Consider the following 72,089-nt stretch of genomic DNA (forward strand, 5'->3'; position numbering starts at 1 on the left):
TACACAGACGCTGCTTGGCGGAGGTATATTTCAGCTGAGTTGTGACAAAATAACATCAGCGCTGGAATTTTGCCCTTTCATACATAGAGCCCTTAATGTTATGTGTCCCTCCTCCTCCTCCTGCAGCTTTATTGTGAATAGATTAAACTTGCTCTCAAATGAGAAATACATTTTTTTTTTATAAAATACACGTTTCATTTCAGTTTGCTTTTCTTAACTGATTGTTAGTAAACTATTAAGAGCTAAGGCCTTCATTGTGTCTCCCTTACAGTCGAGGAATCAATGTCATTATATATATATATATATATATATATATATATATATATTTAAAAAAAACACAAATTACTGCTTCAAAAAATCATTATAAAGTAAACGTCATAAAAACCACGCAATAAAGCAAACATACTGCTGGTGGCGGTGCTATAGGGAAAATATATTGAAACAAAGAAAGAAACCCACAAGCCCTCTGATGTATCCAGAAAGTAACAATACATTAACCGAAAAACAACAACGCATTGAATTTAAAAAAAACAGATTAAGATCAAAACTGGAACCTAAAGAAACTTTTATAGGTTATCTCACAAAGGGGCCTATGCAGAGAGCAGCGAATTTTAAAATTGGCGAATTTATTAAAAAGTAGCTTTTTTGGAGAGTTTTATTCTCCATATGCAGAAAAGTGCGAATTCTGCTATGTTTAACATGGATGCGTGTGGCGAGTTTAAATTGGCGAGATGCGCGCTTCAGAAACGTGTAAAAACAAATTCGCGCCTTTTTTTTCCCTTTGCAATGGCCGCGAGCGGCAGCTTCTTGCCAATTTTTTCTGGCGAGGCAAAAAGGAGACAATCGCGCCATTTTATTGGCGCGAACAGCCGCTAGATGCCGTTCGCGCCTCTCTGCATTAGGATATTTTTAAAACTGGCGAGATTGAGGTTCTCGCCAGCCGCGAGGCGAGTTTTACAAATAGAAAAGAAAAATTGGCGCGTTTTTCGGAACTCGCCATTTTCTGCTGCTTTCTGCGCGATTTTCTCCAAAAAATGGCGAATTTCGAAATAGCGCTGCTCTCTGCATAGGCCCCAAAGGCTGAAATAAACCACAAAGGGGACATTTAGAGCCCTAATTAGGTCTGGAATTTACCATCTGCTGTTTATTAGCTGCAGCTTCCAATCCAGGCAGCCACACATGGGACTTTGGGTGAAGTATATTTGTGTATGCTCACTAGTATTGCACTACAGTTGGGACTATAATGTGCCGCACTCACAGCTTTCATATGTATTTTTTCAGCACATGAAATACTGATGTACAACTTCTATTTTGTGTCAGCTACTCAGGACATTTCACTTTTTACTATGCCATGTATTATCTTTGGCTTAAATACCTAATCTAACAGGATCTAGTTAGGTGCAGTTCTGTTCCACTTAGCATTACTGTCAGTGTTCTGCTCTTTACCTTATTCTGACTCGCCAGTCATTACCTTCAGTGAGATCTATTCAGAAATCAGGTCAGAACAATGATATTATCTCTGCTCCTATTACATAAACCTGACTTTATATTTCACATACAAGATACAGCTCTCTATATAACTGTATCTGTGTGAGAGACAGAAGGGGGGTGGGGGGGTGCACTGTAGTGAGTTACATTTAAGAATCTATAGAAGTAAAATATAACTTGTCAGAGGAGTAATTGTGACCTCGATGATAATGAAGTCTGTGGGGACCATGATTCTGAGCCTGGTGACTCTGCAGGTCCCCGGCCTGTGACAGCCACAAGCACGTGGAATCATGACCCCAGGAGTCATGCCAGGTATAGAGCACTTGCAGATTGTGACGTCAGTGGAAAGCGCCAGCTCCTCCGGAGGCTGCTGGAATCTGACGCCGGCACGTGAGTGTCCCTTTAAAGTCTGCGAGCTGTCAGTGTCACCCAGAGACTCCAGAGCCGATCAGAGGTCACGATGCCCCGCGGCAGCCGAAGTGTCCCCTCCCGCAGGTGAGATACGGAGCTCGGCCCGAGAGGGGTTAGACTAGGGGACACAAGGTCACACACTGCCGGCTGCCGTTGGGGACAATGTCACAGGGAGGGAAGAGGATATACTTAGTGACACTGATTCCAGATTAACAGGGGTCGGACTTTATATGGGATGTCATGTCCTTACTGATTATTGGGGACAGCCTGACTTTTTTATATGGGATGCCATGTCCTTCCTGATTATTAGGGACAGACTGATTTTATATGGGATGTCATGTCCTTACTGATTATTGGGGACAGCCTGACTTTTTTATATGGGATGTCTTGTCCTTCCTGATTATTAGGGACAGACTGATTTTATCTGGGATGTCATGTCCTTCCTGATTATTGGGGACAGCCTGACTTTTTTATATGGGATGTCATGTCCTTCCTGATTATTAGGGACAGACTGATTTTATCTGGGATGTCATGTCCTTCCTGATTATTGGGGACAGCCTGACTTTTTTATATGGGATGCCATGTTCTTCCTGATTATTAGGGACAGACTGATTTTATATTTCTGGATGACCTGACATTCCTCTCTCTCCCTCCCCCCCCCCCCCCCCCTGCTGCCGACAGCCATGCTCCATCTCATGCCCCTGCTCCCTCTCATGCCCCTGCTCACCCCCCACCTTCTGCTGTGGCTGCGGCCCCTGCCCAGTCCCAGGGGCCCGGGATGATGGCCCAGATGGCCACTACAGTAGCCGGGGTGGCCGTGGGGTCGGCGGTGGGCCACGTCCTTGGAGGGGCTCTCACAGGTGCGTTCAGCGGAGGCAGCTCTGAGCCAGCAAAGCCAGCAGCGCAGGTGAGTAATGAGGTCGTTCTATGAACAGGCTACCGATGCCTGACCTCCAACTCCTCGCCCAGTGCAGTCGCTGATCTCATTTATGGTCATTAATAACACCAACATAATCTGTAGAGCAGTACAATGGGAGGTTTCTGACTTAAATATAAATAGGTAACAAAAAAGCAGATGTAACATGTACGGTGCATTATATAGATAGTAAATACATTGATATGACACTTGTAGCCACAAGGAAAGGAATCACAGGCCACGTGTGGCACCCACACTGCAGAGTATCCTGAATTTGGACCCACAGAACCTTCAGCTAAATATACAGTTGTGGGTTTGACCCGTATTGCTATAGGTGTATATTATGTTGACCAGCTTACTGGGAATGTAATGCATCCTATATACTTTGACCTGCAGCAAACTTCTATAGGGAGGAGCGCGGTATTATGTACAGTTTCTCATCCTATATACTAGGTGGGTTTTTTCCTGCAAAACTTTTCACAAAAGCAACGCACTTCTAAATAAAATAATTCGCCAAGCATTAAAAATCCACGCGTGTCAATTGAGTCTCTCCGTCCTTCACCCCTAGGAGCCCCCGAGAGCCCCCACCCAGTCCCAGCAGCCTCAGTCCACGTACGGTCCCTGTCACTATGAGATGAAGAAGTTTGTGGAGTGTGCCACCACGCAGAGCGACCTGACCCTGTGTGAGGGATTCAGCGAGGCGCTCAAACAGTGCAAATACAGCAACGGTGAGGAGGAGGAAGCGGACATTACATTGGGGTGCTGTGTGAGGGGGGGGAAGCGGACATTACATTGGGGTGCTATGTGAGGGGGGGGAAGCGGACATTACATTGGGGTGCTGTGTGAGGGGGGGGAAGCGGACATTACATTGGGGTGCTATGTGAGGGGGGCGAAGCAGACATTACATTGGGGTGCTATGTGAGGGGGGGAAGCGGACATTACATTGCGGTGCTATGTGAGGGGGGGGAAGCGGACATTACATTGCGGTGCTATGTGAGGGGGGGAAGCAGACATTACATTGGGGTGCTATGTGAGGGGGGGAAGCGGACATTACATTGGGGTGCTATGTGAGGGGGGGAAGCGGACATTACATTGGGGTGCTATGTGAGGGGGGCATTACATGGGGAGGGCTGTGAGCATAACTTTTTTTTTTACTATATATTTTTCTGGTTGCCATGGTAATTTTATCGTTTTATCTTCATCTTTCATTTTTCTTTATTGCTGTTCCGCGGTGATTTGGTAACGCCGTTCGCTGCCCGACCGCGATTACAAACTGGTCTCTCACTGCCCTTCCCTCTGTGCCCTGCAGGGGTCTCCTCCCTCCTGTGACATCGATCAGCCCTGGAGCCAGCGTCCATCAGATCTCCCACAATGCATTGCAGCTGCGAGCCGGATACAGGCCCGGATGTCCCCTGCGCCAGACCTGCCGCGTCCGCCGTCTGCTTTGTCTCCCGGCGCAATGAATAAATGTAGATCTTTATTTTAGTTATACGCGTGTCCTGTGTGTCTGTACGGTTGGCAACTATTTATAAAACTAAGCCACTTATCTCCGGTCTACGGGTTGAGCTGAGTAATCTCCGGGCGGCGGCGACAGCAGCATCATCTCCCCCTGAAAATCCCGTCAACAAGGCTGCGCGACGTCAAATGGCGTGGCGTTGCCATGACAACGGATACTACGTGACGCCCAGTTGCCATGACAACGGGATGCTCCGTGACGTCGAGCAGCATTGTGTTGCCATGACAACGGGGTGCCATAAGGCGTCCCGTTGTCATGGCAACTTGGCGTCGCGTGACACCGTGATGTAATGTTGTCATGGCAATGCGCGCCATTTGATGTCGCGGAACCATGCTGAGGGCATCTTGCAGGGGAGATGATACCGGGGGAGAAAGGATGCCGCCGGCAAGAGAAATAAATATATAAATGTAAAAAAAGTCTCCAGGTTAGCCTTCCGGAGAAGGTGGCAACCCTGATTACTACGACGAAAAAATAAGGTGTTACTAAAACATTGTGAAAGAGACCAATGAGGTCTTAAATAAAGCGAGTAAAAACAGTATAATTAGTAGTAAAATAGTATTCTTAACCTGTATAAATGAGTGTGTAAGAAAACAAGATGCGGCTCAAAAACCCAAAACGGAAGATTCGCTTTCAACGCTTCCCAAGAATGTCGCACATATGAAAAACAATTGCGAGCGCAAATCTATGCTGCCGACTCTCTATAAGACTGTTTGTAACCAGTATCTCTCTGCATATAAGATCTTGAGACGCCTTTTTTTTCACATGGAATATATTCTCTCTTTTTTTAAAATGATTTTTAAGCGATGTGCATGATTTTATATGTATTTTATTTATTCACCACACTGGTTGCCATAGATTTGCGCTTCACATTGTTTTTCATGTATGAGTATGCTGCATTACTACAGGTACCAGGTGTACCTACTATACAGAAGTGTGTGTCTGGGTTCGGGACCGCCCATAGGAATTACTTGGAACCTGCATCGAGCACCCGTACAGGAACCACAGCTGGACCTCATTGTGTGTGACAAATGTTACAGGTTCTGGTATCTGTGTGTGGCCCCTCAGGAGGGCTGGATCTTTTGCTGGGATGTGTGTGGCCCCTCAGGAGGGCTGGATCTTTTGCTGGGATGTGTGTGGCCCCTCAGGAGGGCTGGATCTTTGCTGGGATGTGTGCGGCCCCTCAGGAGGGCTGGATCTTTTGCTGGGATGTGTGTGGCCCCTCAGGAGGGCTGGATGTTTTGCTGGGATGTGTGTGGCCCCTCAGGAGGGCTGGATCTTTTGCTGGGATGTGTGTGGCCCCTCAGGAGGGCTGGATCTTTTGCTGGGACGTGTGTGGCCCTCAGGAGGGCTGGATCTTTTGCTGGGATGTGCGTGGCCCCTCAGGAGGGCTGGATCTTTTGCTGGGATGTGTGTGGCCCCTCAGGAGGGCTGGATCTTTTGCTGGGATGTGTGTGGCCCCTCAGGAGGGCTGGATCTTTTGCTGGGATGTGTGTGTGGCCCCTCAGGAGGGCTGGATCTTTTGCTGGGATGTGTGTGGCCCCTCAGGAGGGCTGGATCTTTTGCTGGGATGTGTGTGTGGCCCCTCAGGAGGGCTGGATCTTTTGCTGGGATGTGTGTGGCCCCTCAGGAGGGCTGGATCTTTTGCTGGGATGTGTGTGTGGCCCCTCAGGAGGGCTGGATCTTTTGCTGGGATGTGTGTGGCCCCTCAGGAGGGCTGCATCTTTGCTGGGATGTGTGTGGCCCCTCAGGAGGGCTGGATCTTTTGCTGGGATGTGTGTGGCCCCTCAGGAGGGCTGGATCTTTTGCTGGGATGTGTTTGTGGCCCCTCAGGAGGGCTGGATCTTTTGCTGGGATGTGTGTGGCCCCTCAGGAGGGCCGGATCTTTTGCTGGGATGTGTGTGGCCCCTCAGGAGGGCTGGATCTTTTGCTGGGATGTGTGTGGCCCCTCAGGAGGGCTGGATCTTTTGCTGGGATGTGTGTGGCCCCTCAGGAGGGCTGGATCTTTTGCTGGGATGTGTGTGTGGCCTCTCAGGAGGGCCGGATCTTTTGCTGGGATGTGTGTGGCCCCTCAGGAGGGCTGGATCTTTTGCTGGGATGTGTGTGTGGCCCTCAGGAGGGCTGGATCTTTTGCTGGGATGTGTGTGTGGCCCCTCAGGAGGGCTGGATCTTTTGCTGGGATGTGTGTGTGGCCCCTCAGGAGGGCCGGATCTTTTGCTGGGATGTGTGTGGCCCCTCAGGAGGGCTGGATCTTTTGCTGGGATGTGTGTGTGGCCCCTCAGGAGGGCTGGATCTTTTGCTGGGATGTGTGTGGCCCCTCAGGAGGGCTGGATCTTTTTCTGGGATGTGTGTGGCCCCTCAGGAGGGCCGGATCTTTTGCTGGGACACAGCTCGGTTCTTGGTGGGGGAGCGGACCAATGCTTCTTTGGGGGTCCGGGCCCTCCTGTGCGTGGGACCGCGACCCTTCTCTCTCAGGTTGGGGTGTGACAGCTTCTGCAGACGCTCTGAAAGAGGAACGCAGTTATGGAGCACAAGAGATGGGCATTATAAATATGGCTTCCGCCCCTCAGTGACCATCTAGTACTGGTCAAGGTAGAGTTCCATAAAGTAAATGGAGAGACCTGTGACCAATGGACAGCAGCTTGGGAGATCATGTGATCCACTGCCATCCAATCAGACCCAAGACCCCCCCCACCCCCCACGCCCCATTAACACCTTACACACCCGGGGTCTCCTCACCTGCTAGCTCTGGATGGCGTTTCCCCAGGTTTTCCAGCATGGACTCATAACGCGCTGGTTCCGATCCGTATACAGTGGTCGACAAATCACCAAAAAATCTACTCGCCGAACAAAAAAATCTACTCGCCACCTAGTACCAAACGTGTGCTGCTTGGGCCAATAGGAGCTCGCCACTATATATATATATATATATATATATATATATATATATATATATATATATATATATATATATATATATATATATATAGTACAGACAGTATATCATTAGTGTTGGGCTACGCTTATAGTGCCGCCGACGTCAGAAACAGAGCAATCTGATTGGCCTAGATACAGTGATCTTGTCTCCTCCCACAATGGTCAAGACGGCTCTTTCGAAAGTGCCATTGACCCAGAATTCTTAGAAGCGGGATCCTTCCCTTCCACAACGCCAACATGGACATAGAGAAGCTATATAAAAGGATATGTCAGGAGGCCGCCATCTTGGATTAGTGATGTCATTGTATGAGACAGGCTCAGTACGCTGAGATTCATTACTCATTCCCCGGGGATACCCCGCTCCTGTGTACGTGTGTCTGCTGGGTGAGATTTAGAGGTTCCCCCCTGGTGATGGGAGGAGGCTGCACTTACGGATAATTCTGACCAGGATATAGTGGTGTCGCTCCCGCAGGTAATGTGAGGCCGACTCCTGAGATCCCTCCACGTCACACAGATTAATCAGGGACCCCGACTCATCCAGGAGATCTATAGAGACTGGGATACGAGGATGAGGTGTGCGTGCGTACGCGTGATTTTTAGCATCAGTCTCAGACTTTAAAGGCAGAGATCAGTAATGTAAATGAAATTACAATTTGTTTTTACTTAGAACCCACATATTTCTCAGAGTTCAAGTCATACGTGCGTGGGGTTTGTGTGGGTATAGAGTTAGGGTGTGTGTGTGGGTATAGGGTTAGGGTGTGTGTGTGGGTATAGGGTTAGGGTGTGTGGGGGTATAGGGTTAAGGTGAGTGTGGGTATAGGGTTAGGGTGTGTGGGTTAGGGTGTATGGTGGGTATAGGGTTAGGGTGGTTAGGGTGTGTGGGGGTATAGGGTTAGGGTGGGTGTGGGTATAGAGTTAGGGTGTGGGGGTATAGGGTTAGGGTGTGTGGGGGTATAGGGTGGGTGTGGGTATAGGGTTAGGGTGTGTGGGTATAGGGTTAGGGTGTGTGTGGTTATAGGGTTAGGGTGTGTGTTTGTATAGGGTTAGGGTGTGTGTGTGGGTAAAAGGAAAGGGTGTGTGTGTGGGTATAGGGAAAGGGTGTGTGTGGGGGTATAGGGTTAGGGTGTGTGGGGGGGTATAGGGTTAGGGTGTGTGTGTGGGGGTATAGGTTTAGGGTGTGTGTGTGTGTGTGTGTTTATAGGGTTAGGGTGTATGTGTGGGTATAGGGTTAGGGTGTGTGTGGGGGTATAGGGTTAGGGTGCGTATGTATAGGGTTAGGGTGTGTGTGGGTATAGGGAAAGGCTGTGTGTGGGGGTATAGGGTTAGGGTGTTTGTGTGTGGGGGTATAGGGTTAGGGTGTTTGTGTGTGGGGGTATAGGGTTAGGATGTATGTCTGGGTATAGGGTTAGGGTGTGTGTGGGTATAGGGTTAGGGTGTGTGTGTGTGTGGGGGGGGTATAGTGTTAGGATGTGTGTGGGGGTATAGGGTTAGGGTGTGTGTGGGGGTATAGGGTTAGGGTGTGTATGTGGGGGTATAGGTTTAGGGTGTGTGTGTGTGTTTATAGGGTTAGGGTGAATGTGTGGGTTTAGGGTTAGGGTGTGTGTGGGGGTATAGGGTTAGGGTGCGTGGGTATAGGGTTAGGGTGTGTGTGGGTATAGGGAAAGGCTGTGTGTGGGGGTATAGGGTTAGGGTGTGGTGGGGGTATAGGGTTAGGGTGTGTGTGTGGGTATAGGGTTAGAGAGTATAGGGTTAGGATGTGTAGGTGAATATAGGGTTAGGGTGTATGTGTGGGTATAGGGTGTGTGTGTGGGTATAGGATTAGGATGTGTGAGTATAGGGTTAGGGTGTGTGTGGGGGTAATAGGGTTAGGGTGTGTGTGGGTATAGGGTTAGAGAGTATAGGGTTAGGATGTGTTGGTGAATATAGGGTTAGGGTGTGTGTGTGGGAGGGGTATAGGATTAGGATGTGTGAGTATAGGGTTAGGGTGTGTGTGGGGATAATAGGGTTAGGGTGTGTGTGGGTATAGGGTGTATGTGTGGGTATAGGATTAGGATGTGTGAGTATAGGGTTAGGGTGTTTGTGGGGGTATAGGGTTAGGGCATGTGTGTGGGTATAGGGTATATATACCCTTTTTTGTCAGTAGAGGTGCGCACCCATCCCTTCCAAGGTGTAGGTCCCATACTCACTCTCTGCACCCCACTCCCCCCCCCCTGGATCTCTACTCACCCTCCGGCCCACAGTGACAGTTTTCCCTCAGGCACTCCGTGAGGTTGACTACCCTGCAGTTAGGGTTTAGTATAAGCTGACAATCGGCTGTGAAAGGGTTAAAGACGCCACGTTTAGTTCACACAAAGGAGGGGTGTATATGACCCCCCACACATACAGTATACACCCCAAGGGTTAAAGAGCCCCGCAATATAAATGATCTCTACGAAGATTCACAATGGGAGCCATATTTAATGTTTCCCCCCCAAAATATTTGATGGGAACGTTTTTTTAATAGATAACTGCAAGACAATGTATGTATCTGTATAATATATGGAACTGTGTTAACCCCTTCAGTGCTAGAGGTACCTGCAACACAATGCACAGCACTGAAAGGGTTATAGCAGAAATTGCACTATGCTATAACCCTTTCAGTGGTGTGCATTGTGTTGCAGGTACCTCAAGCACTGAAGGGGTTAACACAGTCCCATAGCTGTGTGACATGCTGTCTGTCTCTGTTCCCTTCCTGTGCCCTGGTACCTACCTCCAAACTTCACAGTAACAAACATGTTACCCTCCGTTACTCTCTCCGCTGTCAGATTTCGCACCGATCTCTTTCCTCAGCTCTCACGGTTCCTTTTTGATTGTCCCATACGGGGGTCACATCTGATGAAGGAGTTGGTGGTGTAATTATGGGGTCTGGCTCCAGGGTATTTAGAGAAAAGCAGAGATTCTGGCTATGAATTCTTTTATGAGCATAATACTCCTTTAGATGTTCAGAAGAAGAGAAACTTCTACTGGAATGATGCGTTGTCCAGCCTGGGGTCTGTGTCCAGTCTGTGACCGGCTCAGCCTGGGGTCTGTGTCCAGCCTGTGACCGGCTCAGCCTGGGGTCTGTGTCCTGCCTGTGACCGGCTCAGCCTGGGTCTGTGTCCTGCCTGTGACCGGCTCAGCCTGGGGTCTGTGTCCTGCCTGGGACCGGCTCAGCCCGGGGTCTGTGTCCTGCCTGTGACCGGCTCAGCCTGGGGTCTGTGTCCAGCCTGGGACCGGCTCAGCCTGGGTCTGTGTCCTGCCTGGGACCGGCTCAGCCTGGGTCTGTGTCCTGCCTGGGACCGGCTCAGCCTGGGGTCTGTGTCCTGCCTGGGACCGGCTCAGCCTGGGGTCTGTGTCCTGCCTGGGACCGGCTCAGCCTGGGGTCTGTGTCCAGCCTGGGACCGGCTCAGCCTGGAGTCTGTGTCCTGCCTGGGACCGGCTCAGCCTGGGGTTTGTGTCCTGCCTGGGACCGGCTCAGCCTGGGGTCTGTGTCCTGCCTGGGACCGGCCCAGCCTGGGGTCTGTGTGCTGCCGGGACCGGCTCAGCCTGAGGTCTGTGTCCTGCCTGTGACCGGCTCAGCCTGGGGTCTGTGTCCTGCCTGGGACCGGCCCAGCCTGGGGTCTGTGTCCTGCCGGGACCGGCTCAGCCTGGGGTCTGTGTCCTGCCTGTGACCGGCTCAGCCTGGGGTCTGTGTCCTGCCTGGGACCGGCTCAGCCTGGGGTCTGTGTCCTGCCTGGGACCGGCTCAGCCTGGGGTCTGTGTCCTGCCTGTGACCGGCTCAGCCTGGGGTCTGTGTCCTGCCTGGGACCGGCTCAGCCCGGGGTCTGTGTCCTGCCTGGGACCGGCTCAGCCCGGGGTCTGTGTCCAGCCTGTGACCGGCTCAGCCTGGAGTCTCTGTCCTGCCTGGGACCGGCTCAGCGTCGGGTCTGTGTCCTGCCTGGGACCGGCTCAGCCTGGGGTCTGTGTCCTGCCTGGGACCGGCCTAGCCTGGGGTCTGTGTCCTGCCTGTGACCGGCTCAGCCTGGGGTCTCTGTCCTGCCTGTGACCGTCTCAGCCTGGGGTCTGTGTCCTGCCTGGGACCGGCTCAGTCTGGGGTCTTTGTCCAGCCTGGGACCGGCTCAGCCTGGAGTCTGTGTCCAGCCTGTGACCGGCTCAGCCTGGGGTCTGTGTCCTGCCGGGACCGGCTCAGCGTCGGGTCTGTGTCCTGCCTGGGACCGGCTCAGCCTGGGGTCTGTGTCCTGCCTGGGACCGGCTCAGCCTGGGGTCTGTGTCCTGCCTGGGACCGGCTCAGCCCGGGGTCTGTGTCCTGCCTGTGACCGGCTCAGCCTGGGGTCTGTGTCCTGCCTGGGACCGGCTCAGCCTGGGGTCTGTGTCCTGCCTGGGACCGGCTCAGCCCGAGGTCTGTGTCCTGCCTGGGACCGGCTCAGCCCGGGGTCTGTGTCCTGCCTGGGACCGGCTCAGCGTCGGGTCTGTGTCCTGCCTGTGACCGGCTCAGCCTGGGGTCTGTGTCCTGCCTGTGACCGGCTCAGCCTGGGTCTGTGTCCTGTCTGGGACCGGCTCAGCCTGGGGTCTGTGTCCTGTCTGGAACCGGCTCAGCCTGGGGTCTGTGTCCTGCCTGGGTCCGGCTCAGCCCGGGGTCTGTGTCCTGCCTGTGACCGGCCCAGCCTGGGGTCTGTGTGCTGCCGGGACCGGCTCAGCCTGGGGTCTGTGTCCTGCCTGGGACCGGCTCAGCCCGGGGTCTGTGTCCTGCCTGGGACCGGCTCAGCCTGGGGTCTGTGTCCTGCCTGGGACCGGCTCAGCCTGGGGTCTGTGTCCTGCCTGGGACCGGCTCAGCCTGGGGTCTGTGTCCTGCCTGGGACCGGCTCAGCCTGGGGTCTGTGTCCTGTCTGGAACCGGCTCAGCCTGGGGTCTGTGTCCTGCCTGGGTCCGGCTCAGCCCGGGGTCTGTGTCCTGCCTGGGACTGGCTCAGCCTGGGGTCTGTGTCCTGCCTGGGACCGGCTCAGCCTGGGGTCTGTGTCCTGCCTGGGACAGGCTCAGCCTGGGTCTGTGTCCTGCCTGTGACCGGCTCAGCCTGGGGTCTGTGTCCAGCCTGTGACCGGCCCAGCCTGGGGTCTGTGTGCTGCCGGGACCGGCTCAGCCTGGGGTCTGTGTCCTGCCTGGGACCGGCTCAGCCCGGGGTCTGTGTCCTGCCTGGGACCGGCTCAGCCTGGGGTCTGTGTCCTGCCTGGGACCGGCTCAGCCTGGGGTCTGTGTCCTGCCTGGGACCGGCTCAGCCTGGGGTCTGTGTCCTGCCTGGGACCGGCTCAGCCTGGGGTCTGTGTCCTGTCTGGAACCGGCTCAGCCTGGGGTCTGTGTCCTGCCTGGGTCCGGCTCAGCCCGGGGTCTGTGTCCTGCCTGGGACCGGCTCAGCCTGGGGTCTGTGTCCTGCCTGGGACCGGCTCAGCCTGGGGTCTGTGTCCTGCCTGGGACAGGCTCAGCCTGGGGTCTGTGTCCTGTCTGGAACCAGCCCAGCCTGGGGTCTTTGTGTTGGTATCTAAGAGGTGACAAAAGCCTGTGCTGACGAGTGTAATTAACCCCTCTGAGGTTTTACAAGCACTGGATGGGCGGGATAATTCCTGTTTTCGCTGCCACTTGTCCCAACAAACAGACTTCTCTGTAGAGTGCAGCTCGCTCCTTCTGCACGTGAGTTACCATGCAAAGAATAACCTGGAAACTCCTCAACCACTGAACCAGGGACAAAGCTAGATATTTATGGAACGCTTCTTGTATGTTTCGTTATTGTCATCACACCCACATTGTACTAATACTTACATACACACTTATATATATATATATATATATATATACTGTATATAGCAAATGGAAATATTACTGTATGGTCATTTGCATGTCTCAGAGAGGTCTGCAACCCCGCCTTTCACCATTATCACCCAGCACACAGCACTTCCACTGCAGCAAGGGATTCTGGGAAATGACACACAAATAAGCACACAGTGACACCTTTTGCCTGAAAACCATTCAACATGGTTCCCTATAGGCTTAAGCTTGCTGCATGGTCACAGCTTTGAGCACAGCCAGGGTTAAGATGCATAGCCAGTAAACCCACCCACAGACAGACTGTTTCGACCTTAATGGGTCTCATCAGTGTGGGGTTGGTTACACTGGCTATGCAAAAATGAAGCAGGGATCAGTTTTACCATACTTAGTTAAGTTATGGCAGGTAAAAGTTTACCCACCATAACTTAACCAAGTATGGTAAGACCGATTTTTACATTTTTACAACCCCAATAATAATGCAAACAAGGCAGGGAGAGAATTTTTCATCTGTAAATCGGGGACAATGAGATTTGGCCGCTATGAATTGTGTGCCCCCCTGACTCCTCATTACATCACATGATGACATCACAGCTTCTATATGATGTAATGACCTCTCACTATAAGAGAGAGGCGAGCCTTTTATTTGGGATGCCGTTTCCATAGCAACAGAAAACAATGGAGAAACTCGAGTTCTCACCAGAAGGAATGGAAATCAGAGAACAAAGCCCGGGGCAAAGATATTCTGTAACCAGGGGATACCCGCACCTCACCCCCCCCCCCTCCCTCCTACCCCCTTCCTCACCCGCCCCTAACTTCTCACCCCCCTCTGGTTAGACGGAGGTTTGTCAGTAGTTACTCTGCTTGTGTTATTTACACTGAGGATATGGAACCGCAGGATCATACATTCTATTCCCATTAAAGTTCAGCGCTGGGCGACTCGGGGCTCAGGGGTTGCTACTCATTACTGACAGTTTAACCAATGTCATTGTAACTATGCAACTGATGAAGAAACACACTATTAGTATAAAATTAAACGTTATTAATATTTACAGAATGCATAAAGTAAAACTTACATAAAATAGGATCACAATAGATCCAAACATCACTGGGGGAGCTGGAGGGAGGGGTGAAGAGAGCGTATGAACCAGCGCTAAGGCAAGATCCCAAATGCCAGACGATCCGGTGGCTACGTTCTGCCGGCTCAATATCCAAATTCAAACCCCATCACTTCGCGCTAAACCATCGCAGGTAAGTAAAAAACGCTGCCCGGAGGAGGAACGTAATGACGCTTCCTCTCTGCAGCGTGTGACGTCACCTCCACGCGCTTCGCGTCATATGACGCTTCGTCAGGAGGTATGATTGACAACACTGACGTCCAGTTAATTTTATACTAATAGTGTGTTTCTTCTTCTTTTTTGCACCCTGCTATATGCGTATATTTCGGTTGGTTGCCCCGCTGATCACGGGACAGGGAGGAGCAGCAGAGAGACTATTTAGCCCACTTTGGGACATATTTTGATTTTTGGAACCGCTCGTACTCAATATATTGTAACTATCTAACTGATCCAGCACCTGCCAGGGTGCACTCACAGCAGCTACCACCAGAGGGCAGCAAAGTACTGTGTATGCCCCAGTGCTATTCATCTGCCTGCACGTGTATTGTGGGTTATTATAGGATCCTCCTGGGAGAAGAGGAAACCCCCGCAGGACTGGCTGCCACTATATCAGCACCTGCCACAGGCTGAGAGACGCCCAGTAACCCCCACATCCCTGTGTGTAACTGCTACCCATGTACCGTGCAATCATTATACCCTACCCCCTGTTATATATGTACTGTGTAATCATTATACCCAACCCCGTTATATATGTACTGTGTCACCATTATACCCTACCCCTATTATTCATGTACCGTGTAACCATTATACCCTACCCCCTGTTATTCATGTACTGTGTAACCATTATACCCTACCCCCTGTTATATATGTACTGTGTAACCATTGCACCCTACCCCCTGTTATATATGTACTGTGTAACCATTATACCCAACCCCGTTATATATGTACTGTGTAACCATTATACCCTACCCCTATTATTCATGTACCGTGTAACCATTATACCCTACCCCCTGTTATTCATGTACTGTGTAACCATTATACCCTACCCCTATTATTCATGTACTGTGCAATCATTATACCCTACCCCCTGTTATTCATGTACTGTGTAACCATTATACCCTACCCCCTGTTATTCATGTACCGTGTAACCATTATACCCTACCCCTATTATTCATGTACTGTGCAATCATTATACCCTACCCCCTATAATTCATGTACTGTGTAACCATTATACCCTACGGTCCCTACCCCCTGTTATACATGTACTGTGTAACCATTATATCCTACCCCGTTTTTCATGTACTGTGTAATCATTATACCCTACCCCCTTGTTATTCATGTACTATGTAACCATTATACCCTACCCCCTGTTATACATGTACTGTGTACTCATTATACCCTACCCCCTGTTATTCATGTACTGTGTAATCATTATACCCTACCCAATGTTATTCATGTACTGTGTAATCATTATACCCTATCTCCTGTTATACATGTTCTGTGTAATCATTATACCCTACCCCCTGTTATACATGTACAGTGTAATCATTATACCCTACCCCCTGTTATTCATGTACTGTGTAACCATTATACCCTACCCCCATATTATTCATGTACTGTGTAACCATTATACCTTGCCCCCTGTTACTCCTGCGTTGGCAATACTGACATGTGTCTATGTCATGCAAATAAAGCTTATTTGATTTAATTTATAATAAGGTCCTCATCGTGGGCAGGAGAATAGGGTGACAGAACTTGCAGTGTGGAGCAAACACTTGAGCTGATTTGCATATAAAGGGGCTGATTTGCATATAAAGGGGCTGATTTGCATATAAAGGGGCTGATTTGCATATAAAGGGGCGTGTCCCCGCTCTGTAGAAGATTTCATGTGAAACTGGAGGATCCCAACCAGAGATCTGCTCGTCTGGTAGATCAGCGCCGTCCTGCACCATGTCCTGGGCTGCCCTCCTCCTCACTGCCACCTCTCTCTGTGCAGGTAACTGAGCCTGGAGATGACGCAGTGTTTGCACACTGGAGGTGGGGGAGGTATGCAGGGGGAGATAGGATCAGTGGGACCCTTTACCCAACAAGTAAAACCCTAACCCCTTCTCCCCGCCCCTGTTTCCAGGTCTCCTCTGCGCGGAGGAGCTTAAGCTGGAGCAGCCGCGCTCAGAGTCTGTGCGCGCGGGCGGGCCTGCCCTGCTGGCCTGTACACTGAGCAGCGGCATGGCCCGGGTATCCTGGCACCAGCTCAAGCCTGGCAGGGCCCCCCCGCTTCGTCTACCAGTTCCGTAGCAGCGGAGATGAAGGGAGGGGTCCTTGCATCGCCCCCCGATTCTCCGTCACCCACAATCCCGCCAGCAACACCTGGAATTTAGTCGTCACCGCGGCCCAGGCTGAGGACGACGGGGATTATTACTGCTCTGTATATGTCGCAGCTACAAATACGTAACCACAGTGACACAGAGATATGGGGAAGTGACACACAAACCGGTTACACAGCGAAGCAACGACACAATGTATCTGCTCCAATGTCCACTGAACTCCGACATATCACAAGTGGTGGAGCAATGTGGTGCCACGCGTGGCTTTCATAGACAAGTAACGGTTTCATCTTTATACAAAGGTTCTATTGTATATTATTTATAAACTGGGATGTATCTCTTGTTTTTTTAGTGAAAGACAATATATTTGTCTTATTGTTTTTTTTACACATATTTGCGGTTTCTTACACTTTCATAGCACCCACTATAAAGGCAGTGCCGTATCTAGCTGGCTGGGGATTCCCCGTGGTGTTGTTTATCTCAGGGGAATGTCAGAGGTAAATGTGTGTAACAGATAGAATGGATGTGTCTGCGCAGGACTCCGCTGGGGTTATTCCCTCACGCCCCGCGCTGGCTGCACGGGGTGAAAACAGTTCTAGGGGCCACAATGGGGGCGTAACGGGACCAATGTGACATTTCTATATATATGACTAGCTGAGAGACCCGGCGTTGCCCGTGAGTTAAATTTCCCGCTAGGAAAAGGGGGGGGAGAGGGCGGGAAAAGGGAGGGGAGGGACAGTGGACGGGAGGGGGGGAGGGACAGTGGACAGGAGGGGGGAGGGACTGGACAGGAGGAGGGGAGGGACAGTGGACAGGAGGAGGGGAGGGACAGTGGACAGGAGGAGGGGGGGACAGTGGACGGGAGGGGGGGGGACAGTGGACGGGAGGGGGGGGGGGACAGTGGATGGGAGGGGGGGGACAGTGGACGGGAGGGGGGGGGGGACAGTGGACCGGGGGGGCGACAGTGGACAGGAGGGGTGGGACAGTGGACAGGAGGGGGGGACAGTGGACAGGAGGGGGGGACAGTGGACAGGAGGGGGGGAGGACAGTGGACAGGAGGGGGGGGCAGTGGACAGGAGGGGGGGAGGACAGTGGACAGGAGGGGGGGAGGACAGTGGACAGGAGGGGGGGGACAGTGGACAGGAGGGGGGGAGAGTGGACAGGAGGGGGGGAGAGTGGACAGGAGGGGGGGGGACAGTGGGCAGGAGGGGGGGACAGTGGACAGGAGGAGGGGAGGGACAGTGGACAGGAGGAGGGGAGGGACAGTGGACAGGTGGAGGGGGGGGACAGTGGACGGGAGGGGGGGGGGACAGTGGACGGGAGGGGGGGGGGGACAGTGGATGGGAGGGGGGGGACAGTGGACGGGAGGGGGGGGGGACAGTGGACCGGGGGGGCGACAGTGGACAGGAGGGGTGGGACAGTGGACAGGAGGGGGGGACAGTGGACAGGAGGGGGGGACAGTGGACAGGAGGGGGGGAGGACAGTGGACAGGAGGGGGGGGCAGTGGACAGGAGGGGGGGAGGACAGTGGACAGGAGAGGGGGAGGACAGTGGACAGGAGGGGGGGGACAGTGGACAGGAGGGGGGGGAGAGTGGACAGGAGGGGGGGAGAGTGGACAGGAGGGGGGGGGACAGTGGGCAGGAGGGGGGGACAGTGGACAGGAGGGGGAGACAGTGGACAGGAGGGGGGGTGGGTTGCTTACAATTTCCTGGTCCCTCCTCTCCACTCCCCCTGTATGTTTCTCCGTTCCCCCCTCTCTCTCCGCTCCTGCTCCCTCCCCCCCCATGCATAGCTCCGGTCCCCACCCTAGAGTGTCTGACACACACACAGTGACTCACACACACACACACACACACACACACACACACACAGTGTCACACACACACACTCACACACAGTGTCACACACACACACACTCACACACAGTGTCACACACACACACACACACACACACACACACACACACACACACACACACACACACACACACACACAGTGTCACACACACACACACAGTGTCCCCTCCCCACACCGGGGGGGGAGCTGAGCGGAGCACCGGGGGGGAGCTGAGCGGAGCACCGGGGGGGGAGCTGAGCGGAGCACCGGGGGGGGAGCTGAGCAGAGCACCAGGGGGGGAGCTGAGCGGAGCACCGGGGGGGAGCTGAGCAGAGCACCGGGGGGGTGGGAGCTGAGCGAAGCACCGGGGGGGAGTTGAGTGGAGCACCGGGTGGGAGTTGAGCGGAGCACCGGGGGGGAGCTGAGCGGAGCACCGGGGGGGGAGCTGAGCGGAGCACCGGGGGGGGAGCTGAGCGGAGTACCGGGGGGGGGGGGAGCGGAGTACCGGGGGGGGTGGAGCTGAGCGGAGCACCGGGGGGGAGCTGAGCGGAGCACCGGGGGGGGAGCTGAGCGGAGCACCGGGGGGGAGCTGAGCGGAGCACCGGGGGGAGAGCTGAGCGGAGCACCGGGGGGGAGCTGAGCGGAGCACCAGGGAGGGAGCTGAGCGGAGCACCGGGGGTGGGGGGGAGCTGAGCGGAGCACCAGGGGGGAGCTGAGCGGAGCACCGGGGGGGAGCTGAGCGGAGCACCGGGGGGGAGCTGAGCGGAGCACCGGGGGGGGGGAGCTAAGCGGAGCACCGGGGGGGGGGAGCTGAGCACCGGGGGATAGCTGAGCAGAGCACCGGGGGGGAGCTGAGCGGAGCACCGGGGGGGAGCTGAGCGGAGCACCGGGGGGGGGGGGGGACTGAGCGGAGCACCGGGGGTGGGGGAGCTGAGCGGAGCACCGGGGGGGGGGGAGCTGAGCGGAGCACCGGGGGGGGGTTCGTTGCTTTGAAGCGTGCCCAGAGCAGTGAGGATGAGAGTCAGTGAGGGGTGGGACAGTGTGGCAGTGGTGTTGGCCGCAGGCCAATGAGAGTCAGTGAGGGGTGTGACAGTGTGGCAGTGGTGTTGGCCGCAGGCCAATGAGAGGTGTGTGGGGGCGGGCATGGCCTGAGGCGGAGTGACAGGCCAAAGGTGCAATGCGATTGGCCCTGGGGACAGAGGCCATGCAGACAAACATACAGTGCTTTCAAAAATATATAGTAGATAGTAGAATAGTAGATGTGTGGGAGGGTGTGGATGATGGGGAAGTCGGGGGGAGTGGGTGACGGGGAAGGGATAGAGAGGGGGACGTTGGGAGGGGAGAGAATGAGCGACATGAGCGGGAATAAATGGTTTAACAAAAGTGAGGTGTGTGTGTGTATAACATTTGTACAAACACACAATGGCACAGCAGACATACAGACACATACAAATGTACACGTACACAACTACACACAGACATAATATTCACACGACACACAAACTATAAGTTGGGGAGGTGTCCCCTTTGTGATGGTGGGGGCAGCCTGGCATATTAAAGGTTAATATGGCTGGTTGCACTACCTATAAGATGGCGGCCTGTGTTTTTTGCTCATATGGTCATCTTATTGTAGCCCAAATGGGTAACCCAGTGTATATTGTGTAATCCCCATGTAGGCGTGTGTATGTATGGGTGAGGGTGTGTATGGGTGTGTATGGGTGTGTGTGACCCCAATAATAATGCAAACAAGGCAGGGAGAGATCATTTTTCATCTGTAAATCAGGGACAATGAGATTTGGCCGCTATGAATTGTGGGCCCCTCTGACACCACATTACATCACATGATGACATCACAGCTTCTATATGATGTAATGTCCTCTCACTATAAGAGAGGGGAGAGCCTTTTATTTGGGATGCCGTTTCCATAGCGACAGAAAACAATGGAGAAACTCGAGTTCTCACCGGAAGGAATGGAAATCAGAGAACAAAGCCCGGGGCAAAGATATTCTGTAACCAGGGGATAACTGCACCTCACCCCCCCCCCTCCTACCCCCTTCCTCACCCGCCCCTAACTTCTCACCCCCTCTGGTTAGACGGAGGTTTGTCAGTAGTTACTCTGCTTGTGTTATTTACACTGAGGTTATGGAACCGCAGGATCATACATTCTATTCCCATTAAAGTTCAGCGCTGGGCGACTCGGGGCTCAGGGGTTGTTACTCATTACTGAGAGTTTAACCAATGTCATTGTAACTATGCAACTGATACAGCACATGCCAGGGTGCACTCACAGCAGCTACCACCAGAGGGCTGCAAAGCGCTGTGTATGCCCCAGTGCTATTCATCTGCCTGCACGTGTATTGTGGGTTATTATAGCGATCCTCCTGGGAGAAGAGGAAACCCCCGCAGGACTGGCTGCCACTATATCAGCACCTGCCACAGGCTGAGAGATGCCCAGTAACCCCCACATCCCTGTGTGTAACTGCTACCCATGTACCGTGCAATCATTATACCCTACCACCTGTTATATATGTACTGTGTAACCATTATACCCTACCCCCTGTTATTCATGTACTGTGTTACCATTATACCCTACCCCCGTTATTCATGTACTGTGTAACCATTATACCCTACCCCCTATTATTCATATACTGTGTAATCATTATACCCTACCCCCTATTATTCATGTACTGTGTAACCATTGCACCCTACCCCCTATTATTCATGTACTGTGTAAACCATTGCACCCTACCCCCTATTATTCATGTACTTTGTAACCATTATACCCTACCCCCTATTATTGATGCTTTGACAACACTGAAATGTTATTTTCTCATGCCAATAAAGCTTATTTGATTTCATATTAGAGATTTTTGGTTGCAAAGCAGGAAAACAGCACCAGATTGATTAAATCCCATTGGATGGAACTGGATTTCTTTCCATAACATCTGGGGCTGTTCTGTGCGTCACATTTTCAGCCTCTAATCAATAACCCGTCTGCATCCCACAAATAGTTATTGGAAAGAAAATCTGGAGTTAGGAGGAAACCCTACAGTGCCCTGAAATGTTAAACAAGTGACCCCAAATATACTGTACCTAAAGTTTGGGGTCATACCCCTCACCCTCTGAGTTTTGGCTGAGAGCCCACTTGTGTTCAGTCTTTAAACACGGCAGCTCATCCAATCAGAAATCAGAGGCACGAGATTATTTTGCATCAAGGGGCAGGGCGATCCATCCCTCATTATATTACGGGGCAGGGTGTGGAGGGGACGGCTCCGGACTTGTGACTGTCTCTCTCTGCACCATGACTGTCTCTTTGCTGAGTCTCTGCCTCCTGGGCCTTTTCCTAACTGGTAATCTGGGTGCTGAGGGGTTAATCAGAGAGCGGAAGGCTGCCTTAACTCTTTCAGTGCTGGGCCCTTCCTATAGTGAAGGGTTAACTGGAACACCTAACGTATATAAATAGGGTGCGGGGGGGAGGGGGCATACACCTGAGAAAAAGAGGTTCTAGAGCAAGGGATCAAGATCTGAGGAGGGGGCAGGAAGTATATTTTCCCTTTGAGGGAGGTGGGTGCATGGAGCAGCTACTCAGCGGAGGGTGCGGGGGAAGGAGAAAAATAGGGAATAAGGGAAAAGACCGCCATTTAATTTGGTTCTAATGTGTAATACTAAGCAGGACCTTTGGGTAAGATATTGTGTGTCTAATGAAAACTCCTCTCTGGAAGGGGCTAGTAAAATAAAGGGTTTAGGGTCTCTGGGAATATTAGGGTTTGATTCATTTATAATTAGGAAATTCTCATTCTACCAAAGGGAAGATGCTTATGGTAACCCACATCCTTGAGTGCGTTGTTATCACTCTTACGTATGACATCACAAGTGGTGCTCGGGGGTTGTGGGAAGGTTCTTGCAGCTGGTTAATCTCAGGCCGTGTGTCTTTGTGTCCCCAGGGTCCCGCGCTCAGCACTCGGTGACACAGGAGCCCTCAGTGACCACCTCCCCCGGACAAAACGTCAGACTGACCTGCACCCTTGGGGGGGGTCTGACCGTCGCCGGTAACCGTGTGCTCTTTGTCCAGCAGAAACTAGGCAGCAAACCCACATACATCCTGTATTATTACACTGAGTCCAGCAAGGGGAAGGGTGAGGGGGTCCCGGATCGGTTTGTAGGGTCCGGCTCGGGCAGCATTGGGTACCTGAGCATCTCTGGGGTGCAGCCTGAGGACGAAGCTGAATATTATTGTGCAACGTGGACTGGGAGCCAGTGACACAGTGACAGCAGCGTATGGGGAAGTAACACAAATACTGTCAGTGGCTCATACAGGTTCCACGCAGGCTCATTACCTCACACCTGTGCTATAAACATACAGGTTACACGCAGGCTCATTACCTCACACCTGTGCTATAAACATACAGGTTACACGCAGGCTCATTACCTCACACCTGTGCTATAAACATACAGGTTACACGCAGGCTCATTACCTCACACGTGTGCTATAAACATAAAGGTTACACGCAGGCTCATTACCTCACACCTGTGCTATAAACATACAGGTTCCACGCAGGCTCATTACCTCACACCTGTGCTATAAACATACAGGTTCCACGCAGGCTCGTTACCGCACACCTGTGCTATAAACATACAGGTTCCTCACCTGTGCTATACTGTACAGGTTACACGCAGGCTCATTACCTCACACCTGTGCTATACTGTACAGGTTACACGCAGGCTCATTACCTCACACCTGTGCTATACTGTACAGGTTACACGCAGGCTCATTACCTCACACCTGTGCTATACTGTACAGGTTACACGCAGGCTCATTACCTCACACCTGTGCTATACTGTACAGGTTACACGCAGGCTCATTACCTCACACATTGCTACATATAATAATGTTTTCTTATACAGTTCTGATGGTGTAAGTAGCGCAGGCACATGGAGTCCCCGCCCTGAAGAGCTTACAATCTAATTTAGTGCCGGAGGCAGGGGGAGATGAAATGATGTGTGCAAGGTCAGGAGGAGAGTCAGTACTGGGAGTCCAATAGCAGTAACATTACCAGTACAACCTCAGCACACTCCCAGCCCATTGCAGTCCTCTGTGCTGGAGTGAGAGGGACGGGAGATGTGACCAGGGCAGGAACACACAGCACAGTCCTGAGCTTGGGGTGGGAGGGACGATGGGTGAGCCCAAGTCTCACTTAATGGCTTTTACCAAACTTCTCCAGCCTATCACAGATCACACAGTGGTTGGGTCAGTATTGAAATGACTTATTGTAATAGAATAGGTAGGAGAGGAAACACTTTTCCTGCTCCGCTGCACACAATACTCGGAAGTGAGGATTTCCCACTCCGAGAGACTCACAGCTCTTATCCAGAACTTTAATAATATTGAAGAGAACTAACAAATAGCGATCCTCCTGGGAAGAGATGAAATCCCAACAGGACTGGCTGCAACACTAAATCAGCACCTGTCACAGACTGAGACGCCCACTAACCCCCACATCCCTGTGTGTAACTGTTACCCATGTACAGTGTAACCATTATACCCTACCCCCTGTTATTCATGTACTGTGCAATCATTATACCCTACCCCCCGTTATTCATGTACTGTGTAACCATTATACCCTACCCCCTGTTATATATGTACTGTGTAACCATTATACCCTACCCCCTGTTATTCATGCACTGTGTAATCATTATACCCTACCCCCTGTTATTCATGTACTGTGCAATCATTATACCCTACCCCGTTATTCATGTACTGTGTAATCATTATACCCTACCCCCTGTTATTCATGTACTGTGTAACCATTATACCCTACCCCGTTATACATGTACTGTGCAATCATTATACCCTACCCCCTGTTATTCATGTACTGTGTAATCATTATACCCTACCCCCTGTTATTCATGTACTGTGTAACCATTATACCCTACCCCCTGTTATACATGTACTGTGCAATCATTATACCCCACCCCCCGTTATTCATGTACTGTGTAACCATTATACCCTACCCCCTGTTATTCATGCACTGTGTAATCATTATACCCTACCCCCTGTTTTTCATGTACTGTGTAACCATTACACCCTGCCCGATATTATTCATGTACTGTGTAATCATTATACCCTACCCCCTGTTATATATGTACTGTGTAATCATTATACCCTACCCCCTGTTATTCATGTACTGTGCAATCATTATACCCTACCCCGTTATTCATGTACTGTGTAATCATTATACCCTACCCCCTGTTATTCATGTACTGTGTAACCATTATACCCTACCCCCTGTTATACATGTACTGTGTAATCATTATACCCTACCCCCTGTTATATATGTACTGTGTAACCATTATACCCTACCCCCTGTTATTCATGTACTGTGTAACCATTATACCCTACCCCCTGTTATTCATGTACTGTGTAACCATTATACCCTACCCCCTGTTACTCATGTACTGTGTAATCATTATACCCTACCCCCTGTTATTCATGTACTGTGTAACCATTATACCCTACCCCCTGTTATACATGTACTGTGTAATCATTATACCCTACCCCCTGTTATATATGTACTGTGTAACCATTATACCCTACCCCCTGTTACTCATGTACTGTGTAATCATTATAACCTACCCCCTGTTATTCATGTTTCTGTGTAACCATTATACCCTACCCCCTGTTATACATGTACTGTGTAATCATTATACCCTACCCCCTGTTATATATGTACTGTGTAACCATTATACCCTACCCCCTGTTACTCATGTACTGTGTAATCATTATAACCTACCCCGTTATTCATGTACCGTGTAATCATTATACCTACCTCCTGTTATACATGTACTGTGTAACCATTATACCTACCCCCTGTTATTCATGTACTGTGTAACCATTATACCCTACCCCCTGTTATTCATGTACTGTGTAATCATTATACTCTACCCCCTGTTATTCATGTACTGTGTAATCATTATACCCTACCCCCTGTTATTCATGTACTGTGTAACCATTATACCCTACCCCCTGTTATTCATGTACTGTGTAACCATTATACCCTACCCCCTGTTATACATGTACTGTGCAATCATTATACCCTACCCCCTGTTATTCATGTACTGTGTAATCATTATACCCTACCCCCTATTATTCATGTACTGTGTAACCATTATACCCTACCCCCTGTTATACATGTACTGTGCAATCATTATACCCTACCCCCCGTTATTCATGTACTGTGTAACCATTATACCCTACCCCCTGTTATTCATGCACTGTGTAATCATTATACCCTACCCCCTGTTTTTCATGTACTGTGTAACCATTACACCCTGCCCGATATTATTCATGTACTGTGCAATCATTATACCCTACCCCCTGTTATTCATGTACTGTGCAATCATTATACCCTACCCCCCGTTATTCATGTACTGTGTAACCATTATACCCTACCCCCTGTTATACATGTACTGTGTAACCATTATACCCTACCCCCTGTTATTCATGCACTGTGTAATCATTATACCCTACCCCCTGTTATTCATGTACTGTGCAATCATTATATCCTACCCCCTGTTATTCATGTACTGTGTAACCATTATACCCTACCCCGTTATACATGTACTGTGCAATCATTATACCCTACCCCCTGTTATTCATGTACTGTGTAATCATTATACCCTACCCCCTGTTATATATGTACTGTGTAACCATTATACCCTACCCCCTGTTATTCATGTACTGTGTAACCATTATACCCTACCCCCTGTTATTCATGTACTGTGTAACCATTATACCCTACCCCGTTACTCATGTACTGTGTAATCATTATACCCTACCCCCTGTTATTCATGTACTGTGTAACCATTATACCCTACCCCCTGTTATACATGTACTGTGTAATCATTATACCCTACCCCCTGTTATATATGTACTGTGTAACCATTATACCCTACCCCCTGTTACTCATGTACTGTGTAATCATTATAACCTACCCCCTGTTATTCATGTTTCTGTGTAACCATTATACCCTACCCCCTGTTATACATGTACTGTGTAATCATTATACCCTACCCCCTGTTATATATGTACTGTGTAACCATTATACCCTACCCCCTGTTATTCATGTACCGTGTAATCATTATACCTACCTCCTGTTATACATGTACTGTGTAACCATTATACCTACCCCCTGTTATTCATGTACTGTGTAACCATTATACCCTACCCCCTGTTATTCATGTACTGTGTAATCATTATACTCTACCCCCTGTTATTCATGTACTGTGTAATCATTATACCCTACCCCCTGTTATTCATGTACTGTGTAATCATTATACTCTACCCCCTGTTATTCATGTACTGTGTAACCATTATGTGTCTATGTCATGCGAATAAAGCTTATTTGATTTAATTTATAATAAGGTCCTCATCGTGGGCAGGAGAATAGGGTGACAGAACTTGCAGTGTGGAGCAAACACTTGAGCTGCTTTGCATATAAAGGAGCTGATTTGCATATACAGTGGCTGATCTGCATATAAAGGGGTGTGTCCCCGCTCTGTAGAGGATTTCATGTGAAACTGGAGGATCCCAACCAGAGATCTGCTCGTCTGGTAGATCAGCGCCGTCCTGCACCATGTCCTGGGCTGCCCTCCTCCTCACTGCCACCTCTCTCTGTGCAGGTAACTGAGCCTGGAGGTGACGCAGTGTTTGCACACTGGAGGTGGGGGAGGTATTCAGGGGGAGGTAGGATCAGTGGGACCCTTTACCCAACAAGTAAAACCCTAACCCCTTCTCCCCGCCCCTGTTTCCAGGTCTCCTCTGCGCGGAGGAGCTTAAGCTGGAGCAGCCGCGCTCAGAGTCTGTGCGCGCGGGCGGGGCGGCCCTGCTGGCCTGTATACTGAGCAGCGGCATGGCCCGGGTATCCTGGCACCAGCTCAAGCCTGGCAGGGCCCCCCCCGCTTCGTCTACCAGTTCTGTAGCAGCGGAGATGAAGGGAGGGGTCCTTGCATCGCCCCCCGATTCTCCGTCACCCACAATCCCGCCAGCAACACCTGGAATTTAGTCGTCACCGCGGCCCAGGCTGAGGACGACGGGGATTATTACTGCTCTGTATATGTCGCAGCTACAAATACGTAACCACAGTGACACAGAGATATGGGGAAGTGACACACAAACCGGTTACACAGCGAAGCAACGACACAATGTATCTGCTCCAATGTCCACTGAACTCCGACATATCACAAGTGGTGGAGCAATGTGGTGCCACGCGTGGCTTTCACTGACAAGTAACTGTTTCATCTTTATACAAAGGCCTCTATTGTATATTATTTATAAACTGGGATGTATCTCTTGTTTTTTTAATGAAACACAATATATTTGTCTTATTGTTTTTTTTACACATATTTGCGGTTTCTTACACTTTCATAGCACCCACTATAAAGGCAGTGCCGTATCTAGCTGGCTGGGGATTCCCCGTGGTGTTGTTTATCTCAGGGGAATGTTCAGAGGTTAATGTGTGTAACAGATAGAACGGATGTGTCTGCGCAGGACTCCGGTGGGGTTATTCCCTCACGCCCCGCGCTGGCTGCACGGGGTGAAAACAGTTCTAGGGGCCACAAAGGGGGCGTAATGGGACCAATGTAACATTTCTATATATATGATGTGTGGGAGGGTGTGGGTGATGGGGAAGTTGGGGGGAGTGGGTGACGGGGAAGGGATAGAGAGGGGGACGTTGGGAGGGGAGAGAATGAGCGACATCAGCGGGAATAAATGGTTTAACAAAAGTGAGGTGTGTGTGTGTGTATAACATTTGTACAAACACACAATGGCACAGCAGACATACAGACACATACAAATGTACACGTACACAACTACACACAGACATAATATTCACACGACACACAAACTATAAGTTGGGGAGGTGTCCCCTTTGTGATGGTGGGGGCAGCCTGGCATATTAAAGGTTAATATGGCTGGTTGCACTACCTATCAAGATGGCGGCCTGTGTTTTTTGCTCATATGGCCATCTTATTGTAGCCCAAATGGGTAACCCAGTGTATATTGTGTAATCCCCATGTAGGCGTGTGTGTATGGGTGAGGGTGTGTATGGGTGTGTATGGGTGTGTGTGACCCCAATAATAATGCAAACAAGGCAGGGAGAGATCATTTTTCATCTGTAAATCAGGGACAATGAGATTTGGCCGCTATGAATTGTGGGCCCCTCTGACACCTCATTACATCACATGATGACATCACTGCTTCTATATGATGTAATGACCTCTCACTATAAGAGAGATGAGAGCCTTTTATTTGGGATGCCGTTTCCATAGCGACAGAAAACAATGGAGAAACTCGAGTTCTCACCGGAAGGAATGGAAATCAGAGAACAAAGCCCGGGGCAAAGATATTCTGTAACCAGGGGATACCCGCACCTCCCCTCCCCTCCTACCCCCTTCCTCACCCGCCCCTAACTTCTCACCCCTCTAGTTAGACGGAGGTTTGTCAGTAGTTACTCTGCTTGTGTTATTTACACTGAGGATATGGAACCAGAGGATCAGACATTCTATCCCCATTAAAGTTCAGCGCTGGGCGACTCGGGGCTCAGGGGTTGTTACTCATTACTGACAGTTTAACCAATGTCATTGTAACTATGCAACTGATCCAGCACCTGCCAGGGTGCACTCACAGCAGCTACCACCAGAGGGCAGCAAAGCGCTGTGTATGCCCCAGTGCTATTCTCTGCCTGCACGTGTATTGTGGGTTATTATAGGATCCTCCTGGGAGAAGAGGAAACCCCCGCAGGACTGTCTGCCACTATATCAGCACCTGCCACAGGATGAGAAACGCCCAGTAACCCCCACATACCTGTGTGTAACTGTTACCCATATACTGTGTAACCATTATACCCTATCTCCTATTATTCATGTACTGAGTAACCATTAAACCCTACTCCCTATAATTCATGTACCATGCAATCATTATACCCTACCCCCTGTTATTCATGTACTGTGTAACCATTATACCCTACCCCCTATTATTCATATACTGTGTAATCATTATACCCTACCCCCTATAATTCATGTACCATGCAATCATTATACCCTACCCCCTATTATTCATGTACTGTGTAACCATTAAACCCTACTCCCTATAATTCATGTACCGTGCAATCATTATACCCTACCCCCCGTTATTCATGTACCGTGCAATCATTATACCCTACCCCCTATTATTCATGTACTGTGTAACCATTATACCCTACCCCCTATAATTCATGTACTGTGTAACCATTGCACCCTACCCCCTGTTATTGATGCTTTGGCAACACTGAAATGTTATTTTCTCATGCCAATAAAGCTTATTTGATTTCATATTAGAGATTTTTGGTTGCAAAGCAGGAAAACAGCACCAGATTGATTAAATCCCATTGGATGGAACTGGATTTCTTTCCATAACATCTGGGGCTGTTCTGTGCGTCACATTTTCAGCCTCTAATCAATAACCCGTCTGCATCCCACAAATAGTTATTGGAAAGCAAATCTGGAGTTAGGAGGAAACCCTACAGTGCCCTGAAATGTTAAACAAGTGACCCCAGATATACTGTACCTAAAGTTTGGGGTCATACCCCTCACCCCCTGACTTTTGGCTGAGAGCCCACTTGTGTTCAGTCTTTAAACACGGCAGCTCATCCAATCAGAAATCAGAGGCACGAGATTATTTTGCATAAAGGGGCAGGGCGATCCATCCCTCATTATATTACGGGGCAGGGTATGGAGGGGACGACTCCGGACTTGTGACTGTCTCTCTCTGCACCATGACTGTCTCTTTGCTGAGTCTCTGCCTCCTGGGCCTTTTCCTAACTGGTAATCTGGGTGCTGAGGGGTTAATCAGAGAGCGGAAGGCTGGCTTAACGCTTTCAGTGCTGGGCCCTTCCTATAGTGAAGGGTTAACTGGAACACCTAACGTATATAAATAGGGTGCGGGGGGGAGGGGCATACACCTGAGGAAAAGAGGTTCTAGAACAAGGGATCAAGTTCTGAGGCGGGAGAGGAGGGGGCAGGAAGTATTTTTTTCCTTTGAGGGAGGTGGGTGCATGGACCAGCTACTCAGCGGAGGTCGTGGGCGAAGGAGAAAATTAGGGAAATAAGGGAAAAGACCGCCATTTATTTTGGTTCTAATGTGTAATACTAAGCAGGACCTTTGGGTAAGATATTGTGTGTCTAATGAAAGCTCCTCTCTGGAAGGGGCTAGTAAAATAAAGGGGTTAGGGTCTCTGGGAATATTAGGGTTTGGTTAATTGATAACCTGGAAATTCTCATACTTCTACCAAAGGGAAGATGCTTATGGTAACCCACATCCTTGAGTGCTTTATCACTCTTACGTATGACATCACAAGTGGTGCTCGGGGTTGTGGGACGGTTCTTGCTGCTGGTTAATCTCAGGCCGTGTGTCTTTGTGTCCCCAGGGTCCCGCGCTCAGCACTCGGTGACACAGGAGCCCTCAGTGACCACCTCCCCCGGACAGAACGTCAGAATGACCTGCACCCTTGGGGGGGGTCTGACCATCGCCAGTAACCGTGTGCTCTTTGTCCAGCAGAAATTAGGCAGCAAACCCACATACATCCTGTATTATTTCTCTGAGTCCAGCAAGGGGAAGGGTGAGGGGGTCCCGGATCGGTTTGTAGGGTCCGGCTCGGGCAGCGTCGGGTACCTGAGCATCTCTGGGGTGCAGCCTGAGGACGAAGCTGAATATTACTGTGTAACGTGGACTGGGAGCCAGTGACACAGTGACAGCAGCGTATGGGGAAGTAACACAAATACTGTCAGTGGCTCACACAGGTTCCACGCAGGGTCATTACCTCACACCTGTGCTATAAACATACAGGTTACACGCAGGCTCATTACCTCACACCTGTGCTATAAACATACAGGTTACACGCAGGCTCATTACCTCACACACCTGTGCTATCAACATACAGGTTCCACGCAGGCTCGTTACCTCACACACCTGTGCTATAAACATACAGGTTCCACGCAGGCTCGTTACCTCACACCTGTGCTATAAACATACAGGTTCCACGCAAGCTCGTTACCTCACACCTGTGCTATAAACATACAGGTTCCACGCGGGCTCATTACCTCACACCTGTGCTATAAACATACAGGTTACACTCAGGCTCATTACCTCACACCTGTGCTATAAACATACAGGTTCCACGCAGGCTCATTACCTCACACCTGTGCTATAAACATACAGGTTCCACGCGGGCTCATTACCTCACACCTGTGCTATAAACATACAGGTTCCACGCGGGCTCATTACCTCACACCTGTGCTATAAACATACAGGTTACACTCAGGCTCATTACCTCACACCTGTGCTATAAACATACAGGTTACACGCAGGCTCATTACCTCACACCTGTGCTATAAACATACAGGTTACACGCAGGCTCATTACCTCACACCTGTGCTATAAACATACAGGTTCCACGCAGGCTCATTACCTCACACGTGTGCTATAAACATACAGGTTACACACAGGCTCATTACCTCACACACCAGTGCTATAAACATACAGGTTCCACGCGGGCTCATTACCTCACACCTGTGCTATAAACATACAGGTTCCACGCAGGCTCATTACCTCACACCTGTGCTATAAACATACAGGTTACACGCAGGCTCGTTACCTCACACCTGTGCTATAAACATACAGGTTACACGCAGGCTCATTACCTCACACCTGTGCTATAAACATACAGGTTCCACGCAGGCTCATTACCTCACACCTGTGCTATAAACATACAGGTTACACGCAGGCTCATTACCTCACACACCTGTGCTATAAACATACAGGTTCCACGCAGGCTCGTTACCTCACACCTGTGCTATAAACATACAGGTTCCACGCAGGCTCATTACCTCACACCTGTGCTATAAACATACAGGTTACACGCAGGCTCATTACCTCACACCTGTGCTATAAACATACAGGTTCCACGCAGGCTCATTACCTCACACCTGTGCTACAAACATACAGGTTACACGCAGGCTCATTACCTCACACCTGTGCTATAAACATACAGGTTACACGCAGGCTCATTACCTCACACCTGTGCTATAAACATACAGGTTACACGCAGGCTCATTACCTCACACCTGTGCTATAAACATACAGGTTACACGCAGGCTCATTACCTCACACCTGTGCTATAAACATACAGGTTACACGCAGGCTCATTACCTCACACCTGTGCTATAAACATACAGGTTACACGCAGGCTCGTTACCTCACACCTGTGCTATAAACATACAGGTTACACGCAGGCTCATTACCTCACACGTATGCTATAAACATACAGGTTCCACGCAGGCTCATTATCTCACACCTGTGCTATAAACATACAGGTTACACGCAGGCTCATTACCTCACACACCTGTGCTATCAACATACAGGTTCCACGCAGGCTCGTTACCTCACACACCTGTGCTATAAACATACAGGTTCCACGCAGGCTCGTTACCTCACACCTGTGCTATAAACATACAGGTTCCACGCAGGCTCATTACCTCACACCTGTGCTATAAACATACAGGTTACACGCAGGCTCATTATCTCACACCTGTGCTATAAACATACAGGTTCCACGCAGGCTCATTACCTCACACCTGTGCTATAAACATACAGGTTACACACAGGCTCATTACCTCACACACCAGTGCTATAAACATACAGGTTCCACGCGGGCTCATTACCTCACACCTGTGCTATAAACATACAGGTTACACGCAGGTTCGTTACCTCACACCTGTGCTATAAACATACAGGTTACACGCAGGCTCATTACCTCACACCTGTGCTATAAACATACAGGTTACACGCAGGCTCATTACCTCACACCTGTGCTATAAACATACAGGTTACACGCAGGCTCATTACCTCACACCTGTGCTATAAACATACAGGTTACACGCAGGCTCATTACCTCACACCTGTGCTATAAACATACAGGTTACACGCAGGCTCATTACCTCACACCTGTGCTATAAACATACAGGTTACACGCAGGCTCATTACCTCACACCTGTGCTATAAACATACAGGTTACACGCAGGCTCGTTACCTCACACCTGTGCTATAAACATACAGGTTACACGCAGGCTCATTACCTCACACGTATGCTATAAACATACAGGTTCCACGCAGGCTCATTATCTCACACCTGTGCTATAAACATACAGGTTACACGCAGGCTCATTACCTCACACACCTGTGCTATCAACATACAGGTTCCACGCAGGCTCGTTACCTCACACACCTGTGCTATAAACATACAGGTTCCACGCAGGCTCGTTACCTCACACCTGTGCTATAAACATACAGGTTCCACGCAGGCTCATTACCTCACACCTGTGCTATAAACATACAGGTTACACGCAGGCTCATTATCTCACACCTGTGCTATAAACATACAGGTTCCACGCAGGCTCATTACCTCACACCTGTGCTATAAACATACAGGTTACACACAGGCTCATTACCTCACACACCAGTGCTATAAACATACAGGTTCCACGCGGGCTCATTACCTCACACCTGTGCTATAAACATACAGGTTACACGCAGGTTCGTTACCTCACACCTGTGCTATAAACATACAGGTTACACGCAGGCTCATTACCTCACACCTGTGCTATAAACATACAGGTTACACGCAGGCTCATTACCTCACACCTGTGCTATAAACATACAGGTTACACGCAGGCTCATTACCTCACACCTGTGCTATAAACATACAGGTTCAACGCAGGCTCATTACCTCACACCTGTGCTATAAACATACAGGTTACACGCAGGCTCATTACCTCACACCTGTGCTATAAACATACAGGTTACACGCAGGCTCATTACCTCACACCTGTGCTATAAACATACAGGTTACACGCAGGCTCATTACCTCACACCTGTGCTATAAACATACAGGTTACACGCAGGCTCATTACCTCACACCTGTGCTATAAACATACAGGTTACACGCAGGCTCATTACCTCACACCTGTGCTATAAACATACAGGTTACACGCAGGCTCATTACCTCACACCTGTGCTATAAACATACAGGTTACACGCAGGCTCATTACCTCACACGTATGCTATAAACATACAGGTTCCACGCAGGCTCATTACCTCACACGTATGCTATAAACATACAGGTTACACGCAGGCTCATTATCTCACACCTGTGCTATCAACATACAGGTTACACGCAGGCTCGTTACCTCACACACCTGTGCTATAAACATACAGGTTACACGCAGGCTCATTACCTCACACACCTGTGCTATATACATACAGGTTACACGCAGGCTCATTACCTCACACCTGTGCTATAGACATACAGGTTACACGCAGGCTCATTACCTTACACCTGTGCTATAAACATACAGGTTACACGCAGGCTCATTACCTCACACGTATGCTATAAACATACAGGTTCCACGCAGGCTCATTACCTCACACCTGTACTATAAACATACAGGTTACACGCAGGCTCATTACCTCACACCTGTGCTATAAACATACAGGTTCCACGCAGGCTCATTACCTCACACCTGTGCTATAAACATACAGGTTCCACGAAGGCTCATTACCTCACACCTGTGCTATAAACATACAGGTTCCACGCAGGCTCGTTACCTCACACCTGTGCTATAAACATACAGGTTACACGCAGGTTCGTTACCTCACACCTGTGCTATAAACATACAGGTTACACACAGGCTCATTACCTCACACACCTGTGCTATAAACATACAGGTTGCACGCAGGCTCGTTACCTCACACCTGTGCTATAAACATACAGGTTACACGCAGGGTCGTTACCTCACACCTGTGCTATAAACATACAGGTTACACGCAGGCTCATTACCTCACACCTGTGCTATAAACATACAGGTTCCACGCAGGCTCATTACCTCACACCTGTGCTATAAACATACAGGTTCCACGCAGGCTCATTACCTCACACCTGTGCTATAAACACACAGGTTACACGCAGGCTCATTACCTCACACCTGTGCTATAAACATACAGGTTACACGCAGGCTCATTACCTCACACCTGTGCTATAAACATACAGGTTACACGCAGGCTCATTACCTCACACCTGTGCTATAAACATACAGGTGTCATGCAGGCTCATTACCTCACACCTGTGCTATAAACATACAGGTTACACGCAGGCTCATTACCTCACACCTGTGCTATAAACATACAGGTGTCATGCAGGCTCATTACCTCACACCTGTGCTATAAACATACAGGTTACACGCAGGCTCGTTACCTCACACGTATGCTATAAACATACAGGTTCCACGCAGGCTCATTACCTCACACCTGTGCTATAAAGATACAGGTTCCACGCAGGCTCATTACCTCACACCTGTGCTATAAACATACAGGTTACACGCAGGCTCATTACCTCACACCTGTGCTATAATCATACAGGTTCCACGCTGGGTCATTACCTCATACCTGTGCTATACTGTACAGGTTACACGCAGGCTCATTACCTCACACCTGTGCTATAAACATACAGGTTCCACGCAGGCTCATTACCTCACACCTGTGCTATAAACATACAGGTTCCACGCAGGCTCATTACCTCCCACCTGTGCTATAAACATACAGGTTCCACGCAGGCTCATTACCTCACACCTGTGCTATAAACATACAGGTTACACGCAGGCTCATTACCTCACACCTGTGCTATAAACATACAGGTTCCACGCAGGCTCATTACCTCACACCTGTGCTATAAACATACTGGTTACACACAGGCTCGTTACCTCACACCTGTGCTATAAACATACAGGTTACACGCAGGCTCATTACCTCACACCTGTGCTATACTGTACAGGTTACACGCTGGGTCATTACCTCACACCTGTGCTATACTGTACAGGTTCCACGCAGGCTCATTACCTCACACCTGTGCTATAAACATACAGGTTCCACGCAGGCTCATTACCTCACACCTGTGCTATAAACATACTGGTTACACACAGGCTCGTTACCTCACACCTGTGCTATAAACATACAGGTTACACGTGGGCTCATTACCTCACACCTGTGCTATCAACATACAGGTTCCTCACCTGTGCTATACTGTACAGGTTACACGCAGGCTCATTACCTCACACATTGCTACATATAATAATGTTTTCTTATACAGTTCTGATGGTGTAAGTAGCGCAGGCACGGGGAGTCCCCGCCCTGAAGAGCTTACAATCTAATTTAGTGCCGGAGGCAGGGGGAGATGAAATGATGTGTGCAAGGTTAGGAGGAGAGTCAGTACTGGGATTCCAATAGCAGTAACATTACCAGTACAACCTCAGCACACTCCCAGCCCATTGCTGTCCTATGTGCTGGAGAGAGAGGGACGGGAGATGTGACCAGGGCAGGAACACACAGCACAGTCCTGAGCTTGGGGTGGGAGGGACGATGGGTGAGCCCAAGTCTCACTTAATGGCTTTTACCAAACTTCTCCAGCCTATCACAGATCACACAGTGGTTGGGTCAGTATTGAAATGACTTATTGTAATAGAATAGGTAGGAGTGGAAACACTTTTCCTGCTCCGCTGCACACAATACTCAGAAGTGAGGATTTCCCACTCCGAGAGACTCACAGCTCTTATCCAGAACTTTAATAATATTGAAGAGAACCAACAAATAGCGATCCTCCTGGGAAGAGATGAAATCCCCGCAGGACTGGCTGCAACACTAAATCAGCACCTGTCACAGACTGAGACGCCCACTAACCCCCACATCCGTGTGTAACTGTTACCCATGTACTGTGTAATCATTATACCCTACCCCCTGTTATACATGTACTGTGTAATCATTATACCCTACCCCCTGTTATACATGTACTGTGTAATCATTATACCCTACCGCCTGTTATTCATGTACTGTGTAATCATTATACCCTACCCCGTTATTCATGTACTGTGTAATCATTGTACCCTACTCCCTGTTATTCATGTACTGTTTAATCATTATACCCTACCCCTTGTATTCCTGTACTGTGTAATCATTATACCCTACCCCCTGTTATACATGTACTGTGTAACCATTATACCCTACCCCCCGTTATTCTTGTACTGTGCAATCATTATACCCTACCCCGTTATTCATGTACTGTGAAACCATTATACCCTAACCCCCGTTATTCATGTACTGTGTAATCATTATACCCTACCCCCTGTTATACATGTACTGTGTAACCATTATACCCTACCCCCTGTTATTCATGTACTTTGAAACCATTATACCCTACCCCCTGTTACTCATGTACTGTGTAACCATTATGTGTCTATGTCATGCGAATAAAGCTTATTTGATTTCATTTGTAATAAGGTCCTCATCGTGGGCAGGAGAATAGGGTGACAGAACTTGCAGTGTGGAGCAAACACTTGAGCTGCTTTGCATATAAAGGAGCTGATTTGCATATAAAGGGGCTGATTTGCATATAAAGGGGCGTGTCCCCGCTCTGTAGAGGATTTCATGTGAAACTGGAGGATCCCAACCAGAGATCTGCTCGTCTGGTAGATCAGCGCCGTCCTGCACCATGTCCTGGGCTGCCCTCCTCCTCACTGCCACCTCTCTCTGTGCAGGTAACTGAGCCTGGAGGTGACGCAGTGTTTGCACACTGGAGGTGGGGGAGGTATTCAGGGGGAGGTAGGATCAGTGGGACCCTTTACCCAACAAGTAAAACCCTAACCCCTTCTCCCCGCCCCTGTTTCCAGGTCTCCTCTGCGCGGAGGAGCTTAAGCTGGAGCAGCCGCGCTCAGAGTCTGTGCGCGCGGGCGGGCCTGCCCTGCTGGCCTGTACACTGAGCAGCGGCATGGCCCGGGTATCCTGGCACCAGCTCAAGCCTGGCAGGGCCCCCCCGCTTCGTCTACCAGTTCCGTAGCAGTGGAGATGAAGGGAGGGGTCCTTGCATCGCCCCCCGATTCTCCGTCACCCACAATCCCGCCAGCAACACCTGGAATTTAGCCGTCACCGCGGCCCAGACTGAGGACGACGGGGATTATTACTGCTCTGTATATGTCGCAGCTACAAATACGTAACCACAGTGACACAGAGATATGGGGAAGTGACACACAAACCGGTTACACAGCGAAGCAACGACACAATGTATCTGCTCCAATGTCCACTGAACTCCGACATATCACAAGTGGTGGAGCAATGTGGTGCCACGCGTGGCTTTCACTGACAAGTAACTGTTTCATCTTTATACAAAGGTTCTATTGTATATTATTTATAAACTGGGATGTATCTCTTGTTTTTTTAATGAAAGACAATATATTTGTCTTATTGTTTTTTTTACACATATTTGCGGTTTCTTACACTTTCATAGCACCCACTATAAAGGCAGTGCCGTATCTAGCTGGCTGGGGATTCCCCGTGGTGTTGTTTATCTCAGGGGAATGTTCAGAGGTTAATGTGTGTAACAGATAGAACGGGTGTGTCTGCGCAGGACTCCGCTGGGGTTATTCCCTCACGCCCCGCGCTGGCTGCACGGGGTGAAAACAGTTGTAGGGGCCACAATGGGGGCGTAACGGGACCAATGTGAGATTTCTATATATATGACTAGCTGAGAGACCCGGCGTTGCCCGTGAGTTAAATTTCCCGCTAGGAAAAGGGGGGGGGGGGGGAGAGGGCGGGAAAAGGGAGGGGAGGGACAGTGGACGGGAGGGGAGGAGGGACAGTAGACAGGAGGGGGGGAGGGACTGGACAGGAGGAGGGGAGGGACAGTGGACAGGAGGAGGGGAGAGACAGTGGACAGGAGGAGGGGGGGACAGTGGACGGGAGGGGGGGGGGACAGTGGACGGGAGGGGGGGGGGACAGTGGACGGGAGGGGGGGGGGGACAGTGGACGGGAGGGGGGGGGGACAGTGGACGGGAGGGGGGGGGACAGTGGACGGGAGGGGGGGGGGGACAGTGGACGGGAGGGGGGGACGGGACAGTGGACGGGAGGGGGGGACGGGACAGTGGACGGGAGGGGGGGGGGGACAGTGGACGGGAGGGGGGGGGGGGACAGTGGACGGGAGGGGGGGGGGGGACAGTGGACGGGAGGGGGGGGGGACAGTGGACGGGAGGGGGGGGGGACAGTGGACGGGAGGGGGGGGGGGACAGTGGACGGGAGGGGGGGGGGACAGTGGACGGGAGGGGGGGGGGACAGTGGACGGGAGGGGGGGGGGGACAGTGGACGGGAGGGGGGGGGGACAGTGGACGGGAGGGGGGGGGGACAGTGGACGGGAGGGGGGGGGGACAGTGGACGGGAGGGGGGGGGGACAGTGGACGGGAGGGGGGGGGGACAGTGGACGGGAGGGGGGGGGGGACAGTGGACGGGAGGGGGGGGGGACAGTGGACGGGAGGGGGGGGGGACAGTGGACGGGAGGGGGGGAGGACAGTGGACAGGAGGGGGGGACAGTGGACGGGAGGGGGGGACAGTGGACGGGAGGGGGGGACAGTGGACGGGAGGGGGGGACAGTGGACGGGAGGGGGGGACAGTGGACGGGAGGACAGTGGACGGGAGGGGGCGGGAACAGTGGACGGGAGGGGGGGGGGGACAGTGGACCGGTGGGGGGGACAGTGGACAGGAGGGGTGGGACAGTGGACAGGAGGGGGGGGACAGTGGACAGGAGGGGGGGAGGACAGTGGACAGGAGGGGGGGACAGTGGACAGGTGGGAGGGACAGTGGACCGGAGGGGGGGGACAGTGGACCGGAGGGGGGGGACAGTGGACAGGAGGGGGGTGGACAGGAGGGGGGGGGGACAGTGGACAGGAGGGGGGGAGGACAGTGGACAGGAGGGGAGGACAGTGGACAGGAGGGGGGGACAGTGGACAGGAGGGGGGGAGAGTGGACAGGAGGGGGGGGACAGTGGACAGGAGTGGGGGGAGAGTGGACAGGAGGGGGGGAGAGTGGACAGGAGGGGGGGGGGACAGTGGGCAGGAGGGGGGGACAGTGGACAGGAGGGGGAGACAGTGGACAGGAGGGGGGGACAGTGGACAGGAGGGGGGAGAGTGGACAGGAGGGGGGGGGACAGTGGGCAGGAGGGGGGGACAGTGGACAGGAGGGGTGGACAGTGGACAGGAGGGGGGGGGACAGTGGACAGGAGGGGGGGGACAGTGGACAGGAGGGGGGGGACAGTGGACAGGAGGGGGGGACAGTGGACAGGAGGGGGGGGGGGTTGCTTACAATTTCCGGGTCCCTCCTCTCCACTCCACTCCCCCTGTATGTTTCTCCGTTCCCCCCTCTCTCCGCTCCTGCTCCCCCCCCCCATGCGTAGCTCCGGTCCCCACCCTAGAGTGTCTGACACACACACAGTGACTCTCACACACACACAGTGTCACACACACACACACACACACTCACACACAGTGTCACACACACACACACACACACACACACAGTGTAACACAAACACACAGTGTCCCCCACACACAGACACACAGTGTCACACACACACAGTGTCACACACACACACACACACACTGTTCCCCCCCCCCCCCACACACACACACACACACACACACACACACAGTGAGACACACACACAGTGAGACACACACACGTCACCTCTCCTTCCGGCCGCCGCCATCTTAGTTACTCCGCGAAGGAGGAAGGGGGTCCTTCCGGGCGCCGCCATCTTAGGCGCCGCGTGGGAGCTGCAGGCTGCCTGCCCACTGCCTGTCGGAGCACCGGAGGGGAGGTGAGCGGAGCACCGGGGGGGAGGTGAGCGGAGCACCGGGGGGGAGGTGAGCGGAGCACCGGGGGGGAGGTGAGCGGAGCACCGGGGGGGAGGTGAGCGGAGCACCGGGGGGGAGCTGAGCGGAGCACCGGGGGGGAGCTGAGCGGAGCACCGGGGGGGAGGTGAGCGGAGCACCGGGGGGGGGGAGCTGAGCGGAGCACCGGGGGGGGGGGGGGGAGCTGAGCGGAGCACCGGGGGGGGGGGGGGGGAGCTGAGCGGAGCACCGGGGGGGGGGGGGGGAGCTGAGCGGAGCACCGGGGGGGGGGGGGGGGGAGCTGAGCGGAGCACCGGGGGGGGGGGGGAGCTGAGCGGAGCACCGGGGGGGGGGGAGCTGAGCGGAGCACCGGGGGGGAGCGGAGCACCAGGGGGGAGCTGAGCGGAGCACCAGGGGGGAGCTGAGCGAAGCACCGGGGGGGGGAGCTGAGCGGAGAACCGGGGGGGGGAGCTGAGCGGAGCACCGGGGGGGGGTGCTGAGCGGAGCACCGGGGGGGAGCTGAGCGGAGCACCGGGGGGGGAGCGGAGCGGAGCACCGGGGGGGGGAGCGGAGCGGAGCACCGGGGGGGGAGCGGAGCGGAGCACCGGGGGGGGAGCGGAGCGGAGCACCGGGGGGGGGGAGCTGAGCGGAGCACCGGGGGGGGGAGCTGAGCGGAGCACCGGGGGGGGGGGAGCTGAGCGGAGCACCGGGGGGGGGGAGCTGAGCGGAGCACCGGGGGGGGGGAGCTGAGCGGAGCACCGGGGGGGGGGAGCTGAGCGGAGCACCGGGGGGGGGGAGCTGAGCGGAGCACCGGGGGGGGAGCTGAGCGGAGCACCGGGGGGGGAGCTGAGCGGAGCACCGGGGGGGAGCTGAGCGGAGCACCGGGGGGAGAGCTGAGCGGAGCACCGGGGGGGGAGGAGCTGAGCGGAGCACCGGGGGGGGAGGAGCTGAGCGGAGCACCGGGGGGGGGGGGAGCTGAGCGGAGCACCGGGGGGGGGAGCTGAGCGGAGCACCGGGGGGGGTTCGTTGCTTTGAAGCGTGCCCAGAGCAGTGAGGATGAGAGTCAGTGAGGGGTGGGACAGTGTGGCAGTGGTGTTGGCCGCAGGCCAATGAGAGTCAGTGAGGGGTGGGACAGTGTGGCAGTGGTGTTGGCCGCAGGCCAATGAGAGGTGTGTGGGGGCGAACATGGCCTGAGGCGGAGTGACAGACCAAAGGTGCAATGCGATTGGCCCTAGGGACACAGGCCATGCAGACAAACATACAGTGCTTTCAGAAATATATAGTAGATAGTAGATGTGTGGGAGGGTGTGGGTGATGGGGAAGTCGGGGGGAGTGGGTGACGGGGAAGGGATAGAGAGGGGGACGTTGGGAGGGGAGAGAATGAGCGACATGAGCGGGAATAAATGGTTTAACAAAAGTGAGGTGTGTGCGTGTGTATAACATTTGTACAAACACACAATGGCACAGCAGACATACAGACACATACAAATGTACACGTACACAACTACACACAGATATAATATTCACACGACACACAAACTATAAGTTGGGGAGGTGTCCCCTTTGTGATGGTGGGGGCAGCCTGGCATATTAAAGGTTTATACGGCTGGTTGCACTACCTATCAAGATGGCGGCCTGTGTTTTTTGCTCATATGGCCATCTTATTGTAGCCCAAATGGGTAACCCAGTGTATATTGTGTAATCCCCATGTAGGCGTGTGTATGTAAGGGTGAGGGTGTGTATGGGTGTGTGTGACCCCAATAATAATGCAAACAAGGCAGGGAGAGATCATTTTTCATCTGTAAATCAGGGACAATGAGATTTGGCCGCTATGAATTGTGGGCCCCTCTGATACCTCATTACATCACATGATGACATCACAGCTTCTATATGATGTAATGTCCTCTCACTATAAGAGAGAGGAGAGCCTTTTATTTGGGATGCCGTTTCCATAGCGACAGGAAACAATGGAGAAACTCGAGTTCTCACCGGAAGGAATGGAAATCAGAGAACAAAGCCCGGGGCAAAGATATTCTGTAACCAGGGGATACCCGCACCTCACCCCCCCCCCCCCCCCCTACCCCCTTCCTCACCCGCCCCTAACTTCTCACCCCCTCTGGTTAGACGGAGGTTTGTCAGTTACTCTGCTTGTGTTATTTACTCTGAGGATATGGAACCGCAGGATCATACATTCTATTCCCATTAAAGTTCAGCGCTGGGCGACTCGGGGCTCAGGGGTTGTTACTCATTACTGACAGTTTAACCAATGTCATTGTAACTATGCAACTGATCCAGCACCTGCCAGGGTGCACTCACAGCAGCTACCACCAGAGGGCAGCAAAGCGCTGTGTATGCCCCAGTGCTATTCATCTGCCTGCACGTGTATTGTGGGTTATTATAGGATCCTCCTGGGAGAAGAGGAAACCCCCGCAGGACTGGCTGCAAACTATATCAGCACCTGCCACAGGCTGAGAGACGCCCAGTAACCCCCACATCCCTGTGTGTAACTGTTACCCAGGTACCGTGCAATCATTATACCCTACCCCCTATTATTCATGTACTGTGTAATCATTATACCCTACCCCGTTACCCATGTACCGTGCAATCATTATACCCTACCCCCTGTTATATATGTACCGTGCAATCATTATACCCTACCCCCTGTTATATATGTACCGTGCAATCATTATACCCTACCCCCTATTATTCATGTACTGTGTAACCATTATACCCTACCCCCTATTATTCATGTACAGTGTAACCATTATACCCTACCCCCTATTATTCATGTACTGTGTAAAACATTGCACCCTACCTCCTATTATTCATGTACAGTGTAACCATTATACCCTACCCCCTATTATTCATGTACTGTGTAAACCATTGCACCCTACCCCCTATTATTCATGTACTGTGTAAACCATTGCACCCTACCCCGTTATTCAGGTACAGTGCAATCATTATACCCTACCCCCTATTATTCATGTACTGTGTAACCATTATACCCTACCCCCTATAATTCATGTACTGTGTAACCATTATACCCTACCCCCTATAATTCATGTACTGTGTAACCATTATACCCTACCCCCTATTATGCATGTACTGTGTAAACCATTGCACCCTACCCCCTATTATGCATGTACTGTGTAAACCATTGCACCCTACCCCCTATTATTCATGTACTGTGTAACCATTGCACCCTACCCCCTATTATTCATGTACTGTGTAACCATTATACCCTACCCCCTATTATTGATGCTTTGGCAACACTGAAATGTTATTTCCTCATGCCAATAAAGCTTATTTGATTTGATATTAGAGATTTTTGGTTGCAAAGCAGGAAAACAGCAGCAGATTGATTAAATCCCATTGGATGGAACTGGATTTCTTTCCATAACATCTGGGGCTGTTCTGTGCGTCACATTTTCAGCCTCTAATCAATAACCCGTCTGCATCCCACAAATAGTTATTGAAAAGCAAATCTGGAGTTAGGAGGAAACCCTACAGTGCCCTGAAATGTTAAACACGTGTCCCCAAATATACTGTACCTAAAGTTTGGGGTCATACCCCTCACCCCCTGACTTTTGGCTGAGAGCCCACTTGTGTTCCGTCTTTAAACACGGCAGCTCATCCAATCAGAAATCAGAGGCACGAGATTATTTTGCATAAAGGGGCAGGGCGATCCATCCCTCATTATATTACGGGGCCAGGGTATGGAGGGGACGACTCCGGACTTGTGACTGTCTCTCTCTGCACCATGACTGTCTCTTTGCTGAGCCTCTGCCTCCTGGGCCTTTTCCTAACTGGTAATCTGGGTGCTGAGGGGTTAATCAGAGAGCGGAAGGCTGCCTTAACTCTTTCAGTGCTGGGCCCTTCCTATATTGAAGGGTTAACAGGAACACCTAACGTATATAAATAGGGTGTGTTATACACCTGAGAAAAAGAGGTTCTAGAACAAGGGATCAAGTTCTGAGGAGGGGGCAGGAAGTATTTTTTTCCTTTGAGAGAGGTGGGTGCATGGACCAGCTACTCAGCGGAGGGCGCGGGGGAAGGAGAAAAATAGGGAAATATGGGAAAAGACCGCCATTTAATTTGGTTCTAATGTGTAATACTAAGCAGGACCTTTGGGTAAGATATTGTGTGTCTAATGAAAGCTCCTCTCTGGAAGGGGCTAGTAAAATAAAGGGGTTAGGGTCTCTGGGAATATTAGGGTTTGGTTAATTGATAACCTGTAAATTCTCTTAGTTCTACCAAAGGGAAGATGCTTATGGTAACCCACATCCTTGAGTGCTTTATCACTCTTACGTATGACATCACAAGTGGTGCTCGGGGGTTGTGGGAAGGTTCTTGCAGCTGGTTAATCTCAGGCCGTGTGTCTTTGTGTCCCCAGGGTCCCGCGCTCAGCACTCGGTGACACAGGAGCCCTCAGTGACCACCTCCCCTGGACAGAACGTCAGAATGACCTGCACCCTTGGGGGGGGTCTGACCGTCGCCAGTAACCGTGTGCTCTTTGTCCAGCAGAAACTAGGCAGCAAACCCACATTCATCCTGTATTATTTCTCTGAGTCCAGCAAGGGGAAGGGTGAGGGGGTCCCGGATCGGTTTGTAGGGTCCGGCTCGGGCAGCGTCGGGTACCTGAGCATCTCTGGGGTGCAACCTGAGGACGAAGCTGAATATTACTGTGTAACGTGGACTGGGAGCCAGTGACACAGTGACAGCAGCGTATGGGGAAGTAACACAAATACTGTCAGTGGCTCACATACAGGTTCCACGCAGGGTCATTACCTCACACCTGTGCTATAAACATACAGGTTACACGCAGGCTCATTACCTCACCCCTGTGCTATAAACATACAGGTTACACGCAGGCTCATTACCTCACACCTGTGCTATAAACATACAGGTTACACGCAGGCTCATTACCTCACACCTGTGCAATAAACATACAGGTTACACGCAGGCTCATTACCTCACACCTGTGCTATAAACATACAGGTTACACGCAGGCTCATTACCTCACACCTGTGCAATAAACATACAGGTTACACGCAGGCTCGTTACCTCACACCTGTGCTATAAACATACAGGTTACATGCAGGCTCGTTACCTCACACCTGTGCTATAAACATACAGGTTCCACGCAGGCTCATTACCTCACACCTGTGCTATAAACATACAGGTTACACGCAGGCTCATTACCTCACACCTGTGCTATAAACATACAGGTTACACGCAGGCTCATTACCTCACACCTGTGCTATAAACATACAGGTTACACGCAGGCTCGTTACCTCACACCTGTGCTATAAACATACAGGTTACACGCAGGCTCATTACCTCACACCTGTGCTATAAACATACAGGTTACACGCAGGCTCATTACCTCACACGTGTGCTATAAACATACAGGTTACACGCAGGCTCATTACCTCACACCTGTGCTATAAACATACAGGTTCCACGCAGGCTCGTTACCTCACACCTGTGCTATAAACATACAGGTTACACGCAGGCTCATTACCTCACACCTGTGCTATAAACATACAAGTTACACACAGGCTCGTTACCTCACACCTGTGCTATAAACATACAGGTTACACGCAGGCTCATTACCTCACACCTGTGCTATAAACATACAGGTTACACGCAGGCTCATTACCTCACACGTGTGCTATAAACATACTGTATAGGTTACACACAGGCTCATTACCTCACACGTGTGCTATAAACATACAGGTTACCCGCAGGCTCGTTACCTCACACCTGTGCTATAAACATACAGGTTACACGCAGGCTCATTACCTCACACCTGTGCTATAAACATACAGGTTACACACAGGCTCATTACCTCACACCTGTGCTATAAACACACAGGTTACACGCAGGCTCATTACCTCACACCTGTGCTATAAACACACAGGTTACACGCAGGCTCATTACCTCACACCTGTGCTATAAACACAGGTTCCACGCAGGCTCATTACCTCACACCTGTGCTATAAACATACAGGTTACACGCAGGATCGTTATCGCACACCTGTGCTATAAACATACAGGTTACACGCAGGCTCATTATGTCACACCTGTGCTATAAACACACAGGTTACACGCAGGCTCATTACCTCACACCTGTGCTATAAACATACAGGTTACACGCAGGCTCCTTACCTCACACCTGTGCTATAAACATACAGGTTACACACAGGCTCATTACCTCACACCTGTGCTATAAACATACAGGTTACACACAGGCTCATTACCTCACACCTGTGCTATAAACATACAGGTTCCACGCAGGCTCATTACCTCACACCTGTGCTATAAACATACAGGTTACACGCAGGATCGTTATCTCACACCTGTGCTATAAACATACAGGTTACACGCAGGCTCATTACCTCACACCTGTGCTATAAACATACAGGTTACACGCAGGATCGTTATCTCACACCTGTGCTATAAACATACAGGTTACACGCAGGATCGTTATCTCACACCTGTGCTATAAACACAGGTTCCACGCAGGCTCATTACCTCACACCTGTGCTATAAACACACAGGTTACACGCAGGCTCATTACCTCACACCTGTGCTATAAACACAGGTTCCACGCAGGCTCATTACCTCACACCTGTGCTATAAACATACAGGTTACACGCAGGATCGTTATCTCACACCTGTGCTATAAACACAGGTTCCACGCAGGCTCATTACCTCACACCTGTGCTATAAACACACAAGTTACACGCAGGCTCATTACCTCACACCTGTGCTATAAACACACAGGTTACACGCAGGCTCATTACCTCACACCTGTGCTATAAACATACAGGTTCCACGCAGGCTCATTACCTCACACACCTGTGCTATAAACACACAGGTTCCACGCAGGCTCATTACCTCACACCTGTGCTATAAACATACAGGTTACACGCAGGCTCATTACCTCACACCTGTGCTATAAACACACAGGTTACACGCAGGCTCATTACCTCACACCTGTGCTATAAACATACAGGTTCCACGAAGGCTCGTTACCTCACACCTGTGCTATAAACATACAGGTTACACGCAGGCTCGTTACCTCACACCTGTGCTATAAACACACAGGTTACACGCAGGCTCATTACCTCACACCTGTGCTATAAACATACAGGTTCCACGCAGGCTCGTTACCTCACACCTGTGCTATAAACATACAGGTTCCACGCAGGCTCATTACCTCACACCTGTGCTATAAACATACAGGTTACACGCAGGCTCATTACCTCACACCTGTGCTATAAACACACAGGTTACACGCAGGCTCATTACCTCACACCTGTGCTATAAACACACAGGTTACACGCAGGCTCATTACCTCACACCTGTGCTATAAACATACAGGTTCCACGCAGGCTCATTACCTCACACACCTGTGCTATAAACATACAGGTTCAACGCAGGCTCATTACCTCACACCTGTGCTATAAACACACAGGTTACACGCAGGCTCATTACCTCACACCTGTGCTATAAACACACAGGTTACACGCAGGCTCATTACCTCACACCTGTGCTATAAACATACAGGTTCCACGCAGGCTCATTACCTCACACACCTGTGCTATAAACATACAGGTTCAACGCAGGCTCATTACCTCACTCCTGTGCTATACTGTACAGATTCCACGCAGGCTCATTACCTCACACCTGTGCTATAAACATACAGGTTCCATGCAGGCTCATTACCTCACACCTGTGCTATAAACATACAGGTTACACACAGGCTCGTTACCTCACACCTGTGCTATAAACATACAGGTTACACGCAGGCTCGTTACCTCACACCTGTGCTATAAACATACAGATTATACGCAGGCTCATTACCTCACACCTGTGCTATCAACATACAGGTTACACGCAGGCTCATTACGTCACACCTGTGCTATAAACATACAGGTTACACGCAGGCTCGTTACCTCACACCTGTGCTATAAACACACAGGTTACACGCAGGCTCATTACCTCACACCTGTGCTATAAACATACAGGTTACACGCAGGCTCATTACCTCACACCTGTGCTATAAACATACATGTTCCACGCAGGCTCATTACCTCACCCCTGTGCTATAAACATACAGGTTACACGCAGGCTCGTTACCGCACACCTGTGCTATAAACATACAGGTTACACGCAGGCTCATTACCTCACACCTGTGCTATAAACATACAGGTTCCACGCAGGCTCATTACCTCACACCTGTGCTATAAACATACAGGTTACACGCAGGCTCGTTACCTCACACCTGTGCTATAAACATACAGGTTCCACGCAGGCTCATTACCTCACACCTGTGCTATAAACATACAGGTTCCATGCAGGCTCATTACCTCACACCTGTGCTATAAACATACAGGTTACACACAGGCTCGTTACCTCACACCTGTGCTATAAACATACAGGTTACACGCAGGCTCGTTACCTCACACCTGTGCTATAAACATACAGATTATACGCAGGCTCATTACCTCACACCTGTGCTATCAACATACAGGTTACACGCAGGCTCATTACCTCACACCTGTGCTATAAACACACAGGTTACACGCAGGCTCATTACCTCACACCTGTGCTATAAACATACAGGTTACACGCAGGCTCATTACCTCACACCAGTGCTATAAACATACAGGTTACACACAGGCTCGTTACCTCACACCTGTGCTATAAACATACAGGTTACACGCAGGCTCGTTACCTCACACCTGTGCTATAAACATACAGATTACACGCAGGCTCATTACCTCACACCTGTGCTATCAACATACAGGTTACACGCAGGCTCATTACCTCACTCCTGTGCTATAAACATACAGGTTACACGCAGGCTCATTACCTCACACCTGTGCTATAAACATACAGATTACACGCAGGCTCGTTACCTCACACCTGTGCTATAAACATACAGGTTCCACGCGGGCTCATTACCTCACACCTGTGCTATAAACACACAGGTTACACGCAGACTCATTACCTCACACCTGTGCTATAAACTAATTACAGACAAACGCTTCTGCAGCGTGAGGGAAAGAACCAGGAATAAAGTTACATCCCAACAGCCCTGAAAGCAACAACGTCCTGGATAATTACAAGCGGTGTCAGAACCCACATACAGGGATTACTTTACTCGACGCAGCGATGCTGACTGCAACACATGGCCTCCCACGGCCTATAAGGCCTCGTCCAGGGTGGAAACTGGCGCTAAAGCCGTGCTTTCCCTGGCCGGCTAAGTGCACGCGCGTCAGGGGTCGCGGCCCCGTCACAGGCAAACCGCTCACGTGACGCGCTTGCGAGCAGCAAAATCAATTTTGCTTGCTCGGCAAGCGGCTGAGCGCTGAGCAGGCCCGCCCACCCGCTCACGCAGGCCACGTGCATTGTCGCAACGTGTCCAGCGTGAGCGCGCCCGCTCAGCGCCACCCTGGACGAGGCCTAAGAAGACACTTGTCTCTGAACTCCTTGCTTCTCAGCAGATTGCCAGCTTGTGTGAGGTTGTCCCTCCCCCGTTGCATTACCTGCTGATGTCTGAACTCTCTACAAATCGGGATTCCCGCTCCGGTCTGCCGTCCTACTCCTTTATTTTATCTCTTTTATTTATTTATACAAATGTTTTACCAGGAAGTAATACATGGAGCGTTCCCTTTCATTTTCAAGTATGTCCCGGGCACATTGAGTTATGAATACATGGTTACATTGAATGAACTGAGGTTATACATTATATTTCCAGGCATTTCATAGACAGAGATAATATATGATTATGTGCGTGTATGTAACAGTTACACACAGGATTAAAATGTGAGACAGCTGAAGTCTTGAAAGAACTTAGACTGATTGCGGCTTTGAGTCTCTGGTAGATTGTTCCAGTTGTGAGGTGCACGGTAAGAGAAGGAGGAGCGGCCGGATACTTTGTAGAACTTTGGGACCATGAACAGTCTTTTAGTGTCAGATCTCAGATGATAAGTGCTGCGTGTGGTAGGGGTGTGGAGCTTGTTCAGATAGGCGGGTAGCGTGCCCATAAAATATTTGAAGGCAAGACAAGGAAAAATGTACTTTGTGCCTGGACCCAAGTGATAACCATTATTGTAACATACTGCTAACATGTCTTCCTGTCTGACAACGTTCTGATTTGCAATCTATCCAAAATTCTGCTACTATAATAATTTCAGATTCTCCCAAAGCAGTCTCTGCTTATCTCCTCCTTGAATCCCTCTCCTGGCTTCCCATTACATTTCAGATCACGTATAAAGTCCTTTGATTGTGTTATTGCGCATACACGTGCATTGAACCTGCCTTAGGCCTCGGACACGCTTACCGCTGGCGTGCTGAGGCGCGCTGAGGCTCAGGGAAAGCGGGTGCTTTCCCTGGCCTTGCGGTTGCTTACCGCACGCGCTCTCAGCAGGCCGTCAGGGGGTGGTCCGGGGGCGGGCGCGTCACTGGCCGGGGGCGGGCCAGTGACGTCACGGAGCTGGTTCGCCCTCATTGGGCAAACCGCTCACGTGACCGGCCTGTCGCGCTGGCAAGCGGGGGAATTTTAAATTCCCCTAAGACCTGCGTTTCCGCAAGCGCGCGGAAGCGCAGGTGAGCCCCTACTAAAGCCGCTCTAATTGCGGCTGTAGGGGCTCAGTGCTGAGCGGGAGTGCGCTTCCGCAAGCTTCCGCAAGCAAGCGCCAAACATGTCCGGGGCCTTAGAAGCTGTAGGTAGATCATTAATGAAGACTGAAAAGAGTAGGGGACCCAGAATAAAGCCGAATGCGACCCCGCATGTGACATCAAATGGGTTGGAGTTAGATCCTGAAATAGATACATGTTGGGATGTACCTGATAGGTAGGAGTGAAACCAGTTTAAAGCGTGTTCCCCTATTCCAGAGCACTGGAGTTTCTAAGCAAGATAACATGATCAACAGTATCTAAAGCCTTTGCAAAATCTATTAATATTCTCCCAGTTCCTTTCCACACTGGATCTCATTGCAAACTTTTAAGAGGGTAGCTAGCTATGGTGGAGTGTTTTGTGAGAAAGCCAGACTGGAATTGCCTTGGTATAGTAATCGCTTAATTGGGAGTGGACACATTTTCCCATGACTTTGGATAGTATTGGGAGAAGAGAGATTGGCCTGTAGTTGGAAACAGTGTTCTTGTCCCCACTTTTGAAGTTTGGGAAAACTTTGGCAGTTTTCAGGGTCTTTGGGTATGGCTTGTAGACAAAATAATTGATTAGGGAAGCAATTGGTTTGGCAATGGCTGAGCCATAGGAACTTAGATTGCAGTACGTCATGTCCACATTGGGTGCTTAGTTTTAATACGAGGAGCGCCTGTGTAATATTCTCCTCAGGTCAGGGGCCTATAACCCGGGCATAGCCTTTGGGGCCGTGCTCTTGGGGGGCTCACTCAGGGTCACTGTCAGGGGGGAGAGCCGAGACATGTGGCCCAGCAGTCTAGCCGACGATCACAGAAGTCAGGGCCCCCTTCCTCCTCCGGGCTCCTTGACAGCAACTTGCCGGCTGTATATATAGATACAGTATGTTTTCCTTATTCTGTTACCATCTGATTTTAGATTTAGTGTTTCTTCTGTAGTGATACCATATTTATATGGAGCACATAATTGCTTTGAGATTAATCTTCTGATTTCCTTTTAGATTTAATTATACAAATGTACTGACCATAAGGTACAATTATCTCAAATAGGAGGTTTCATTGACCTGCATCTGTATCTATTAGTATTATTGTTATTACTTTTTTCATGAGATATTATGTATTTTAATCAATCTGGTGCTTCAGGGGTTAATGTTGCAACCATTTGTGTTTAAAAACACAATATATTGGGTTTATGACAGATCAAGACTTTTTCTGGGTCAGTGCTGGTCTTCAAAGAGGACTTAATTGGAGGGGGATATCATGGGTAGCCCTCTAACAGTGACACGTTTGGGGTTTAGAAGGTCATAAATGCTAACCAGATACTATTCTGTCAGCCTCAAAGAAGTCTCAACATTCGTTAATAATTACTGGTACATTCCAGAGAGAGGTGACACACAGGTTATGCTTTCATTTGAGGGACTTTTGCAAAGGTGAAAAGTGGTGCAGCTTGCGAGCTGTGTATTAACCTTTGTCCCGTATGCAGGTCACGTGCTCACAGGTGTGCCGTAGGTGACAGTTTTGTTTTCTCCAGCAGTGTCTCTTTTTCTATTTGCATTATTGAATATTATATACAGTGCTACTATGCTGAAACATGTATAAATATTGTATGTTTTAATTATGTTAATTACGTCCAAATTGCATACACGAGATGCGTTTTTTATTTTTTGATACATAATAAAAATAGGCTATGTGAGCAGTAAGATAGGTTTTATAATATTATGTCAATTAGGGATATAAATAGAGCAGCCAGACACAAGGAGGTAAATCCCTGATGAAGTGACAGTCTACCCACGAAACGCATTGGGTCTGCACGGATACAGACAGAACCGGAAGTTTGGATTACTTGACGAGAGACGCCGTGAGAGAGTATCTAGTGAACGGGGAAAGACGTGAGCACTGTTATATGCTGATTTAAAACAAAAAACCTCTTTAATTGTGAGCATGACTGCTTACTCTATCAATTTCAATTAACAAACAATATTACACTATATGTTTTATTCTGTCCTCTAAATTCTTTACCTATGTACATTGTGATTGAGCAGTGCAATAAGGACTACACCAAACACTGGGGATTCTTAGTGCCTTCAAAGAATAACTAATATATGCCAGCAATAAAAGAATTGTTATATCTTCACAATTTGGCTCCTCTCATGGTTGCGCTTCTTGATAGTTCTCACATTTCCTGAAGACTGCAGAGAGAAGTGGTTTCCTGGGAGTGGCACTGGGGGGTTATTTAGAGTTAGGGAAAGTTTTGTTGTATACATGGTAGGCGAAGTCTTTATGGAGGTATTATACGTAGGGAATATATTTAAAGAATGCACTTACTATATATTTGTATTTTTGTTTTTGGAAAGCTAGTTTGAAACAGCAGCAAAGTGAATCTTGGCTGGTTTGCACATCCCACAGCTTTCAGACATTTAAAAGCTCCCTATCAAGTTACTTTTTTAAGGGTACTCCTTGAGTAAGCGCCAACGCGGTGTGAAACGCGTGGGAGGAGATTTTTGTCTTTTTGTGTATTTTGTTTTGTAATTTTTAGTATGTAATTAATAAACGTTTTTTATTTTGTCTACATCTGGTGAGTTCCGATACTTTTTCCATGGGGTAGCACTATCTGGCATTTCCCTAAAGTCTAACATACGCACTTCCTAACCCAATTGGGGCCAGCTGTGTGGCTTGCCCAAACTCCGTCCCACAATGAGCAGCCACTTTACCGTCTCGTTTTAACTTTGTCCCTCATTCCCTATAGATTGCAAGCTCTCAGGAGCAGGCCCCTCATTACCTTTTGTATCTTTGTGCTCTCGTTTGTCCTTATTTGGTATGTAATTCTGTACCCCCATTATTCTGCACTTTGGAATACATTGATGCTTAATAATTAAATAACAATCTCTTTTACTGACCATAGCTGCTCCTGTTGTATCTGTATGGCACCAAGGGAATATCTTGCACATGAATCATTTTTAGTAATTACCCAATGTATCTGAATGGATCGGCTGTTACTCTGGATCTTGCAGAGGTCAATATAATCAGCATCAGCAACCAATGGGATCTCAGATGATTTGCATGTAGAGGACACGCCCCATTTCTGCAGGTGTTTAAGGTGGAACTAGAAGATCCCAACCAGAGATCTGTTTGTCTCCTAGAGCAGAGCTGTCCTGCACCATGTCCTGGGCTGTCCTCCTCCTCGCTCTCACCTCTTATTGCTCATGTAAGATATGAACACCTGCACTGCCAGCTCAGATCAGGGACCCTCTGGGGTTCTCCTTTTGTAACATTGTCATCTTGTTTCAGGTTCTGTCGCACAGTTTGTGGTGACTCAGGATGCCTCAGTGTCAGTGTCCCCTGGTGGCAACATCCACCTCTCCTGCAGTCGGAGTGGAGGGGCAGTTGCTGCGGGTACCCACCCTACCTGGATTCACCAAAAGCTTGGGAGTGTCCCTAAGCTTGTAGTTAGCAGTGACGGGAGCAGCAATCACAATGTGAAACCCACATGGACCCCTGACCGATTCTCTGGCTCCATATCAGGGGGATCGGGCGTTCTGTCCATCAGCAGGGTGCAGGCTGGGGATGAGGGAGATTATTACTGCGCGCTTTGGGCAGGCAGTGCGTGCACAGTGTTACAAGCTAATGCAGAACTGAGACATTAACCCTCAACTTCCTCTCTCCTGTCACAACCTCAGTCCGGGCATCGTCACATGTCGCAGTGCTGGGAAGGCTGACATTATGCCCATATCTACTAAGTGGTGCCAGAAGACGCCTTCTGAGATTTTGTCTGTAAGCCTTGTTTAAATCTTTTTTTCCTCCCATTTTCCGTGTTATTTTCCATCTCTGCCTCTAGCAGTCGCTGGTTACAAAGAAATGCGCAGTGATGCATCTCTGTGTGAGGAACGGAGACCAGCCGCTCGGAGGGTTGTGTGTCAGTATAAGGCCGCGCTTATAGTGCCGGCAACAGCGATGCGATGTTGTGTCAAAACAAATGAATTGACGCCGTCGCGTGCGCTTATAGAAGGAGCGACGCGACGGCGCTACAGCTTGGTCAGTCACTTAAATTTGATTTTTCCAGCAACCGCAGCGTGATGTCAGCGTCACCGGCACTATAAGCGCAGCCTTACAGGAATGACCTTAATATGATATTGAGAGGTGATTGAAAAGATTCAGTAAATTAAGATCTTTTAGTGAAATATTTGCCACACTTGGGAGATAGTTACATAGTTACATAGTATTACATAGTTACATAGTATTACATAGTTACATAGTGTTACATAGTTACATAGTATTACATAGTTACATAGTATTACATAGTTACATAGTGTTACATAGTTACATAGTATTACATAGTTACATAGTGTTACATAGTTACATAGTATTACATAGTTACATAGTATTACATAGTTACATAGTATTACATAGTTAAATAGTTACATAGTATTACATAGTTACATAGTATTACATAGTTACATAGTATTACATAGTTACATAGTATTACATAGTTAAATAGTTACATAGTATTACATAGTAGATGAGGTTGAGAAAAGGCATACGTCCATCAAGTTCAACCTATGCTAAATTTAGACGACAGATACTTTATCCTATATTCGTACTTACTTATTGATCCAGAGGAAGGCAAATAAATAACCCCAGTGACACATCATCCAATGATATCGCATAAGGAGAAAAATAAATTCCTTCCTGACTCAAAGAATTGGCAATTGGATTATTCCCTGGATCAACATCCTTCCAATGTTTACTTATTTGGTATATGCCTGTATACCTTTCTAACAAGATGTCCAACCTTTTTTTTTAACAAATCTATTGTATCTGCCATCACCGTCTCCATGGGTAATGAATTCCACATTGTAACTGCCCTTACTGTAAAGAACCCTTCCCTTTGTTGCTGGTGAAATCTCCTTTCCTCCAAATTTGAGGGATGACCCAGTGTCCTTTGTACTGTCCCTGGGATTAATAGTTCTTTTGAAAGCTCCCTGTACTGTCCCCGAATATATTTGTATATAGTTATCATATCCCCTCTTAGACGCCTCTTTTCTAGTGTAAATTAATCTAATTTAGCTAAATTTACCTCATAAATCAGATTATCCATCCCCTTTATTAATTTGGTGGCTCTTCTCTGCACTTTCTCTAGTTCCATAACTTTCTAAGGAATGGTGCCCAAAATTGTACTCCCTATTCAAGGGGTGGTCTTACTAATGCTTTGTAAAGGGGCATAATTATGTTTACTTCCCATCTATTGCCCGTTTAATGCAAGATAAGATCTTGTTTGCCTTTGAAGGCTACTGCCTGACTTTGGGTACTATTGCCAAGCCTGCTGTCTACAAGCACTCCTAAATCCTTCTCCATCAAGGATTCTCCCCAATTTATCCCCATTTAATTTGTAAGTCGCCTGTTTATTCTTGCTTCCCAAATACATAACCTTACATGTATCTGTATTAAACCTCATCTGCCATTTACCTGCCCAAGTTTCCAGTCTCTAAATTCTTCTGGAGAGAAATTACATTCTGCTCTGATTCTACTACCTTATACAATATAGTATCATCAGCAAAGATGTGAACTTTGCTCTCGATGCCAACCTCAAGGTCATTAATAAACAAGTTAAAAAGCAGGGGTCCCAGTACTGATCCCTGAGGTACTGCACTCACTTTAGCCCAACCCGATAAAGTTCCATTGACAACAACCCTCTGTTGTCTATCCTTCAATCAGTTTTCAATCCAGGTGCAAATATTGTTAGAGTCCAATTTGCTTTATTTTGTACACCAACCTCTTGTGTGGAACTGTATCAAAAGCAAAATCTAAGTAGACCACATCAACTGCATTACCCTTGTCTAAATTCCTACTTATTTCCTCAAAGAAACAAATAAGGTTAGTTTGGCATGATCTATCCTTCATAAATCCATCCTGACTATTACTAATAATTTTGTTTTCCATTAGGTATTCCTGAATATTATCCCGTATTAAACCTTGAAGTAGTTTCCCCACTATTGATGTCAGACTTACAGGTCTGTATTTCCATGGTTGTAATGTAGCTCCCTTTTTAAGTATAAGCACCACATCTGCTTTACGCCAATCTTGTGGTACTGAGCCTGTGGAAATTGAGTCCTTGAATATTAAATGTAAGGGTTTGGCTATTACTGAACTTAACTCCTTGAGAACTCTTGGATGTATGCGATCGGGCCAGGTGCCTTATTTACTTTAATTTTCCCAATTCCCATTACAATTGAAATTGATTCTTTCTGGTAAACACAGAGGCAAAGGACTTGTTTAATACCTCTGCTTTTTCCTTATCTCCTATAATCTGCCTGCCCATCTCACACTGAAAGGGTCCTATATTTTCTTTTCTCGTTTTTTTGTTATTAAGGTACTTAAAGAACTTTTTAGGGTTAATCTTACTTTCTATTGCAATCCATTTTCATTATCCATTTTTGCTAATTTGATTGCCCTTTTGCAGCTTTCATTACATTCCTTAGAATTCTGATACGATGTCTCCGTCCCTTCTGAATTTAAGAATCTAAACGCCTTCCTCTTCTTGTCCATTTCCTCCCCTACCTGTTTATTTAGCCACATTGGTTTTGACTTATTTGTTTTATACTTATTACCCAAGAAAAACACACAAAATCCACGGGGAGCATGGGGAGGAAACAAAAATAAATTTAAGTGCAGCACAAAATGGCAACGTGGAAAAAAGCCTTCAAATGACTTGGCTCTAATGAATTGACTACTTACAAGATGTAAGAGTCAAATAGGCAGGGTTGACTCAAACAGTCACAGGTAAGTGGATGATGCAGTTGTCATCAGAGTGGATCGGGTCCCCAGGATCACGTACCCCAATGTTGAGAGAAAAACTGGCATAGCACAGATCACTCGAGATAAAATAGCTTTATAACAATAAAATATTATACTCACATTCTAACATTAAAATACGGGCATATCACACTGCATTAGTGTAGGAAGATTTTAGCCAGCTGGCTCACCGTCCTGCAACGTTCCCCCACTCCTCTGCCTCAGCCCCCGGTCAGCTGTTACACTGCTCCGACTGGCGTCTGACGTCACTTCCGGGTTCGTCGCGCGGTGAGTGCTGGATCCTCCTGCAACTTCTCTGCTGTATGCTCCGGTCTGAATGAAAACTCCCACTCTACGCGTTTCAAAAGCAACTGCTTTCTTTCCTCATCTCGAGTGATCTGTGCTATGCCAGTTTTTCTCTCAACATTGGGGTACGTGATCCTGGGGACCCGATCCACTCTGATGACAACTGCATCATCCACTTACCTGTGACTGTTTGAGTCAACCCTGCCTATTTGACTCTTACATCTTGTAAGTAGTCAATTCATTAGAGCCAAGTCATTTGAAGGCTTTTTTCCACGTTGCCTTTTTTTGCTGCACTTAAATTTATTTTTGTTTCCTCCCCATGCTCCCCGTGGATTTTGTGTGTTTTGCTGTTACTGTGGGGGAAGAGTGAAGACTACCCCTTCCAAGTGGGTTCAAGAGCAGGGGGTGAAGCTGTATTCATTTAAATTTTATCACATTATCACCTATTTAAGATTTTGATTAGTCACTTATTATTAGTGTTCACTTTTTATTTGTTTGCGCCTTATTTCACTTTACCACTATACTTATTACCCAAGACTGATAAGTGTGCTTTTCTAACAATGTTTTAAAGACTGCCCATTTATCTAAATTTTTCACTCCGAAAACATCAGCCCAATTTATACTTTGTATATTAGACCTCAGTTTATTAAAACCTGCCTTTCTAAAGTTTAAATTCTTTGTTGAACCCAAGTAATCTGTTTTTTTATAATGTATTTCAAATGAGACCATGTTATGATCACTGTTACCCAAATGTTCCTGGACTTTAATATTTGTTATTACTATAGGATTACTATCCTGGTTGGTTCCTCAATAATTTGGGTCGTGTGATTTGCTCTCAGGTGATATTTTCACATACTGGTTATTACTGGGAGAGACAGGAAAAAGAATGAATGGGTTTGAGAGCAAACAAGTCTATGACATCATCGCGTCTGAAAAAAAACGTGAATGGCGGTGGCCCGGACATATCGCGAGAAGAACGTACCACGGTTGGACAAAAGGTGGGACTGGATTCTAAGGGAATGAAAAGACCAAGATAAAGACCGACGGGAGAATAAAATCAGAAAATGTGATGGAAAAACATGAAGAATAGAGGCTTGAAATCGCGATACCTGGAGGATCCTTGGTGAGGCGTTACTTCAGCAGTGGTTCGTCAAGGGCTGGAAATGGTTATGGTATATATATATATATATATATATATATATATATATATATATATATATAGTGGTTGACAAATCACCAAAAAATCTACTCGCCACACCAAAAAATCTACTCGCCAACTAGTACCAAACGTGTGCTGCTTGGTCCAATATTTACTCGCCCAGGGGTTAAATCCACTCGCCCGGGGCGAGCAAATGTATAGGTTTGTCGAACACTGTTTTTAATATATATATATATTCTTGGTGGTCTTGACAACCACATTATGTTTTGTATGGTCATTACATCTGTCTTATACATACATACCCACATGTTATCATAATCCAGACTGGTCTTTCTTCATTACTCTATCATACAAATGTTGCCAAGAGACCAGTAAATAGGAATACTAACCCAGGATTGGATCCTTATCACCCTGTGACCTGGACTTATTTGGCCAGAAGGTCCTTTACATATAATAAAAATATGAGATACATGACTGAGGGTTTTAGTATTACTCCAATATACTACACCGGATTCTTTCTGAGTGATTACGTCGCATACCGCCCATTGAAACAAAGCCGGTTCTGCACCCAATATAAATGTATATATGCATGTCCCAGCTCTGCAGAGGATATAAAGGGATCTGGGAGTTCCAGTTCCGACTCTAACATATTGCTGGTGTATTTGTCTGTGTCTGGACTAGTAATGTACGGTACCGGGTACCTGGAAATTACCCGGTACCTGGCCATATTTAAAGTACCCGGAAATTACCTGGAACCGGCCCAGGGTGCTAAGACCCCGTGCCGAGTAATTTCTGTTCTGCTTTGCTCTCTCGGTCTTCCTCTGGAGAACGGCAGGAGCGGAGCATCAGAAGAGACTTAGCCTGCAGCCGGCGGCGAAGGGTGAGGAGGACCATGGCGACATCCTGGTGAAGACATCCTTCAGCAGGTGGCAGCAGAGGATGCCAGCCTTCACAGCCGGTGCTGGTGGGAGCAAAGGAACATGTAACCAGAGCAGGAGCGTTACTATTGGACAGCCGAGGAGGAACTGCACCAGAAGTCGGAAGACTTCCTAGTCGGACCGCTGGGGTGCGCTCCTCCCCGGCGGTCCAATAGTAATGCTCCTGCTCTGGTCACATGTTTTCTGCTCCCACTGGCACCGGCTGTGAAGACTGGTGTCCTCCGCTGCCACTGACTGAAGAATATCGTCTTCTGCTGCCACCACCACCGGCTAAAAGATGTCTTCCACTGCTCCCACCGCCACCAGGATGTCGCTGTGGTCCTCCACACCTCTCCGCCACGATACTCCTCACCCTCTGCCACCGGCTGCAGGTAAGCCAAAACTACCCGTCCGAGTAATTGTTTTTCCCCGGGCACCCGGTACCGGTTACCTGGTCATTTTTTTGGAACCGGTACATCCCTAGTCTGGACCCCATCTATAGTATCTGCTGTAAGGAATTTTAAGCACATTTGCTGAGGGTGGATCCTTTCTCACCAATATGTTTAAAATGCTAAAGTTTGCTGAATTTCTATGAATGTTGACAATGCTGCAAAATTCTGGTGAGCGGCAAAAGTTAAAAATTCACCAGTTTCATAAACTAGTGCGCACATTTCACACATACATATATCTAATCTGCTGCTCCGTCACCTTAGAGCTTGTCAAGCTGCAACGTTTCAGTGTTCATGTGAAGACGAGACATATGAGGTTTGGAAAGATCTGCCCGAAGATGTGTGAGGTTTGGATAGATCTGCCCGGAGACCTGTGAGGTTTGGAAAGATCTGCCCGGAGACGTGTGAGGTTAGGAAAGATCTGCCCGGAGACGTGTGAGGTTTGGATAGATCTGCCCGGAGACCTGTGAGGTTTGGATAGATCTGCCCGGAGACCTGTGAGGTTTGGAAAGATCTGCCCGGAGATGTGTGAGGTTTGGAAAGATCTGCCCGGAGACGTGTGAGGTTAGGAAAGATCTGCCCGGAGACCTGTGAGGTTTGGAAAGATCTGCCTGGAGACCTGTGAGGTTTGGAAAGATCTGCCCGGAGACGTGTGAGGTTTGGAAAGATCTGCCCGGAGACCTGTGAGGTTTGGAAAGATCTGCCCGGAGACGTGTGAGATTTGGAAAGATCTGCCTGGAGACGTGTGAGGTTTGGAAAGATCTGCCCGGAGATGTGTGAGGTTTGGAAAGATCTGCCCGGAGACGTGTGAGGTTAGGAAAGATCTGCCCGGAGACCTGTGAGGTTTGGAAAGATCTGCCCGGAGACGTGTGAGGTTTGGAAAGATCTGCCCGGAGACCTGTGAGGTTTGGAAAGATCTGCCCGGAGACGTGTGAGGTTTGGAAAGATCTGCCCGGAGACGTGTGAGGTTAGGAAAGATCTGCCCGGAGACGTGTGAGGTTTGGAAAGATCTGCCCGGAGACCTGTGAGGTTTGGAAAGATCTGCCCGGAGACCTGTGAGGTTTGGAAAGATCTGCCCGGAGACGTGTGAGGTTTGGAAAGATCTGCCCGGAGACGTGTGAGGTTAGGAAAGATCTGCCCGGAGACGTGTGAGGTTTGGAAAGATCTGCCCGGAGACGTGTGAGGTTTGGAAAGATCTGCCCGGAGACCTGTGAGGTTTGGAAAGATCTGCCCGGAGACCTGTGAGGTTTGGAAAGATCTGCCCGGAGACGTGTGAGGTTTGGAAAGATCTGCCCGGAGACGTGTGAGGTTTGGAAAGATCTGCCCGGAGACGTGTGAGGTTTGGAAAGATCTGCCCGGAGACGTGTGAGGTTTGGAAAGATCTGCCCGGAGACGTGTGAGGTTTGGAAAGATCTGCCCGGAGACCTGTGAGGTTTGGAAAGATCTGCCCGGAGACGTGTGAGGTTTGGAAAGATCTGCCCGGAGACGTGTGAGGTTTGGAAAGATCTGCCCGGAGACGTGTGAGGTTAGGAAAGATCTGCCCGGAGACGTGTGAGGTTTGGAAAGATCTGCCCGGAGAACTGTGAGGTTGGAGAAGCTCTGTACACACTGGTACATGTATGTAAAAATACTTTTCTTGTCCATGAAAATGTATCGGTACCTATCATTCATTTTGCTGGACAGTGGGCAGTGTTTGCACACATCATTGCCTTGCCCCGCTGTAAAACCTGTTCTGTTTGCCGACTAGAGTGTTGTGAACGTTTTGCACGTGTTAGCAAACTATGCAACTCTCACTTTTTTGTAAAAAAATAAATAAATAAAAGTTTGCTTTGGTTAAAAAATGTGTAATACAGTAAGTTCGCTTAATGCTAAAAGTCTATGAACATTGCATGTTTCATTTATTTCTAGCACTTTTACTTTCAAGGTTCAATCATACTTTACATGTTTTTTTTAAAATAAATTCCCAGGACGGCTATTTCACACAAAAAAAAAGCTACGTTTTAAAATTTGGACAATTTTGGATGTTTCGCAGTGATTATTGGCTGGTTCGCACATCTCTGTTACCGACCACAGCAGCTTCTGTTGTTCCGATCTGTATGGCACCAACGGGACATCTACCACATGAGTCATTTTTTGGTAAGTTCCCTGCTGTATGTGTTTGAATGGATCAGCTGTTACTCTGGGGTGGCAGAGGTCAATATAAGACCCATCTGGTCTGTGAGGGGAGGAGTTCCATCAGGAACCAATGAGATCTCAGATGATTTGCAAGTAGAGGACACGCCCCATTTCTGCAGGAGTTTAAGGTGGAACTAGAAGATCCCAACCAGAGATCTGTTTGTCTCCTAGAGCAGAGCTGTCCTGTCCTGCACCATGTCCTGGGCTGCCCTCCTCCTCGCTCTCACCTCTTATTGCTCATGTAAGATATGAACACCTGCCCTACCAGCTCAGATCAGGGGCCCTCTGGGGTTCTCCTTTTGTAACATTGTCATCTTGTTTCAGGTTCTGTCGCACAGTTTGTGGTGACTCAGGATGCCTCAGTGTCAGTGTCCCCTGGTGGGGACAACCGTATCTCCTGCAGTCGGAGTGGAGGCTCAGTGGCTGGGGATAACTACCCAGGCTGGTACTATCAGACGCTTGTGAGTGTCCCTAAGCTTGTAATTGGTAGTTCTGGTACAGGCAATCAGAATGTGAGACCCTCAGGGGTCCCTGACCGATTCTCTGGCTCCATATCAGGGGGATCAGCCGTTCTGTCCATCAGCAGGGTGCAGGCTGGGGATGAAGGAGATTATTACTGCGCGCTTTGGTCAGGCAGTGCGCACACAGTGTTACACGCTAATGCAGAACTGAGACATTAACCCTCAACTTCCTCTCCTGTCACAACCTCAGTCTGGGGATCGCCGCATGTTGCAGTGCTGGGAAGGCTGAAATGATGTCCCATATCTACTAAATGGTGACAGAAGACACCTTATGGACACGCACTAGAATGCACTTCTTAGTAAACACGGATCTATATCACAGATGAGACTTGTGAGGTCTAAACTCTTTAAATAAACTGTATCTATGAATCCTCATGTTGATAAATTTAAAGTAGCATAATCTCCCAGGAGTCTGCACTTTATGGATGATACAGTCACACTCGGACTCTCATTCCTTTCACTCTCATATTTTTCCTTCTCTTTCTTTCTTTACTCTTCTGTTCTCTCTCCCTCGCTCTCTTTACCTTTCCCCCCCTCTCTCTTTCACTTTGACCCTTCTCAATAGAGTAAGAAGCAGAGAACGCTGTTAACAAGCAAACAAAAAATTGTGCAGAATAGGCGCTCCTAGTTAAATAGCGCTAAATAATCAAATAATCCAATGCTAAAACATCTGTGAGTTTAGTGAATGGTTAAGTGAATTAATAGTGATATCAAGTGTTTTAAATAAAATAATACAAGTGCACGAGTGGGTGATATAAAATTCCAAAAAAGCAGCTCAAAATGCTTTTTCAGAATTTGTTCCCCAATTCTTCAAATGTAGAGATCTTCAGGAAACTTGGGGAGCGGGTACCGAAGGGGGAAAGAGGAATAGAAACACGATAGTGCAATATTGCCTCTTCAGTGTTGCTGAATTGAGTATAGCAGTGTAGGAATTGCACTCACATTTTCAATAAATCAATTAAGCATATATCCATCGCGGCAGGGAATAGGTTAATGCTGTAATCAAAGGCTTGTCAGGATGTCAAAAGGTTAGCAGCAAATCTCAGAGTCACAGACAGAGGATATTCAATAGTGCAGATGGTCAAAAGGTAAGGTTTATCTTCTTATTATATATTAGTGAAAGCACTGTATGCCTGTCTGCATCTTCCTGTGTCCCTAGGGGAAATCTCATTGGTCCCTTGGCCCGCCCGCCCCAGCACACCTCTCATTGGCCTGAGGAAGAGTGACGACACACACACACACCTCCCGCGCTCTCTTACCCGCCTCCCCGGTGTGCTCCACTCACCTACCCCCTCCCCGGTGTGCTCCACTCACCTCCCCCCCTCCCCGGTGTGCTCCACTCACCTCCCCCGTGCTCCACTCACCTCCCCCGTGCGCTTCACTCACCTCCCCCCCTCCCCGGTGTGCTCCACTCACCTCCCCCCCTCCCCGGTGTGCTCCACTCACCTCCCCCCTCCCCGGTGTGCTCCACTCACCTCTCCCCTCCCCGGTGTGCTCCACTCACCTCCCCCGTGCACCACTCACCTCCCCCGTGCGCTCCACTCACCTCCCCCCCTTCTTGGTGTGCTCCACTCACCTCCCCCCCTCCCCGGTGTGCTCCACTCACCTCCCCCCCTCCCCGGTGTGCTCCACTCTCCTCCCCCCTCCCCGGTGTGCTCCACTCACCTCCCCACCTCCCCGGTGTGCTACACTCACCTCCCCCGTGCTCCACTCACCTCCCCCCCCTCCCCGATGGCCGGACAGGCAGTGGGCAGGCAGCCTTTAGCTGCCACGCGACACCTAAGATGGCGGCGCCCGGAAGGACCCCCTTCCTCCCTTGCGGAGTAACTAAGATGGCCGGAAGGAGAGGTGACGTGTGTGTGTGTGTCTCTCACTGTGTGTGTCTCACTGTGTGTGTGTGTGTGACACTGTGTGTGTGTGACACTGTGTGTGTGTGTCACTGTGTGTGTGTCAGACACTGTAGGGTGGGGACCGGAGCTACGCATGGGGGGGGGGGGGCGGAGCGGAGAGAGAGGGTGGAGCAAAGAAACATACAGGGGGAGTGGAGAGGAGGGACCCGCAAATTTTAAGCAACCCACCCCCCTCCTGTCCACTGTCACCCCCCCTCCTGTCCACTGTCACCCCCCCTCCTATCCACTGTCACCCCCCCTCTTGTCCACTGTCACCCCCCCTCCTGTCCACTGTCACCCCCCCTCCTGTCCACTGTCACCCGCCCTCCTGTCCACTGTCACCCCCCCCCTCCTGTCCACTGTCACCCCCCCTCCTGTCCACTGTCCCGTCCCCCTCCTGTCCACTGTCCCGTCCCCCTCCTGTCCACTGTCCTGCCCCCTCCTGTCCACTGTCCCCTCCTGTCCACTGTCTCCCCCCCTCCTGTCCAATGTCTCCCCCCCCTCCTGTCCACTGTCTCCCCCCCTCCCGTCCACTGCCCCCCCCTCCCGTCCACTGTCCCCCCCCATCCACCGTCCCCCCCCATGTTCCCCGGCCGTCCACTGCCCCCCCCTCCCATCCACCCTCCCCCCCCGTCCACCGTCCCCCCCGTCCACCCCATCCACTGTCCCCCCCTCCCCTCCTCCTGTCCACTGTCCCCCCCCCTCCCCTCCCCCTTTTTCCCCTCTCTCCCCCCCCCTTTTCCCCCCCTCTCCCCCCGTCCACTGTCCCCCCCTCTCCCCCCGTCCACTGTCCCCCCCTCTCCCCCCACCTTTCCTAGCGGGAAATTTAACTCACGGGCAACGCCGGGTCTCTCAGCTAGTATATTACTAAGAACAGCAGAGTGCACACTCACACTCATAAAAACAGCGTGTATAGACAGCAGTCCATGAAGGGAAAGCAGCGAGGTGTAGGACACAGCGTCTCTTTGATGTCAGTGCTGGCCTCGCGTCTCGGCGTCAGTCGTGACATCACCACGTCACATCAAGGTGCAGGAAACAGCGCAAGAAATTCAAAGCTAGTTCCCTTCTCTGAGTGTCTCCGGGATTCACCACTCGACGCGTTTCGCATACGGCTTCGTCAGGAGTACTCCGCACAATGTATATTGTAACGGGGGAGATACTGTCTATAAGCCTCTTTATCTCTCTCTCTTCCTCCCATTGTCTGTGTTATTTCCACTCTCTGCCTGTAGCAGTCGCTGGTTACCAAGAAATCCCTCTGAGTCGCAGTGATACATCTCTGTGTGATGGAGAACAGCAGCTCAGAGGGTTATGTGTCAGTGTAATAGGAATGACCTTAATATGACACTGAGAGATGATGGGAAATATTCAGTAAATTGAGACATTTTAGTGAAACATTTGACACAAAAGGAAGAGGCTACAGGGAGACACAGGAATAAGGTTAGATAAGGGGAGGAGTACAATACATCCGCTGATCATAAATATAGTCAGAAATACACATTCTTTATCAAAATGAAGGTGTTTTGTCTGAGAGCAGCATGTCCCCAAACAATATCCAGCCCTGATTTGCTGACAAAGATAGGAAAAGCTGCAGGGTGTGGGTGAGAGCTGCTAGTAATGACATCTCAGGGGTTGCAGGGACCACCATCAAGGTCAGTGGGGACCATTGGTAAGCCACTAACTACTGGGGTAGATGAAGGTGCCATATAAATTAGAGGGGGATCTGTAGCATCCCTCATGGTATAAGCCCCAGTGCCCTGATGAAGCTGAGACGTTGGTGAGCCCCTGCACTGTTTGTAATCACCACCCTATAAATAAAGTTATTTCCGTTCCATTTCTCACTGGGGCGGGATCAGGGTGTCGTGCAGGTTCTAGTGGGTGTGTGGGTCCTGCTGAAGTGCAGAGTCATCATAAGTTACAATGCTTTTTAACAGATCCACATGTACATGTGAATAGAAACACCTGACCAGCTTGGGAAGCTCTGTACCCAATGCTACATCTATGCAGAACTGTTTTTCTGGTGCATGAAAATGGGTGATAACATATGATGAATCTAGCTGGACAGTGGGAAACTCCAAAGCCTTTTCTGCTTGCTGACCACAGCAGATTCTGTTCTAATAGATCTGTATGGCACCAACGGGACATCTTCCACGAGTCATTTTTTAGTAATTGCCCTCGAGTATAATTCTGTGAGGGAATCAGCTGTTACTCTGGGGCCTGGCAGAGGTCAATATAAAGCCCCTCTGGTCTGTGAGGGGAGGAGTTCCATCAGCAACCAATGAGATCTCAGATGATTTGCATGTAGAGGACACGCCCCATTTCTGCAGGAGTTTAAGGTGGAACTAGAAGATCCCAACCAGATATCTGTTTGTCTCCCAGAGCAGAGCTGTCCTGTTCTGCACCATGTCCTGGGCTGTCCTCCTCCTCGCTCTCACCTCTTATTGCTCATGTAAGATATGAACACCTGCACTGCCAGCTCAGATCAGGGAGCCTCTGGGGTTCTCCTTTTGTAACATTGTCATCTTGTTTCAGGTTCTGTCGCACAGTTTGTGGTGACTCAGGATGCCTCAGTGTCAGTGTCCCCTGGTGGGGAAGGCCGTCTCTCCTGCAGTCGGAGTGGAGGGGCAGTTGCTGCGGGTACCCACCCTACCTGGCTTCACCAGAAGCTTGGGAGTGCTCCTAAACTTGTAGTTAGCAGTGACGGTAGCAGCAATCACAATGTGAGACCCACATGGACCCCTGACCGATTCTCTGGCTCCATATCAGGGGGATCGGCCGTTCTGTCCATCAGCAGGGTGCAGGCTGAGGATGAGGGAGCTTATTACTGTGTGCTCTATGCTGGTGGTGGCATATACACAGTGACACAAACACACAGGGAACTGAGACACAAACCTAACCTGCAGCTCCCAGACTGGGCACTAGGGGCAGCAGTGTGTTCCTATAGAACCAGACCAAACATTCTCCTTCTCTGAGGACCTTTCCCCTGCACAGATTTCCTGTCAGACTTTCCTGACTCGGACCCGTCTCCTCTCTCTGATCTTCTGTCTCTCAGATTTTTAGTGTCCCCTAAACTTCCCCTCGAGTCTCACTGATAGAAGTCACAAACTTTCCAATAAAAGACTATTTTTGGTGCAGAATCCCCGGATCTCTCTGATTTGAGTTCTCTTTGCTAACCCCTTCACTGCCGGAGCCTTGGTGCCTGACACGAACCCCCGTGTCCCTTACAAAGGTGGCGCTACCATATAAACGCACTAAGCAGCCGCTTAGGGCCCCCACTGACTCAGGGGCCCCACTTCTCCCCTTTTCCCGCCCCAGGGAGGGATATAGTAGCCTGCTGTTTGGGCAATGTTGCTTTCTGGGCAAACCTCCTCATTCTGTGTCTGAGCGGATCTTGGTCACTCTGATCTCTATTAAATCAGACAGGACCGGTCAGTTACTCCCCGGCAGAAATCGGAGCGGGCAGGACACAGAATGAGGAGGAGGGGAGTGGAACTGGGAGGGTGAGAAGGAAGCAGGGAGAGACAGTCTGAGTGTGTCTTTGTGTATATATATGTCGGAAAAATATAAAGCCGTGTGTAACACCATCAGCTATATTAAAAATATGTAATACATTGGTGAAATTAACCCTTTATTTAGGATTTTGTTGGATGCTTTGATGCTAATTGTACCAGTTTATCAGTAAAGAGTCTTTGCTATAATATCCCTGTAAGGAGAACTGGCTGGTAGGGTCTGTATCCAGTTTGGGAAATTATAAAAGCTGTTGATAGGCCTCCTAAAATCTAGAGCAGTTTCCCAACGCCAGTCCTCAGGGAACCCCAACAGGTCCGGTCCTAAGGATATCCCTGCTCCAGCACAGGTGAGTCAATCAGCGGCTCAGTCATTTTGACACAGCCCCCTGTGCTGGAGCAGGGATATCCTTAAGACCGGACCTGTTGGGGTTCCCTGAGGACTGGAGTTGGCAAACATTGATCTAGAGCCGCCCCTGGTCGTCACTTAAAGCTGCAGCTGAGGCAATATCCTGCATGTGTGTTTTTTTTAATAAATCAGTTCTGTAGTAAGAAAAAATACTTTTAGCATTTTCTGTTTTTAAAAAAACAACTTTTAAAGACCAATTTTCTTGTATTCTATTTTAACAGCCATTTGCTAAGGCACTGCCCCTTCATGTCCTGTCACAAGCCCTGGCACACCCCTTTGTCAGCCCTGCCCTCCCTCTTGCACATGTCAGTGCAGGAGTGCTCATGAATATTCATGAGCTTCCACTGACAGCCAAGCAGAATATAAACAGATCCCTTCACTAATTATGTCACCAAATTTCGACCTATCAATACATGGAGAGCGAATTGACCTGCAGCTATACAGCTCTTTAGGTAATTAGAGATTGCACACATGAAACTATTGAAGTAAAAAAAAAAAAAAACAAGACTTAACTGCAGCTTTAATGACTGCTGTGACTTTGCTGACACCGCTGAAAGATATCAGCCTCATCTTGTAGCCGAGAGCTGCTTTGTGTGAGGGGCAGGGATCTTGCATGGAAATGGACATGTCCAGTGCCAGACTGGGGTGTGAAGGGCTCACGGGGGAAACATATTGTGGGGCCCACTATAGGGGCATAATATATATGTGATGTGTGGCAGGGAGTAGAAATATGAATATAGTGTGCAGGGGGGAGTTGGAGAAGTGAGGGGGGAGAATGTGGGTGACGGGGAGAGAGGAGGTGATATGGGGGAGGAGAGAGAATTACACTGAATTGAGTATGGGCTTGTATTATAGTTGCCCAAATACACACAGACTAACATAGCAGACAGAGCTCGCACATGACAGACAGACATACACATGCACGCAGCCGTCAGCTCTCCCGATGCTCAGCAGCTCTGTGAGAATACTCACCTGCCCGGAGGCAGCATGGAGGCTGCAGGGGAGGGCGGGGAGGCTGCAGGGGAGGGCGGGGAGGCTGCAGGGGAGGGCGGGGAGGCTGCAGGGGAGGGCGGGGAGGCAGCAGGGGAGGGCGGGGAAGACAAACGAAGGGAGAAGTAAAATGTACAGAAGGGTCCCGGCCTATATAAATTAGGAGGTACACTGAAGGTTTCCTAACAGTTGGGGAGCTGCACCCCTGTCCTCCCCAATGGTTACACTTAGCTCCCCCTGCACTAGGGAGAGAAGCTTCCAGGGCTCACCAGGGACTTCCCCGGGTCCCCGATGTGCCAGTCTGACCCGGGACAGGTGCCTTAACCTGTTGTGTCCCCCCCCCCTCCTGTGACAGTCACAGCCCTGATGTGACACAGGGAGGCGGATACTCAGTACCCCACTGACTGACATCGCTCCTTCCTCACATATTGTGGGGGTTAGAATAAAGATATGGGGAACTGATTAACCTCTTCACTGCCATAGCATTGTTTTATAGGACCCAGTGGCAGTGAAAGGGTTAAGAAAATGACCTTGGATACTTCCAGATAGCGATCCGGTCATATAAATCTATATGTCCTATGATGTTCCTAAACATTTTCCTGCTGAAGGTCCCTGCAGCGCATTCCTGAGCCTCACCCAATATAAGGGACACAAGAGACATTTAGTTATTCAGGACAATGATAGTGACATTGAATTGTGATCGCTCTGATTTCAATGGCTGAGATTCACCTGAAGTCTATGGAGCCGTTTACACTGGGAGTGAGTGATGCTGATTAGGTTTCAAATGAGTGAAACACTCATAATGAGTGACACTGCCGCCTTCCAATGAGTAACACTGACTTCTATTTCAATACACCTGTACTGTAGGTCAATATAAAACCCCTTATATTTGTGAGGGGAGGAGTTCCATCAGCAACCAATGAGATATACGATGATTTGCATATATGGAATACGCCCATTTCTGCAGGGTTTAAGGTGGAACTAGAAGATCCCAACCAGAGATCTGTTTGTCTCATAGATCACAGCTCTCCTATCCTGCACCATGTCCTGGGCTGTCCTACTCCTCGCTCTCACCTCTTATTGCTCATGTAAGATATGAACACCTGCACTGCCAGCTCAGATCAGGGACCCTCTGG

General features: G+C 49.7%; 2 protein-coding genes and 2 gene segments (V, D, J or C); 3 read left to right on the top strand and 1 right to left on the bottom strand.

Annotated features, from left to right (window-relative positions):
- Positions 1-1,824: 1,824 nt before the first annotated feature.
- CHCHD10 (coiled-coil-helix-coiled-coil-helix domain containing 10) lies at positions 1,825-4,304 on the top strand. Its single transcript, XM_075568502.1, has 4 exons — positions 1,825-1,983; positions 2,581-2,806; positions 3,384-3,543; positions 4,125-4,304. The coding sequence occupies exons 1-4, from the start codon at positions 1,949-1,951 to the stop codon at positions 4,142-4,144; spliced, it is 441 nt and encodes a 146-aa protein (XP_075424617.1). The 5' UTR covers positions 1,825-1,948; the 3' UTR covers positions 4,145-4,304.
- A 2,382-nt stretch (positions 4,305-6,686) lies between these two features.
- Positions 6,687-10,204, bottom strand: C13H22orf15 (chromosome 13 C22orf15 homolog). Its single transcript, XM_075567882.1, has 5 exons — positions 10,015-10,204; positions 9,492-9,578; positions 7,694-7,820; positions 7,068-7,165; positions 6,687-6,832 (listed from the first exon to the last, which is right to left on the bottom strand). The coding sequence occupies exons 1-5, from the start codon at positions 10,037-10,039 to the stop codon at positions 6,687-6,689; spliced, it is 483 nt and encodes a 160-aa protein (XP_075423997.1). The 5' UTR covers positions 10,040-10,204.
- Positions 10,205-19,730: 9,526 nt separating this feature from the next.
- On the top strand, positions 19,731-22,636 carry LOC142465227 (immunoglobulin lambda variable 5-37-like). The segment is given in 2 exon segments: positions 19,731-19,758; positions 22,320-22,636. Coding segments are annotated over 2 exon segments (345 nt in total).
- An 8,121-nt stretch (positions 22,637-30,757) lies between these two features.
- Positions 30,758-31,156, top strand: LOC142465228 (immunoglobulin lambda variable 5-37-like). The segment is given in 1 exon segment: positions 30,758-31,156. A coding segment is annotated over 1 exon segment (399 nt).
- The last annotated feature ends 40,933 nt before the right edge of the window (positions 31,157-72,089 follow it).

Source organism: Ascaphus truei, chromosome 13, assembly GCF_040206685.1.
Source record: "Ascaphus truei isolate aAscTru1 chromosome 13, aAscTru1.hap1, whole genome shotgun sequence".
Lineage (NCBI taxonomy): Eukaryota > Metazoa > Chordata > Amphibia > Anura > Ascaphidae > Ascaphus > Ascaphus truei.

Coding starts and splice junctions, on each gene's coding strand:
- CHCHD10 (XM_075568502.1), top strand. CDS start 1,949: ATGCCCCGCGGCAGCCGAAGTGTCCCCTCCCGCAG. Junction 1,984..2,580: donor CGAAGTGTCCCCTCCCGCAG/GTGAGATACGGA, acceptor TGCTGCCGACAG/CCATGCTCCATCTCATGCCC. Junction 2,807..3,383: donor CAGCAAAGCCAGCAGCGCAG/GTGAGTAATGAG, acceptor CTTCACCCCTAG/GAGCCCCCGAGAGCCCCCAC.
- C13H22orf15 (XM_075567882.1), bottom strand. CDS start 10,039: ATGTTTGTTACTGTGAAGTTTGGAG. Junction 7,821..9,491: donor CTGTCACTGTGGGCCGGAGG/GTGAGTAGAGAT, acceptor CTCGTATCCCAG/TCTCTATAGATCTCCTGGAT. Junction 7,166..7,693: donor CTGGTCAGAATTATCCGTAA/GTGCAGCCTCCT, acceptor TTCGGCGAGTAG/ATTTTTTGGTGATTTGTCGA.